Source organism: Uranotaenia lowii, chromosome 1 (genome assembly GCF_029784155.1).
Source record: "Uranotaenia lowii strain MFRU-FL chromosome 1, ASM2978415v1, whole genome shotgun sequence".
Taxonomy (NCBI): domain Eukaryota; kingdom Metazoa; phylum Arthropoda; class Insecta; order Diptera; family Culicidae; genus Uranotaenia; species Uranotaenia lowii.
The window spans coordinates 32,874,309-32,935,256 of record NC_073691.1 but is presented as its reverse complement, the minus strand read 5'-3'; the positions used below and the strand labels follow the sequence as shown (position 1 = coordinate 32,935,256).

At 33.0% G+C, this 60,948-nt stretch overlaps 1 protein-coding gene and 3 non-coding genes across 4 annotated transcripts; 2 read left to right on the top strand and 2 right to left on the bottom strand.

Moving 5' to 3' along the window:
* The first annotated feature begins 759 nt into the window (after nucleotides 1–759).
* On the top strand, nucleotides 760–831 carry Trnag-ucc (transfer RNA glycine (anticodon UCC)). Its single transcript has one exon. It is a non-coding gene; the product is annotated as a tRNA-Gly (tRNA).
* A 16,432-nt stretch (nucleotides 832–17,263) lies between these two features.
* Trnag-gcc (transfer RNA glycine (anticodon GCC)) lies at nucleotides 17,264–17,334 on the bottom strand. Its single transcript has one exon. It is a non-coding gene; the product is annotated as a tRNA-Gly (tRNA).
* Nucleotides 17,335–30,224: 12,890 nt separating this feature from the next.
* Nucleotides 30,225–30,295, top strand: Trnah-gug (transfer RNA histidin (anticodon GUG)). The gene has a single exon. It is a non-coding gene; the product is annotated as a tRNA-His (tRNA).
* Nucleotides 30,296–42,111: 11,816 nt separating this feature from the next.
* Nucleotides 42,112–43,713, bottom strand: LOC129759083 (uncharacterized). The gene is made up of 5 exons (XM_055756506.1): nucleotides 43,681–43,713; nucleotides 43,125–43,291; nucleotides 42,919–43,035; nucleotides 42,644–42,861; nucleotides 42,112–42,227 (listed from the first exon to the last, which is right to left on the bottom strand). The coding sequence occupies exons 1-5, from the start codon at nucleotides 43,711–43,713 to the stop codon at nucleotides 42,211–42,213; spliced, it is 552 nt and encodes a 183-aa protein (XP_055612481.1). The 3' UTR covers nucleotides 42,112–42,210.
* Nucleotides 43,714–60,948: the final 17,235 nt, after the last annotated feature.

Sequence of the window (60,948 nt, the reverse complement as noted above, 5' to 3'; positions counted from 1 at the left end):
AGTTGTGCTGACATAAATCAAATTTTAGGATTATCTCCACTTTGGTGCGGTGGGTGGGCCTCTCCTTCAATTGCCTACTTTCGGGCGGATGTCGATGGGAAGAGGCCTATTCTGTCGATTTTGCTACTCTGTTGTTTCTGTTTCTCCGTTCCGACAATGGAAATTGATAGGAGAGGATAGGAGAGATTCCTGGAGGATGACGTCCTAACCTTGGAGTATTTTGGCTTCCATCTGACACGTGGCGTCCGTATGCATCAGCAGCCACGTATGACTACAGCTGCAAATCTATCACCTCTTCCCCCGAATTTGTCTGGAGCGTCGAGGTGTGCATTTGGAAACCATCTACTTTCATATATAGGAAAAGATATCCAACGGTATGCTGACAATATTTCAAGCGGAGAACCCTGGTTTGTCTGTCACGCCGCGTATTGGTTGAGTTATTTCGGCAGAGTGCGTGTTTAAAAATATGAAGGAAAAAATTTAACCAGATACAAAATACTAAGTTCATCTAAAGATTAATTACATTCCATCGTTACAAGTTTTGAATATTGTTTTACTGAATTTGTACTTATGTAACATTTTATTTAAAAACATCGTAATGAAGAGTACCATTTTGAGGAACCTCATTTTTATCGGTATTCAGAGATTTATTTTGAAGTTTCTTAGAGACCCTTACACCAACATTCGGGTATGTAAACTCTGAGATGATTTATATATTCTTTAGTAACAAAATTTACACAAATCTCTAGTCTAAACATGGCGTCGGTGGTGTAATGGTCAGCATAGTTGCCTTCCAAGCAGTTGATCCGGGTTCGATTCCCGGCCGACGCAGTATGTTTTTTGAGCAATGTGACGCTGACAATATCGAATGGAAAATTTGAAACACATGATAAGGTAATTTCAACTTAGAAGATTTTATTAATTGTGTGCATTTTTTCCGAAAAGTTTGTCATTTTTTAAAGTTTTTGTAATATTTGTCGTTTTTTGTATAATTGTGTAAATTTTGAATTTTTGTCAATTTGTCATTTCTTTCGATTTTGTAATTTTTGTAATTTTTCAAATTTTTGTATTTTATGAGTTTTTTTTTAATTTTTGTCATTTTCGTAAATTATGTAATTTTGGTAATGTTTGACATTTTTGTAATTTTTGTATTTTTTTTAAATTTTTATATTTTTCAAATTTTTACAATTTTTGTCATTTTTGTCAATTTTTTAGCATATGTTAATTTTGCAATTTTTGTTATTTTTGTAATTTTTTCATTCTTGTTATTTTTGAAATAAATGTAATTTTTGTTATCATTGTTATTTTTGTTATTTTTGTCATTCCTGTAATTTTTTTTAATTTTTGTAATATTTGAAATTTTAATATTTTTTGAATATTTTTAATTTTTGTCTTTTTTGTAATTTTTGTTATTTTGGTAATTTTTGTAATTTTTGTAATTTTTGTAATTTTTGTAATTTTTGTAATTTTTGTAATTTTTGTAATTTTTGTAATTTTTGTAATTTTTGTAATTTTTGTAATTTTTGTAATTTTTGTAATTTTTGTAATTTTTGTAATTTTTGTAATTTTTGTAATTTTTGTAATTTTTGTAATTTTTTGTAATTTTTTTAATTTTTGTAATTTTTGTAATTTTTGTAATTTTTGTAATTTTTGTAATTTTTGTAATTTTTGTAATTTTTGTAATTTTTGTAATTTTTGTAATTTTTGTAATTTTTGTAATTTTTGTAATTTTTGTAATTTTTGTAATTTTTGTAATTTTTGTAATTTTTGTAATTTTTGTAATTTTTGTAATTTTTGTAATTTTTGTAATTTTTGTAATTTTTGTAATTTTTGTAATTTTTGTCATTTTTGTCATTTTTGTCAATTTAGTCATTTTTGTCATTTTTGTCATTTTTGTTGTTTTTGTCATTTTTGTAATTTTTGTAATTTTTGTCATTTTTGTAATTTTTGTAATTTTTGTAATTTTTGTAATTTTTGTAATTTTTGTCATTTTTGTAATTTTTGTAATTTTTGTAATTTTTGTAATTTTTGTAGTTTTTGTAATTTTTGTAATTTTTGTAATTTTTGTAATTTTTGTTATTTTTGTAATTTTTGTAATTTTTGTAATTTTTGTGATTTTTGTAATTTTTTAATTTTTGTAATTTTTGTAATTTTTGTAATTTTTGTAATTTTTGTAATTTTTGTAATTTTTGTAATTTTTGTAATTTTTGTAATTTTTGTAATTTTTGTAATTTTTGTAATTTTTGTAATTTTTGTAATTTTTGTAATTTTTGTAATTTTTGTAATTTTTGTCATTTTTGTCATTTTTGTCATTTTTGTCATTTTTGTCATTTTTATCATTTTTGTCATTTTTGTCATTTTTGTCATTTTTGTCATTTTTGTCATTTTTGTCATTTTTGTCATTTTTGTCATTTTTGTCATTTTTGTCATTTTTGTCATTTTTGTCATTTTTGTCATTTTTGTCATTTTTGTCATTTTTGTCATTTTTGTCATTTTTGTCATTTTTGTCATTTTTGTCATTTTTGTCATTTTTGTCATTTTTGTCATTTTTGTCATTTTTGTCATTTTTGTCATTTTTGTCATTTTTGTCATTTTTGTCATTTTTGTCATTTTTGTCATTTTTGTCATTTTTGTCATTTTTGTCATTTTTGTCATTTTTGTCATTTTTGTCATTTTTGTCATTTTTGTCATTTTTGTCATTTTTGTCATTTTTGTCATTTTTGTCATTTTTGTCATTTTTGTCATTTTTGTCATTTTTGTCATTTTTGTAATTTTTGTCATTTTTGTCATTTTTGTCATTTTTGTCATTTTTGTCATTTTTGTCATTTTTGTCATTTTTGTCATTTTTGTCATTTTTGTCATTTTTGTCATTTTTGTCATTTTTGTCATTTTTGTCATTTTTGTCATTTTTGTCATTTTTGTCATTTTTGTCATTTTTGTCATTTTTGTCATTTTTGTCATTTTTGTCATTTTTGTCATTTTTGTCATTTTTGTCATTTTTGTCATTTTTGTCATTTTTGTTATTTTTGTCATTTTTGTCATTTTTGTCATTTTTGTCATTTTTGTCATTTTTGTCATTTTTGTCATTTTTGTCATTTTTGTCATTTTTGTCATTTTGGTCATTTTTGTCATTTTTGTCATTTTTGTCATTTTTGTAATTTTTTTTTTAATTTTTGAGAAAATATTTTTGAACACTGAAATACTATTTCTGCCTCGACAAGGTCTATTGTTCCCCCAAAAAAATTACCGACAACATTCGAAGGAACTGGCTCCAATTTCGGTGGATCCGATTTGGATTTGCAAATGTCATTGAAGGCAGAGCAAAATTTTCCCTTCACCCACGCTTTTCTTCGTCTATTTTTCCATTCTTGTTCTATTTTACCCTTCAAGTTTTTCAACGACAGAAGTGACGTCCGGAATCATCGGAATGTAATCGGTTGGAAATGTCATTTTGCCGCTGATGCTGGATATGTCAGCTTGCACCCCAGTCAGGTGTTTTTTCGTTGAAACATGGATAGGTTTTTAGTTGAATGAACAAGTGAGTATTTTTCCTGACAATTGAATCGAATTGTGGTGATTGACATTGGTGATTTGTGTCCTGTGACGTATTTCGATTTTGATGAGGAAAGCGTAAATCTTTAGAACTCCAAATGGATGAATTGATCATCCCAATTCCTTCTCGACTGAGCTATGAGGGAGTTATTTTCCCTCAAATTAAGCTCCATAACTAACCCATTAAATATCCATTAAACCCCTTTCTGGTTCCAGAACAAAACTTTATTCCCAAGAATCGCCACAGCTAGCTCTAGAGCAGTCACACGAAATGTTAAACGACAAAACTAATCGAATCCAGAAAGCCACACTCGCCGCAACTCCTCCAGGGGATCAATGATGATGATGATGATTCCCCGACCTTCGGAAAGTGTCCCTAAATCTTACAACAGGTTCATTGGTTCATTAAACTTCTTATTCGCCAACCCCCCCGACCTTCCGGAGAACCCTTTCAACCTACTTACCAGCAAGGGATTACCGGAACTTTCTTTCACCCACACCATCTTCAAAATTTCCCAGAAAAAGGTAGCTAGCCAGAAAATAGTTCTTCGAACCAATGTGAAGTTTTTCCCATCAGCTCTTTCCAAGTGCCAAGTTCTTAGCCCGAGCCAGCTGAGTTATTGCTATTCTTAAAACTCCGACCATCGAACCGCCATAATTTTCTTTCTCGCCATTCGATTCGGTCTGGTGACTCTGCGGGGAAAACTACGGGATTTAGCTGGTCCACGTGTGCATTTCAGCCAGCCACCCGCGGCCGCGATGGGAGGAAGGGTTCAGTTTTTCCTACGAAAAACTTTCTGCTCTCGTTTTGTGGATGTAAGATTTTTTTTCAATGGTGGTTCTTACGTTTCTCGCTATTATTCTTCGAGTGCAACAAGTGTGCATCCGGGGAGTAAGAAAAAAAAACAAACTGGAACGTGTGAACCGATGTGACATACCACTAGTGGGGCTTCCGATTTTTCCGATTTTCCTGTTGAGCTATCGATATTGGGAGAGATTTGAACGTACCTCAATTCAGGTGTTAAATGCAACGAATGTGAATGGCCAGAATATGCAACACAAAAACAAAAATCATGAAGTAAAACTTCAAAAATCCCTTAAAACTAAATTTTATAAACAAAAATTTTCAAAACCAGAGTTGTTAAATCTAATAAGCAGATAAAGTGTATTTTCTCAGACTTATCAAATATCACTTCTTAGTACTGAGAAGATTTACCAATTTTAGATGTACTAGATACCATTTTTAGATCAGATTAGTTGCGCTTCGTCTTCAAACCTCATCTGATCTTAGGTATCCTTCCAGATTTTATTTTTCTGGAGTCATATCGAGGAATTAAAATTTTGGTTAGCCATGTCACGTAACATCTCAATAGATGCAATAGATGAAGTTCATATGAATTTTTTTTTCTTCAACAAATGTGTATTACATCTAGATTAAAAAAACTGAAGACATGAGTACCTACATTTAAAATTCTTTGATATATGGACTTCACAAAAATTATTCTTAAAGGTGTTTTTTATATCAATTCATCGAACTAAAAACTTGGAATGAAATTTTTGTAGGTCCATTTGATTTCGAAAAGTTATTCTCTAACAAGAGTGTCCATTTCCCGGCTATTTGGCGTTCTCGGGAACCGGAAAATATGATCAACCTTTTTCTGGGGATTCCCGGGAAAAAATAAAAAAAGAATATTTTAAACAGTGTTCTAACTCTCTACTGCATACGAAACAATACTCATGTATGTATAAGTATTAGACCGCTGCAAGCTTTCTATGAAAAGTGCGAATTTTTACATTTCTACACTTCCCATAACTGTTTTTGGTTGTTTTTACTGCCAAAAAAAGCAATAACAATTTCGAAAACGATTCAATCTGTCTGTCGAGATTGATCGACTTATTCTGTACCTTTTTTCGCACAATTTTCCTTTACTTATCGATTCTGCCATTTTTTCACTACGATTGCTATTCCTTTCGCACGAAAAACAACGCGATCCATCCCTCATAAAATTAGTCTGTAAACTGATTTATCTCTTCCCTTGGGTTCCCATCAAATTCTCTTCTTCTAAACTCTACACAATCTTTCTCTCTGATTGCATCGAAAACGCTCCTAGAGACCAAAGTTTCTGAGTTACTGAACAGTTATATGAGCTCTCTTAAATACCAGTGTTGCCAATCATTCAATTACCCATTTTTTTACTATAACAGATATATTTATTTTCACTTCATTCCCTACACTGTCTTGAATTAGTGCAATTAGTTTCATCTTACGTGGTAATTTCAATGGGGAAACAAAATTCTCTCACTCAAAAAATATAAATTTTAATTTTTCTATTCTTTGGTTCTACATGTGAAAAAAGCATTTACCTAATTTGTACTTTTGAAAAGATATTCTTTCGACGAAAAAAAGTTTCTAAATATTTTTTAACATAAGCGTTCTAGAAGACTGATTTAAAAGTTGACCAAAAAACTGGTTTGACAAGTCAATTTTTTTTTAAATTTACATATCCTTGGCAAAAACATTTCATGAAATTTTAGAAAGCTCTAGCAAGCAAAGTCCATCATTTAAAAAAAAAAATTCCAATTAATTTGGTTTTTTTTAATTTGAAATGGTTATATTTTTTTCATGAAATATTTAGCTTTTTCTCATGTTGTCAAAAACTAAGCTTGCGATTAGGCAGAATCAATATAATTGAAGACAAATTTCATGTCAAGCTCTTTTGAATATACTGGATGATTTGATAAGCAAAAATTTTACTTTCATACACATTTTAATACGTAATTTTAACACGTTGTGCCAAATTAGAAATGAATCAAATCATCCAAATTTTGCACTGATGCTTAGTGACTGAATAGCATAGAGCTAAATGTCAATTTTTGCAGCGATCTAATGTATATGGTTCTTTTTGATGTTCTATCCTTATTCAGTATTATCAAACATTTAAACCATCAAACATCAAAATCAAACGGTTTTTGGAAACGACATAACCATATAGTTTTTGATATAACAGGACCAATATAATGAAAACAAACACTATAATACGTTTTTACGTTTGAAACGTTTTTACGTTTTTTTTTTCATTTTGAAAAAGTGAGAGGGGATGGGAGCTGCTTACTGCTTCTTCTCCTTCAAATTGATCTCATTGAACTAAATCAGAGGTACGTATTTTAAAAAGAATTAATTATTTGAGAAGAAATTAAAACTTTTTAAACCATTTTTTATAGAATTTTTTCGATAAACTTTGATACAACTTCAATCTGCGATTCTATTATATTCCATGCGTCTAAGTGTTGATAAAAAGATGATTCTCGTGTGTTGCACAATATGTTGTTGAAAAAAAGAACATTTAAAGAAACTTTTCAATTATCTGGTTTTCTTGAGTCTCTTCATATCGGCGCGAAGTTAAAACACGTTAATCCACAGAGAAAAGACGTACATGCTTTCCCACGAAACTTGTGTAAAAATCCCAACACAATTTTTTAACGAATTTTTGTTTTTTGACTGGGCCACCAGATCCAAACACACCTAAGAGAATTTAGCTAATAATAATAACAATACCCAATTTACATTTTGCTATGACATTACATCGTTACTTGTAAAATTATAAGCAGTGAAATTGTTCGTAAAAGTAGGCAAGATAGGTAGGTAACGGTAGGCAAGTAGGTAACGCCAATGTTTCTGTTCGTAGCGTGATAACTCCCATCATTAACGGACTTTTGCAAGAACTGCGGAACAAACAAAAAAAGCTCAATATAGCATATGTTTGGCTCGGCACTGATGGAAACATTCTATTGAAGAAAACTCCAAAATGTAAGCCGATAGTTATCCGGTCTCGTTCGGATATGAAAAAATGTTTACCCTAACAAATCTTGTGTAACACTACAATTTTCGATGCCTAGACCTAACTGTGCATGACTGATGAATCTCTTACACGACAAAGTAAAAATGTCCTTTGCAAATCTGTAGATATTGTTCATCAAAGCAATCTACAAACGAACGCAAATCTACTACAGCTAAATATTCGGGGTATGAACAACCTAGAAAAATTCGATTCGTTCAAAATCTTTCTTGAAAGTCTCAAGATAAGTATTGATATCATAGTGATAAGCGAAACCTGGATAAAGGATAAGAATGTGGTCTTTTATAATTTACCTGGATACAACGTGATCTTTTCGTCTCGCTGCAACAATGGCGGAGGCCTAGCAGTTTACGTAAAAGACAATTTGCGATTTAGCATAAAGCGTAACATCGAAGAAGATGGCTATCACCACATTAAAATTGAACTGTCTTTGATCAGAGGGCCGGTAACTATCCACGGAATATATAGACCTCCAAACTACAACTTCTCTAGGTTTCTCAACCGAACAGAGCAATTCTTCTCGGAAGCTGACTTCAATAAACCTTTTTTCATCTTGGGAGATCTAAACGTGCCCGTGAATAGAGTAAATGAGAACTCAGTTATTCAGTACCAAAATCTACTAAATTGCTTCGGCCTGGCTGTCTCAAATAATATTGTTACTAGACCGGCAAGTACTAATCTTTTGGATCATTGCGTAGTACGATTCAACGACCTTAGCTACATAACTAATTACACGTTTGAATGTGAAATCAGTGACCATAGGCCTGTCCTGACTACATACACCACCGAGACTCAACATCCTGGAGTTAGAATTTTAACAAAACGGCATATAAATCGTAAAAATCTGCAAAGAGAGTTCAAAGACTTCCTCAGTAATATTGGCCTCCAGAATTTAGATCCCGACGCCAGGCTACTTTCTATATCTGATCGCTACCAAAAATTACTTGAAAAGCATACTCGCATATCCACAACAGCAGTCCGTATGAAAAAAAGTCTGTCCTTGGATGATTTATGAGGTATGGCGACTTTTAAAAGCAAGAGACAAGATCCTGAAAAAGTGGAGAAGAAATCCCGACAATTATGCCCTCACCGAGCAAATGAAACATGCAAACAAGCAACTGCAGTACGCTAAACGAAACGCCAAAACTGCATATTACGAACAGTTAATGAATACTTCCAACATCAAACTCCTGTGGAAACAGATAAACGAACTGATTGGAAAAGAATCGAAAATCGATGACCTGGAATTGAATCTGAACGGAGAGTCAGTGGAAAATCCAATATCTGTTGCGAATGCATTCAACGACTTTTTTACGTCTATTGGAACTCATCTGGCGAATCAACATCATTCAACTGGAAACATTGACGAACATGGAACAATTCAGCGAATTAGGAATTGCATCTTCTTATGACCCTCCACTGTTCAAGAAGTGACAACGGTAATTTCAAAACTGAATCCTTCCAAAGTTCCTGGAATCGATCGCTTCCCAGTGTCAGCGTTACAAGAACACCATTTGGAATTAGCTCCTATCCTATCTTCGTCCTTCAACGATAGTGTCAGTTTGGCCAAATATCCTGAATCTCTGAAGCATGCTGTTGTTCGTCCGGTGTTTAAATCTGGTAATCCTGAAGATATCAATAGTTACCGCCCTATTTATGTTCTTTCCGCCTTCAGCAAGGTTTTCGAAAAACTGTTAGCAACAAGATTGATTGAGTTTTTAGAAAACGAAAATTTCCTATATAAATACCAACATGGGTTCCGTAAAGGTGGGTCTACGGAGATTGCCGTGTTAGAGTTGATCAACAGTGTATCTCAGAACCTCGACAGAAAAAAGGAAACACCAGGCGCGTTATTTCTCGATCTATCGAAAGCCTTCGATACAATTCATCACGATTTTTTGCTTAAAAAGCTAGAAGCATATGGAATAAGAGGCACAGTTAACGACTTCATGCGAAGTTATTTGAAAGATCGTAAACAAGTTGTAAAGATAAAAAATACGTACAGTTCTCAGTTACCTATAACTGTAGGCGTTCCCCAAGGAAGCAATTTAGGACCTTTGCTGTTTCTGATTTACGTAAACGATTTACCCAATCTTCCTCTATGTGGAACCCCAAGGCTTTTTGCAGATGATACGGTACTCGAATATTCTAATCATGATGTGGAAACCACAATATCGGAAATGAGATGCGATCTTGATGTTTTAGATAAATATCTTCAAAACAACCTTCTAACACTGAACGCCGCTAAATCTAAATTTATAATCTTTCGTGGAATGAAAACTAAGCTTTCGTCACATTCATCTTTGATTCACAAGAATAACGTTATAGAAGAAGTTTCTAGCTTCAAATACCTGGGTGTTTGCATAGATAATCGGTTATCATGGAAACCACATATACTAAACCTTGTAAAGAATTGTGCTCCGATATGTGGTATCATCCGTAAGTTCTCACATTTCATGCCAAGGCATGTTCTGCAAAAACTGTATTATAGTTTAGTGCACAGTCGGTATACATATGCCATAAGTGCCTGGGGGCATACCAATATTACTAATTTATCGGCGCTAAAAGTCCAACAAAATAGATGCATAAAAGCAATTTTCAAGCTCCCGTTTTTGTTCTCTAGTCTAGAATTATATAAAATGCCAGAGCACAACATTCTACCGATTAATTGTTTACGAAATTTACAAACTTTAGTAATAATGCACAGAATTGTACACACCAAGGACATTCATCACAACTTTAATGTAGAATATGTAACACACAGCCATAATACCCGACATCTCGATAGATTATTTGTTGAAAACGCTCACACAAGAATCGGAGAAAGAAGATTAGCTACAACGGGTCCAACAATGTACAATCGCCTGAGTAGAGACATTCGTAATAGTGAAAATTTAACCATATTCAAAACCCGTGTGAAGAAATACTTAAAAAATAATTTGGAGCGATTAATGTAAGCAACCTAAAGTAAGCTACAAAAAACTGAATTCAAATCTTTGTTAACTATAAGTGAAACCTTTTAGAGGAACGTAAGTTCATTAAGGTTTCTTTCTTTATATCCATCATCAAATAAAATCTAAGTCTTGTTAAAAAAAAAAAAAAAAGAAAAAAAAAAAAGGTAGTTCTTTTCATAACCAATACAACGCTGCTAAAGTTTTGTATATCCGAGATCTAGTAACATAGCTATCACCGAAATTAAGTGCCCGGATACTAAGTGATTTAAGAAAATACCTTAGATATTTTTTAGAAAATATTTAGTTATGTGACGGTAACTTTGAATGATATAATCAGCTTATTTTATTGTAGAAGTTTACTGCTAATTTAAACCAGTTAGGTTTTAATCTTCAGATGAAAATCTGAATGAGATAAAAATCAAATTCTAAAAACAACATTGAAAAGTGTTAATATAACTTTTTCATGTGTAACAATACTTCAACCAAATAAATAGGCGGTTGAAACGGCTGTTAAACTGAAAGCATTTCAACAAAATATCATACACTAACGTTTTAAATATTTTTAATCAATCATCTCAATTTTTAATCACGGTTTTTTCCGGGACCTCAAAAGTCGGCAATCTCAAAATAAGCCACGTTAAAGAGGACTCCACTATCCACTACTTTTTACGAAAGAAAATAATCAGGGGGTGTAGAACTGAGTTTAACATAAAAAAAACCATTCAATTTTTTTTCTCAATTATTTTTCCATTGAAGTGTATTATTTCCTGTTAAATATGATTTAAATACAAAAAAATTAAAATTTTAAAGTGAATGGATCAAATTTGGTTATATCTTGTGATAGCTTTCAAAACTTTTCAATTCAATAAAATTCTCATAAAATTAAAGTTATTGGTAATGCAAAAGTGTTCATTTTTTTGTATTTTTAGATATTTTCAAAATCGAAGGGAACCATGCATCCACTGTCTAAATCAAATTATCTTAACAAAACTTCGATTTCATAGTTAAAAGTTTCTTCATGTGTTAAGTTAAAATAAAAATATGAATTACAAATCCAGTTTCAGAACTTAAATTTTAATTTCATATTTGATTTCAAAATGAATAAATAAGGTTTTGATTCAAAGAACTAATTATCTTGCTTTTTTTCACTGCCTTCAATTTTCCGTCACTAACAATTAGTCATGTAGCTCAGAATGAATTTAATGATAGAATTTCAAAATCATAATTCAATTGTTGAGACTGATTTCATTTTAATCCGTTTCAAATCTGTCACATCAAATATTCATATTATGGAAGACGAAAATCAAGAAAAAATACAGTAATCAAATATAAAACATTAAGAAGATAAGATAAGGTAAGATTGATCACTTTTTTCAATATTTTTCGATTATTTCTTCTGTTAAGGGGGATGTTGCATGTTTCATATTTTTAAAACTAGTACTGGACTCCTATGAACGTAAAAGATGGTAGCAGAAATTTATTAAGGGGGGGGTAGGGTCTAACACTTTAAAAAAATCGATTTTTTTATTTTTTTATTTTCTTATTGTAAAACATTTCAAGAATGTTGTGTCAAATTTTCAAGTGAATTGAAGCAAAACTGTAGAAGTTATAGGCCTTTATCTCCTCCTATCTAATACTGCAAGAAAGCAAGAGCAGAAACTTCAAACGCGTTTTTCTCGAAAGCACATTTTGAAAGTCCGTGGACATCGTCATTTGAAAACTACTTATCCGATTCTTTTCAAATTTGGAACATATTTTCTACATATAAAATACCAGACCCCAACGTTTTTCTTTTTTGATTTTTTTACTTTGGGGAGATTTTAGAGGTGAAAAATGGCGGATTTTTAAGTGAAAAATCGTAGTTTTTACTTCAAGCAGCCACAAAAATTTCATAAAAATATTTTTAAGTTAAATAAAAACGTTGGGGTCCAGAAAAACATCTATTAAAAATATTTTGCTCTGATTTTTTGACTTCAGATGATTCTGTGCTGAGATACAGTGTCCACCGCAAATCCTGTTTTCTAAAAGGCATCCTCGAAAATGCTCCGTCACCGGCTCATTTTTCAATATTTTTCTACGAAAAAATTACTAAATGTTCTTTTAACAATGCTTTGTATAATGCAAAAAATTTGAATACATTTGTTTGAACGATAGCTCTAGAAAAAAAATCGTGAAAATGGTGTTTTTTTATACCCGTTAGACCCTACCCCCCCCTTAACCTGTTTTAAATTTGGTAAAAAATCGATTTCGTCTCTGTTCAGGGGCAAAAATTATAACCATTGCTGAATAGTTTTAGCTTCAAAATACAAATGCAATTTTAACTTCACACATTCCCCTAGGTCCTCCCATTATTTCCATTTCGATTTTTTTTTTCAAAGATAACCCATTTGATAGGGTTCCTATCCATTTATCTAATACTGGCTTACTTTTGGAAAATATCCTTATTTTTTAAATATCAAAATTTTTTCATTAAATAACTATAAAAATACCACTTTAACTATATCTGGTCGGGATTCGACCAGACCAAACTGAACGCCATCAGCATTTTTTCGAGTCACTTGAATTTGATGTACAAAATGTTCAACTATAAGCAAAATCCGTTGAGCTAAACGACCAGAATCAATCATTTTCAATCCAAGAAATACATCTCTGTTAATTTTTTTTTATCTCTCATAAGAATAAGATGAGTTTCAAAAGCTGAAGTTTGAAATTTTTCTTATGGCGTTCAGTTCGGTCTGACAAAAAATAGATATTTTAAGATTTTGAAATTACATTTTTACTTACCGAAAATAATTTCGAATACAAATCAAATTTTGCCTATTTGATACTCAATTAAAAGCCTTTCAAACTTAGAAAACAGTTTTCAAAAATTCAAACTATAGACTGAGTTATTGATGATAATGTGGAAAAATTTATTGTTGGTCAAAGTTACCCCGTGTTAGTTACGTTACGGTACGTGTTATTAGAAATTTTTTCTCCAGATTTCGAAATTTAGTAGGAGCGTTAAATCACAATAAACAGGCGAAAAAATAAATTAAAAAAAAGGAATTGTGTGTATTGAAACTACGTTCAATTAGAGTTTTCGGAGCCAATGAGGGATAATATTTAAGTATTTATATGTAAATGTTGCTTTAATATGATAGAATAAATGCCTTGGTAGTATACATTTGAACTACATCCCGAACTAAAAATACATATTTACAAAAAAAGGGCGCTGAATCCAAATTGTATTTGGCATTTGTTTTCTATCTGCCTTTCGGTATAATTTTTGAAAATAAGTACAAAATTCAATGAAAAACTTAAACCCTTATTTCAAGAGTGTAACATATAACTAGGAGTTGAAAAAAACGGAATTTCCAAGAAATTTTTCAGAAAAATGTAAGTATAAAATTTAAATTTTTTTATTTAAATGTTCAGTATCTAAAACTTAAAACACACTGAACCTTTTTTTTAATGTGATGTTTGAAATAGTTGTAATATTGTCTATTCAATTTTCTAAAAAAATGGAATAATTTTTTTTCAAAGCGTTGTGTCTCAAGTAAATCTTGGCAAAACCTGGTTCATCAGTTCATATGATTGATTTAACTAAAAAGTGATTTACTATAAAATTTCTTAACGCCATATCTAAAGACTGAAAAACTAGAAAGGATAGACAAAATATGACAAAAAACTACGAGGCAAAAATCTTCTAAAATCAGTTTTGGATCAGTCGAATATTTTCCCGGCAATCGCTCGAGTTGAACATTCCCATTGATTATTTCAATAGTGATTGATTAGGAGTCTTCATTAAGAATAAGTTTTAAAAAAACATTTTGAACATTAGGAAGTTATCAGAAAATAAAAAAAAAAAGATTTTTTTTTAAATAATAATTTATTGCCACAGATTCCGTTCGATTTTGGTAGCACTCGATTTTGGCAATACCCGATTTTGTCACATGTGCTGGAATTGAACGGCATTATCATAAAGTTTTCGCTAAACGGAGCAAATATTATTTAGAAAAATATCATAAATATGTTTTTAAGGTTTTTGAATGTTAATAAAATATAACAACAATAACAAAACATTAAAAAAAATCAACAAAACACTCAAAAATGAAGAAAAACATGAAAATTAAAAAAAAATTAAAACAAATACAAACAAAAGAATAGAAATGACAAACAATATTTAAAAAAAGATGCAAAATGACAAAAATTACAAATATGATTAAAAATAACATATGCTCTAAACATAACAAAAAAAATCTAAATTTGTCTTAAACATGATTAAAAATAACATAAAAGGACTAGAAATAATCAAAAAAAAGATGAAAAATTGAGTTTATAATAATAACAATGGTTTTTTTTAAATGAAAAAACCGTACGATTTTGGCAGCACAAAATCCTCGAGCGTGTTGCCAAAAACAAAAGGGGCCCGTATTTCATACAGCTATTTAATAGCTTGAAATTCGAGAGCAAAGCAATAAAAATAGCATTACAAAAGCTGCACATCATGGAATCTGATTTTGATAATCTGATTGAACAACTTAGTTCATATTTAGAAATTGAAGAATCAAAACCAAAGTTTTCAATAAGAATTGTATATCAGAATTGATAATAATTGATTGATTTTGAATCACGATTCAGAAAAATTATTAAGTATAAGATTTTTCAACCAGTTCTTTATTCATAGCAATTATTACACACAAGGCAACTTAATACCGAATTCACGAATAAATTTTGAGTTCCGTAATCCGGGATAATTTTGATCACTTTTTTAATGTTTTTCGATTTTAAACGGTTTTCAAGGATACAAAACATCTTCATAATATTTACAAATGCTATTCTATCAATATTAATTTGCATTTTAACGTTTTCTTTGAAAAGCATTTAGGTATAATTGAAAAAAGAACTAAAATATACGAATGAAATTTTACCTTCACACATTCCTCTAGGCCCTCCCACTATTTCCAATTTCGTTTTTTCTTCAAAGTTAGCCATTTTATAGGGTTTCTATCCATTTGTTCAATGCGGGCTTACTCTTGGAAAATATCCTTTTTTTAAATATCAAAAATTTTTAACTAAAAGACTGTAAAGATAACACTATAACTATACATATGCAAAGAAAAAAGTAGTTCTTTCAAATTCAACAACCCGTTTGCTTCTTAATGCTTTTTGGTTTCATCAGGAGATCTGTTTGTTTGCAAGCCTTGAAAACAGTAGATATTTTAAAATTTTGAAATTACATTTTCATTAACAGACAAAAAAATTCAAATACATACCTAATTTTGTCTCAATTCAAAGGCTTTCAAAAGTAGAAAACAGTATTCAAAAATTCAAATTAAGACTGAATTATTGAAGGTAATGTGCAAAAATTTATTGTTGGTCAAAAATACCTCGGTAATCAAAGTAACCCCGTTTTACGGTACTGGGGGGCACTGATTTGAAATCTGCTAATTGTTTTTTTAAGCTTTCTTCCAAAAATAGGTAAAAATAAATTCAATAAATTTGGGCACTTTTTTGGCAAAAAATAGAACATCGAAAATATTTCAAAAAATAAGATTTTGAGCCCATGACCAACTTTCTTTAAGACCACGAGTAATTTTCATTTCGTAGAAAAAAGTTATAAATGTATTATTTTCTTTAATATTTTCCCATTTCGGCAAAAATGAATTTTTAAATGACGAAATATGAAAGAATTTTAAAATAAATTGAATAATGAATATTTTTAAACTATAAGTCAAATCGTTTACAGTCTTTGACTTAGTTGTTAAGTAGTTGTTGTAGTTGAAATATAAAATACTCAAAGGCTCTCTTTAGCGATGTCAGAAAAATTTGTAATTCTATCTATACATTTTTTTTAAAATAGTTTTTATTTTGCTTATATAGTTATATATTTTGCAAAATCATAATCCTGTTTTGAATGGAGGGTAAAAATAGATTTAAAATTGAGTTTTGAAATTAAGGTTTGTAAGTTCTTTTATTATGATTTATTCAAAATTAACCCATTTTTAAATTTCCACCGACCATATTACAAAATCTAGAGGGGATAGAGAAAATCTGACAATTGATTTTAATTCAAAACGCCACAATGTATCAAGATTAGTTATTTGATCAAATTCATGAAAACGCTGTTCCCTAGTGTTAATTATCGCTCATCTCAGATGTTTGCTTTTTCAAACGTATAGTTAAATTTTAAGTGTTAGTCTTTGGCTGATATGCGAAGCCCAGGAAAAATATTTTGATTACTTGATGATGTTGTTTTATTTTTTTTTAAACCCTCAGCAAAAAAAAACTAACGATCAAATATCTTTTTATCAATATTTTCTTGCATAGAATATTATAAATTCGCATATTGAAGTTGTATAGACGAATATCAAATCCAGCAGCAGTTTTTATTACACTTCTGTACTTTTTATTTTTTTTTAATTCCTCTGATTTAGTTAAAATCCATTTAAAAAGAGAAGGAGAAGCAATATGCATAAACTTTTGAAGACTTATTTGTAACTGCCACCGCCCCTCCCTTCCCTAGGTAGGAACTTTTTCAAATGAACGTTGTGCAAATTTTGTTTGTCTTGGAAATCCAGAGGGACATCGAAGGAGAGGCAGGTCCAGAAACGAACCTTGTGTGGAGTGGAGTTGTTTTACCACTTATTACCATTAGTACCATTAAGTAAGTAAGTAAATAAATGTGAGATTAATTTAACGCTTAATTGAAAATAGAGGAGAGTGGGGCATCATGGGCCGCTTTTAATCTTTGCTCCTGAACTTCTTAATTATAAAAGATAAAATAAAAAATAAATGGAATGGTTTTCTACATTTGTAACGTATCATTAGACAATTTAAAAAATATATAAATATCCCTGAAAAAAAAAAAGTTAAAAAAATAAGCATAAGTAATAGAAAACAATACATAAAAATAAATGCATCGGCCGGGAATCGAACCCGGGCCGCCCGCGTGGCAGGCGAGCATTCTACCACTGAACCACCGATGCTTGTCAATGTGATTAATATGACCATTTTTTGAGACTTACTCAAAGTAAACTTTTGGAAATTGACCTCCGGATTCTAGCTTTTCTTTGATAAAAAAAATAACTGGGTATAAATAAATTTAACCAAATAAATAGTTGTTTTCGAATGTTGAATACAATTTTCTAATGCCAACTTAATGAGTTTTATGGTTAAAAACCAACACCGTGATTTACAATTTCAAGTTTCAATTTTTTTTGGGTTTATGTTCCATTTGTAACGGAAAATCATCGCATAGACATCATGAATCATTTCCTTCTTGTAAGTCAGATGTAAAACAAAGAAATTGTTTGATGAAATCAATAAAGTAGGTTTTAATGAGGCAATTTAATCCAATTAAGCTTGAGTCCTCCGTGCTAAGTCAACCAAGACCCGGGAATTAAAAATAATCAGAACAATTGGATTGCTCGTGAACCAAAACAACCGCTCCGATATAAAATTCCTGCAAATATACTCACCTAATCCCCAGGTTCTTTATTACAGCGCTTCCGTCACACTTCAGGTTGTGTAGAAAACCGATTTCCCTTTTTACTTTTTATTTTACTCGTGCAGTCAAAGGAGAAAAAATCCCTCTCGTAAAAAAGCCGGAACGCAAATTGCCGAGCAAACAGAAAACGTCTTCAAACTGTGAGTACATGTATCACATTCCTTAGCCAAATAAAAACCCGCCAATGCAAATCAAACGGTAACAAACCGAGGAGGGCAGGCTTAAATTTTCTCAGATGAAGCTACTAACTTAAGTTAGAAGACCAGATAAAACAAAAGGAATTAACCGTGAAACGTGGCAAGCACCTTGAAAAACCAACGGAAAATTTCCTTCCTCCCTTAAGCAATCGAGTAAAATCTCAAGCCCAGGACACGCAACATATCCACTTTCCTTCCGTTTTTTTTTCGTTATATTTACAATCCGGATTTCCACATTTTCCACTAACTTTCCTTTCCAGGGGGATAAATAGACCAGCCGAGATCCTTTTTCCCGTGAAGGATTTTTAATTTTCCATATCAAGCTTTACGGTTCGTTTGATTTGAAGAAGACATTCCTTGAACCTTGCTTGGCTCTCGTCGTCGTCGACTTGGTCGTATTTTAGCCTAACTTAGGGCGCTTTCCCGCTTCTGAAGTTGCAAAGGGGCGCAGTCTTTCACCACTCTCATACATAAGATCGTGAGAATTCGAGTGCGTTTTTTTTTCTTTTCGGAAAGCCTCGTTTTCTTTATTTGCTCTCTAATGTGACGAGTGAAGAGGAAAAGTACCCATCGATATGAGGGACGCAATAAATTGAACGAAAAACACCTTTCCGCTTGAAAAAATTGCCAAAATTCAAAGGTTTGTTCAAAGTCTAGTTAAAGACACAGTTTTTCGTGCAAAATTTTCCTATATAAACCGAATCAACTTTCATTATACCTTCCACCAACCCAACGAACGGTTGATGATAACAAAACAAATTGAAGCAATTTCATTTAATTTAATTCAATTATAGCCGCACCAGCCAGCCAGCCAGAGCGTATCGAATTACGATGGTTTTCCTCTTGGCCGATATGGTTCAATTTTCACCGGAAGAAAACCGACTTTGACGTGAAGTTCTCAGTTTCTTCTTCTACGACCGTCCTTTCGGTGGATTTAAAGATTAATTTGCACAAGGGAAGAAGGTTTTTGAGCGTATCGCCCCTCAAGGTAGGACAGCACTAGGTACTGATGACGATTTTCTGGGTATTTTTCAGTTCATCTGAACAGAATTTCTTACATTGGTGACCGAGAGACGATTCTTAACACTAAGCTTGTTACGGTTCAAAGAACTGCCTATGAAGAATTGAGATTTTGTCGTAAAACAACTTTTGTAGATTGACTGAATACTTTGTAGAAATTAAGAAAAATATAGCTACAGATTAGTTTTTAGGTATGGTAGAATAGGTTTAGTTCCAACAAAAAAGTAATTAAAGACTCTAAAGAATTCTATTTTCTTTCAAATCGGAAAAATAAAAGTTGAACATTTTAAAATGGAATTTATTAAACATTAGTTTTTATGTCAGGCAAACTGAGCACCTCACTTAGCATAACAGGCCCTTTGAAAATAAACCTCTGCAATGTGTATATAATAAGCTTGCCATATTGCCTGGTTTCACCCCGATCAGCCCCCTCCCCTAGAGGAAAAAACCGTTAAAATACAGCAAATTGCTCGAACTTCTATAAAAATTGAGAACTTCTCCTAGTCGGTAGACTCTTGAATTTTCAAAATTTTCCATTTCGTGGGCATGTTTACCAAACTGAAGGTTTTTTAAATTTGCGTTAAAGTAAGAATTTCAAATTTTCAATTAGGACGATCAATTTTCCAATAGGTGCTTCAAAAACGTTGGAATACTACTGGCAGTCTCACTTTCTATTCTTTCTTTTAACATTGCACAGTGGTGCAGAACATCAATCTAGCTGTACGAAATTAATAGCGCCCAGGGATAAAGAGATAGACATTTGATGTCTTCAGCAACATTGATTAGTTTTACATGGAGCATATTTCAGTATTAGAATTTTTGCCGAGGGGTCCACTGATAGCGAGATAAAAATGCTAACTTTTTTGTTCTTCAAATTAGGGCTTTGATGTCTTCGACAAAGTTGTTCATCTGGTCAAAATACATAAATTTGTTGAATATGTCAAAGTCCTATCGCATCACTCTCAGGCAGTCTTCACGAAAACATGTACCGAGTTCAACTTGAGTGCGGAAATCCAGGCGCAAGTTTTCTCTGAACTTGCACACAAGCTTGTACTTGGGTTTAGTTCGAACCTAAACTCGAGCACATTTTTTGTACCCGAGTGCGCTCCCCGATGTTCGTACTCTGGTTCGCTTCGGGTTCGTACCGAGTTTTGTACTCACAGTGGCTGGCTGAACTGGGATTGAATGTGTCTGCCTGTGTATGCCTGGGTGTTGAATGTGGTATGCATTATTTTCTTTAGTTAGTTTTTCTATCGTTTGTGCGTATGTAAATCAATTTCAATGCTGTTTTTTGAACATTTTTGGAGTTATGTATGGGGTGGTAAAACCGATTCAAATATATATGATTGGTTCTTAAAAATTGTTATGAAATTTTTTTGTCTGTCGGCCAAAAAAAAAGAAGAAAAAAATTTTACCGAAAATTTGTTTTTCTGGAACTAGGTTGTTTTTCAGAAAACCGGTGATTTGATAAAATGTTTTGAAATTGCCATTGCAACTCTCGCTCCGCAAATCTCATAAAACAATGTTTATATTTCGGAGGCATTAAAAAAAGCAATCATAAAATGGATAAATCATCGCATGGCGAGTAGAAAACATGAAAAATTTTGAAAAATTTGAATGAAAAAAAAATGAAAAAAATATCAAAATGACACAAATGGAAAAACGACCAAACAATCATTATCAAAAATAGCTAAATTGACAAAAAAAGATGAAAATTCAAAAATGGCAAAAATATCAAAAATGGCATAAATGAGCAAAATATTAACCTTCCAAAGCTGTTCGCAAAACATCCGTTTCTGGGAAATTTGAGTTGCAGTTTGATGACGTTCCCCCGGCCGTAAATGTTATCCGATTTTTATGATATTATATTCATTGTGTATAGGTTATTTATTCAAGCTACTCAACATTTCAAAATTAAGGCGATATGTATTACAAGCTTTGAGGAAACTGGTTCAGAAAGAAAAAATTAAATAAAAATATATTTTTAAAATACTCATAACTTGTGGCAGCTTTTCTGTATTTGAATGTTTAATTGATATTTGGACTTGTCAAGAGTGTACATCTATCCGACGATGTTCAGATAAGTTGGGATGCAATGAATGTTTTGACCGCCATTTAGTATCTTCCGCTTGAAAAGGTCTTACTTTAAAAAACGACATCCAATTTTGGCTTTGATTAGCTGTATTTCATTTTTAATGAACCGATTTAGATAAATTAAATTTTAGTTTTTTGTCGTTAATTTGATTATCATTTTGATAGAACATAGTTGGTCTTTCAATAATCCCAGTTTTTCAGTATATTGGCATGATGTTCATATTGACCCGAACAACTTTGGAGGGTTAAAAATGACATCAAATATTTTCACTATGAAACTGACAAAATAGGAAAATAAATAAAACTCATAATTATTTAGAAGATTCGTTGGATGGATTTAATTGTGCTAACTTCCACTGATAAGATGTTAGAAAATTGAAATACCTCATTTTATTGAATACCTACCAAATTGAGAATTACATATATTATTTTTATTTGTTCTATAATTAATTTGTTATATGAACTTTACAGGCCCTTTTGATACAATTTTTATAAATTGGTTTTACAGTTGTATTTCGCATCATTTATTTATTTTATTGATGTTTTACACAATTTCTTTATAGAAAAAATATGTTCATCATACTCAAAAGCTCATAACAGGCCGTAATAGATAATTCGAGTGTTTGTACACTGGATTAGTCGTACATGAAAAAATGTTTTTTTCGTTCGTCTTTAAAACGTTGTTTAAGTTTTTAATCGTTTTATTAATAATTGATCATGATTCCATTTATTTTTAACTAATTCACATAAAAATGAAATCAATCATTTCAATGTGTTGATCAGTTATTTGGAAGTTGAAAGAAAATTATTGAAATAAACATAGAAACTATACAATTTTATAATCATTTTTCAAATGAACGATTGAAACTATTTTCATTTTGTTAAATTTTGAGATACAACAAACAGCGAATTGAAAAGCGAGTTTTGAAAATAAAAAAACGATTTATTTGTAATCAAATTTTTAAAAATTTCGGACTGCAAAACATTAGTTTTGAACCTCTGTTTTGTACGTTGAAGGTGAACAAACTTGTACTGATCATCTGAACATCATGTTAGCGTATGATTAACAGTAGGTGTTGATTTTTTTTTGTAAATTTTTTATTTGGAACGGGTTGATGATAATGATGAATTTATGAACGAAAAAACGATAAAAATCGGACTTTATTTCATCGACAGAAATTTTATTGATGATTTTAGATTTGGATGGTAAAATTATAAAATTGTTTGTTTTATACGGAACTCGAATGTTGATATAAAACAAAGATTTCAACTGATCATTTATCATAATCGGTTGAAAATTGTAGAAGTTATGGCCAAGGTAGCCGAAATCACAGAATAATTTATAATTTCAGAGCATTTCGAGCATATTTTCGTCACAGATCCTGTGTTATAGAATACAGTATTCACAGATTTTTGAAATTTGGTATGCCTTTCCAAAAAAAAAAAAACAAACCATATTTACTTTGGGATTCTGATTCAAATTCGTGAAAATGTTGTAAAGTTAACATTTTCGATATTTATTGTAAAAATAAGCATATAGGACAATTTTTCAGTGAAAATCGTATTACAACATTACAAAATGGTATTCAAACATTACTTTACGATAATAATAATATTAGCATTTTCAAATGATTTAACAAACCACAGCGCAAAATAGAGTTACTAATCTTAGTATAGGAAGAATAAAACATGGTAAATCTAACCCGCTTCGAACTTAAATTAATCATTGGCTTACCAGAAGGTCACTATTTTGAACTAAGCAAAATCTAACCATCGGAAGGGGTTGAGATTGAGCCTCAAGCGTGAATGAGGTTAAAAAATATTTTGCTCGGAAGATGCACAAAATACAAATTTTTCATTAATAACTTTTTTCCCCACTAGCCGATTGATTTTTTTAAATAATTTTCTCAAAGCCTAAATCAAGACAAATATTTTACCCGAAGACAGCATCATGATTGGAATTGAAACAAAAAAGTTACCTAAGAAAGATGGTCAAGCGCTTACACTTTCTGCATTATATTCCTTTTCCTTAATTCTGAACATGGATGCGCGCACACGAGTTCGCACCCGGGTTCGAACACGAGCTCGAACTTGTACCCTGCACTTTGAGTGCGGTGAGTTTAAATGGGTGCGTGTTGAACTTGCGCCTCGAAAGTTGTGTGCAAGTAAGTGCAAAAACTTGCGTGCACTTCGAACTCAAGTTGTACCGTGAAGACTGCTCTCAGGAGTAATAAAGATCTTCCTTTTAAATAAAAAGAACACTTGCTTACACGATGGATTCCCAGCATCAAAAGAGACTTGCTCTAAGTTTATTTTTCATTTTATACAATAGAAGATTCTCACTTCGTGGATGACCATGATAAGAGGAGATAAGAGATTATTCGATCTTATCATTTTCGGTGTGAGTCAATTAGTTCGATCATGCAAATATATAACAAGGAGTTACAGTCAAAGTAAAAAAAATCTCTTTAAAAAACAGTTTTTTTTTACCTGACACGTTGTAGATTGGATAAAATGCTTCGTTGTCTTCAAAACAAAGTTGTAACAAGCCACGATCTACAAATGTTTCATACATTATGATGGGTTTAGAAGTTGCTGAAGCTCTATAGAAAGCATTTAGTGTATTTTATTGGCAATTTTTGAAGGCTCTTCCATCGAAAAGTGCACATTTTCGCAACACCCCATTTTTTGTGATTATTTTTGATGATAAGCGGAACCATTTCCATTTGAAATTAGCCTGGAAATCGGTGGAAATAGTAGAGATTTGAATGATTGAAAATACACTTTGAAAACATATGAAAATTACCTAATTTACTTACAGAAAAAACGTTGATACCATTTAATTCATTAATACAGTGTTGCAGTTTTCTTTTATATATTTTGTTTTATTAAAAGACATTCAAATTTGATTTTTGAAATCATCATCATCATGAAATCATCATCATCATCATCATTTAAACATAGACACATAAAATGCTGTAAAATTATTGTCCATTAGATTTGTCGTTGTTGAACGTCGCTCAACGAAGCCGTGTTGAAATTCGCTGATCAATGGTTTTGACGAGTTGCTCAAAAACCGACGAGCGTTTCAAAGACCTTTCCGAGAACACAAAGTATCGAAATTCCACGATAGTTTTCAACAAGTTGAATACTTCCTGAATTATAGTCTTTTTACCATCTTTATGGCATTCGCGACTTTATCAACGTTACAGTTGACGGATCGTTATTGAGAAACTATCCGGTACAACTGTGTTCGATGTTTACTCTTGGGCTCAAACTCGCGGACATCGGCTCAGGAGACAACAGACTTGCAAACTGAGCTATATCACAAGCCCAATTTGGGTAAGTGAAATCAATTGTTTGTGCCTAATAACTCCTATGTGCAAATTTTCATCCCATTCCGATGTATAAAAACGTCAATATCACTAAGATATTAAAAAGTTGATATGGACAAACCCTTTTGCCGGCCCCTTACACTGAATTTGATACCTCAAATCGATTACAATGATAATAATACCTGATAATCATTTTGTGTTGATAGGTCTGGACAGCTCAATTTGAAACGAAACACTTTTCGAGTGATCTATGATAAGGTTTATAAGCTAAACTCTAAATCAGAAATTAGAAAAAAAATACTCGTTTGGTTTGATATAACCACATATTATCTTATCGTATTCGTGGATCACCCAAACACTTTCAAAGCAGCGTAAGAGCAAGTTGGCACGTGTTGGAAAAAAAAGTGGTAGAAATTGTGGCACTTGTAGCACGTTTTGAATCTTTTAAAATGCTTAATTTCATTCAAGATCTGCGAATGTCAAATTTTTTGACAACTCTGTTGCTATTCTTGCCGGATGTGATAAACAAATCCAACTTAAAAAAAGAACAATAGAAATAGTGTTGACGGAAGTCGCACATCTTGATGAAAAAATTGTATTGTTAAATTTTCAAATTGTGCTTCAAGGAACAAAATTTATACCACTTTTTCAGAACACGAGTGAACTTGCTCTAACAAATCTGTATCATTTTTGCGCTGATATGTGTGTGGTAGTCTATTGAACGATTCTGGTTCATAAAGCTGTATAGTGTGAGAGTGTTAGTTATGTCCCATCGCTCTCCCGATCACTGCTTGAATGTGTAAGCGTTCACCTCTCGCAGGGCTTCATTCAGTAGTTAACACTGCGGGAGTTAAGAGGTGTGTTGCTTGTTAGGTGATTCCTCGTGAAGGACCAGCTTGCATATTGGCGACCGTGGCAGGTTTTGCTTTCGTTTACTGACAAGGCAAAAATTTAAAGAACAAGATTTTCACCTTCTAGGAATCACTCAACTTGCAACAGCGATATTTGATAGTGTTTTTTTTTCTGTTGATTGTGTAGTGGTGCGCTATCGAAACGACAGCGATGACGGAAGATAAAGCGTAGAGCCAAAAATTGTCTGTTCGTGAGCCTTGGGTTTTGGTTTCTTGATGTCAATCTGTAAGTATTGTATTGAGCTCGGGACGAGCAATTGGAATGCTAGCTCGGGACGAGCACTGAGGAAAAAGATTATTAGCTCGGGACGAGCACAAAAAAAAAGATTTTTAGCTCGGGACGAGCACTGAGAAAAGAAATAGATTTTTAGCTCGGGACGAGCACCGATAAAAAAAAATGAATTTAGCTCGGGACGAGCACTGAAAAAGATAGATTTTTAGCTCGGGACGAGCACTTAAAAAAAATATTTGTAGCTCGGGACGAGCACTGAAAAGAAATAGATTTTTAGCTCGGGACGAGCACCGATAAAAAAATTGAATTTTAGCTCGGGACGAGCACTGAAAAAAATTGAATTTTAGCTCAGGACGAGCACTGAAAAAAAAGGATTTTTAGCTCGGGACGAGCATCTTGAAATTTTTCTTGTGTGTCGATCATGGACAAATGTAAAAGAGTCATTCCTAACTCGGGACGAGCATTTGAATTGTTACATGTTTGATAGCTCGGGACGAGTAGAAATTAAGTGAACTTTAGTTTGGGATGAGCAAACCAAAATAAACATTGGCTCGGGACAAACATTTGCCAATTTTATGATAGCTCGGAGGCGGATTAAAGAAAAAACATTTTGAGTTCGGACACGTACAAAAAAGGAAAAAAAAGAAGAAGGGCGAACATAAAAAAAATTAACTTGAGCTCGAGACGAGCTGTATGATTTTTATATGTTGTCTGTTGTCGATAGCTTGGGACGAGCAGGAAGGAAGTGATTGAAAATATTTTTCATGTTTATGTATGATAGCTTGGAACGAGCATTTATGAAATAATTATTTGCTCAGAATGCGCAACTCAAACATTCGTTTTATTGATCGCTTGCGGCATGAATTAAAGGACTTTTTTTTTTAACGCTCGAGACGAGCAGCGAAAACATGGCGGAAGTTTCAAAGTTATTGAGAACGGGGCAGCATATATGAGTGTTGGTCGCTCTGGTAATTCGAATGTCTACGTAATAGCTCGCCTGTAGAGGCCGTAGGTGGTCTGATGGATGCATTCACACACAAACACACTCAAAACTTTGTGTGAAATGCAAACTTTCTCTTTCCTTTAGGGCAACAGCTAATAAATTGTTGTTGTTTGTAGCGTTGTACACGAAGGAACCGATAAAAAGTCGATGATGCTACCTTGCCAAATCTTCGAATTGGGTTGAGAGATTATAAGGTTTAAAGGACATATTGCAATTCATCCGATGATGGTAATGATAATTAATGATTTGTACCAGATTAAGAAAACACTAACACAACGAAGCTACTGGCCTTGACACACAGTTAATCGAAATTTTTCGTTGATGAGAAATTTAGCGAACATTGTCATCCCCCACCCTTATTGTCGCTCTCGTTTTTCCTTGCCCATCTCAAGTCTCGGTGCTTTTCGAGAGATGCGTTGATTATCGAATGAGCGAGGCCTTCTCAAAATTTATAAACAAATGTTGTCTCTCTCAGTAGCAGTGAACAACAGCCAATAGCAACGCCGATGTAGGGACAAAAGAGAGCGACGACGCCAGGCAGGAGAACTCTCGACGCTGTGAGCGTCGCACTATCGCGAACGAGCGACACCAAGACCAACAACAAAGGAAACGAAAACGCGCCAAGCGTATTTTGGGCGGTTTGATGACGGGCCTACATTTAGGCGTTTATTGTGCGTGTCTATTTTAAGGCGCGCCCTATATGCGCATTTGAACTTGAATGGCATCGTGATGTTGAAAGGTTATCCCCAAGCGTCGTGTTCATAGGCTCGGACGATGCACCAGTTAAAAAAATATAGTGTGCATAAAAACAGATAGAAAGTGTTGTTCTTTCTTGTGCCTTTTTATTGGCCTTTGGTCTCCCTGTTTATGCCTTAAGTTCGGTAGTATGTTGGTGCAAATCTATTCTTTTCAGAATCGTCAACGAAAGAGTTATTGAATGTTTTCCAGCGCTCACCAACTTTCACATTCAACCGATCCGCGTGCCGTCCAGCAGAAAAGTATGCATTCTTCTACTCTCTTGGTGTCTACTAGCGCCCGTCAGATGATGTTCAATTACTCCGCCTACGTGCGAGTTCAAGGTCGATCCATTCGTTAAAAAAAAAACAGATGCTAACAGAAATATCCAGCAATATTTAGGAAGAGATCTCAATTCTAGGTTCAGACCCAACAAACCTGTCGGAAAAGGTAATTTATAGACTTGATTACAAACCTTAGCCTTTATGAACCTGGAAAAATAGTTAACAAAACAGCAAATATGATAACATTGACTTATTATAAATAAGTACCTTTTATTTACTCCTCATCAAATTTATGAGTAAGTTCTAGAAGTGAGGGTATTCAGTTTATCATAATAACTGAACTACAGCTATTTTATGAGATTACTGCTTAAGTTTAATCAACTAAAATAGAATACATTTCGTAAGATTAAAAAAAAATTGCGCTCTCAGAAGATCACGTGGTGTACCCTTATTTTAGACTCGGGGTGAGTTTTCGTTTATTGATTATTGCATGAACTACAAAAGCTTCAATTTAAGTTGACACTTCAGTCTGAATGTGTATCAACTTTTCCGTGAATGTCATTGGGATTGAACATTAGATGTAGAATAAAATTTTGGGACTTAATTTTCTCAACACTGACCATGTTTTTCGGTGCACAGCTTGCAATGGTTGGTGTTGTACAGAACAAAGGCAAAATGAATTTTATAAAAATAACTGCGTTCGAAAAAAGTGCTGAGTTAGTTCAGCGAAAGATAGTGTCTATGTAAAGATCTGTCTCTAAAATTTGATTTGCTTATAATCAGTACTATAAACTGTGTTTGGAGAAAAGTCTTATTAAACTTATTAAACCACGGCTGGGAGTACTTTCCGCAATTGACAGGTTAAATAACAGGATGTCTATTTTAAATCTCCGGAAGAAGAAAACGTAGGTACGGTGTGTCAAAGCTTCTCAATGGTGATGAAATGGAGATGGGAAACTGCTGATCAATTGCCTACGTGAAAGTAGCCTGGATGCGTTATACTCTTATAATGGCATGAGTTGTAACGTTACTGTAGCTGAGTCGAACGTTTTCTTCACAGTTCCCTTTCATAATGTTACATTGTGCATTACCGTCCTTAAAATATTATGCTCTCTATCGTACCTCCTAAAACAGACACTTGTTTTTTTGTCATATTTTGAAACAGTAGAAAATAAAATTTAATTTAAGATTAAGCGGAAAGTTATTTAAAGTTTAAGTATATAACAAACGTATGATGCGACAAACAGTTTGCTACCCAACCTTGTTTTCAAAACAAAAGCTTCGTAATAGATTAGTGCTCACGTTAGAATAAATATCTTGTAATCATTTTTTTTTTTTTGGTTAAAAAATAATCTTTTTAAAATATCATGGCTTCTTGTGAATTGTTGTAAAGGAGTACACTGCACATGTACATCAAATTATGCACGGTTTTTTTTCCAAATAAGCCAGCGTAACAAGTACCATACGTTACAAAAAAAATTGATTACTTTCACAAAATTTTGCAGCCATAACAAGGTAAACACAAGCATTTTCTGAGTGAAGGGAAGTTTTATTTTAATTATATTATAGTCAGGTGATAAGATTTCATCCGATGCTTGAGTGCAAACTGCAATACTTGAATGAAAAGCGACAAAGTTTGAACGATCCCATCCATTTGTTCGAAAAAAATAGCCCGCGTATCTCGATACTTTGGTTGTACCTATCAACATCTAGTTTATTATTTCGTTCAAGAGAGTATGAGCTTCTGATGCTGAAGGTCAAGATCGATTGGTTCAAGAAAGGTGTTGCCAAATATAGTCAAACCCATTATGTAAGCCTGGGATATCCCGCTACCAACGTTTATTGTCATAAGAAGTATTGTCCAACTGTAGCTGATATTTCAAGAAAGTTTGTCACTTTTTACAGAGATTTGGACTCGACTTGATTATAGCGATGCCCGTGTCTGAGTACAATGTGCTTTTACTTCTCGAAGCGATATGACTATGGAAGTAATTGGGAGTTATGAGCGTGGCTGCCAGTTTGCCTAAATTGTAAGTAGGTTAAAATGTGATGCATAGTTTGAAATTACGCAAAACCGGATACGCAGAAAACAATTTTGATAGCATGACATTAGTAAATGTTATTCCCTCGATTAAGAATTTCCTACCTACCTACCTAAGGATTTCAGCGAAATAATTTTCATTTTCCTTTTTCCTGGGAGAAGAGGGGAGATGTGTGGTAGTCTATTGAACGATTCTGGTTCATAAAGCTGTATAGTGTGAGAGTGTTAGTTATGTCCCATCGCTCTCCCGATCACTGCTTGAATGTGTAAGCGTTCACCTCTCGCAGGGCTTCATTCAGTAGTTAACACTGCGGGAGTTAAGAGGTGTGTTGCTTGTTAGGTGATTCCTCGTGAAGGACCAGCTTGCATAATATGTAAGTAGGTAGGTATTTCATTTTCGATTTCGCTTCCGTCTTTATTGTTATCAAATTTCACACGCAATTGAACTAAGTTAGGTTGACGTTGAGTTGCCAAATAGCTGGGATTTTGACAATTCACTGTGCAACTGCTCCCGATAGCCGTGATCGTCTAGTGGTTAGGACCCTACGTTGTGGCCGTAGTATCCAGGTTCGAATCCTGGTCACGGCATTGATTTAACAATCGGTTAAAAATTGTGTCTCTGTCACGGAGGGAGCATTTTTTTTAAATGCGGTTCAGAATGCTTTTTCGTTTCTAATGTATAACGAATGTTTTCGGATTCGAAATTCTTCGAAAGTGAAAGCCTAAAATTTCTATCCCTATTCGCTTAAAGTGCCATCCATCAACGGGTCGTTTGTCAACGTGTCAGCAATAAATCTTGCTGATGCTGCTGCTAAAACTCACCTGTCACTTCGGATGCATCCTGGTGGCATAGTGGATGCAATCCAGAATCCAGCCAGCCGGCAGTCAGGACATGACAGTTTTCCAGGGCTCCGTTTTAATTACACTTGAAGCGTTCACCTATTGTCATACATAATCCTGCCCCTGGGAAGGGGAAACACTGGACAAAATTGTCACAAATTTCCAGGGATCAACCTTTCGGTCGTTTGGGGGCTTTTCAGAGACACAAGGTAGTTAAACTTTGTCCACACTGTAATGCACCCGATGACTTTCGACAAGTTGATCCACTAGCCAGTGTGGCGAAACGACGAATACCTGGTCTGGAACGAAAGGACGTTCTGATGGAAGGTATCACTCCATGTTGGGGACACACAAATATCGACACTCTGCTGTTGCACGTTGGCTTCCTGATGGTTTTGTTGTGTCCCCATAACTCGGTAAATCATCCAATAAGTGATTCTCTGATTTTAATTGCTCCGGAAATCCCAACGTAATTATTTTTGTCCCAACTTAGGGGACTGTCCAGGTTTGGTTTCGGTTTTCTGCCTGTATCAGTCTGGGGCCATTGCGTTTCTTGGACCAGGACCAGGATGACGTCAAACGACGACGACGACGGTGATGGACTCATCCCCCAGCTGCATAATCATCGCCGCCGCCCGTGGTTCACTCACAGGTTGATCGGTGTTTTGAGAATTGAGACCTGTCTGGACCTGGATGATTTTCCCGTTCCTTTGAGGAACCTAACAAATTGGACAAAAGAAGTTCATTTAGAGACTCAGAGAGAGTGGCCTTATTTCCCGGTTGGTTTCTCCGGTCCGCTGGACAGGACAGAACAAGTCAAATAACAGCAGTGCTGTTGAGTGTAGCTTTTCCTATCTCCCAAACCCCTCAAGGTAGGCTACCTTTAACACTCTCAACAATAAGGGAAAAAATGAACAATTCAGCAAACGAAACAAAAGAAATGAAGTTATCACAGACCGAATACAGAACACAGACCTTCCCTCCGCCCAATTGGAACCTCGAACCTAGCCATACCGAATTAACCCCTGAAGGTAGGCAAGGAATCTTTCCACGGGGAAGGGAAGGAATCCGACGAAAGGTAGCATCGTGGAAGCAGCTGTGCCCGGTTTGCCCGAATTTCCACCGGACCACACTCCTGCGGAGTCTACGTTTGACGATTTAAATTCAAAACGCGCGCAAATACCCACCCGGGAAAAGAACTGCTCCTTGCTTGTTGTCTTTCCAAAAGTAGGTATCTCTGCACCTTTTATTTATGATTCCTATCCCTCTTATCTCCAAAACAAGAGATGGAGTGTTGTGAATGCTTTAGCGAATCTATCTGCAAAAAGGTAAAGCGAAAAAGGATCAACAAACCGAGGAAAGGTCACATCTGACGTGTGACTCAGAAGAATGGGTGTTTGTGGTGAAAATAACAGCGGAATGCCGAGAAGAATGGCTTGGATTTTTAGTGGCAACAGAGTTGTAACCAGGAACTGACAAAAATGAAGTACTGCACCTAAAAAAAACAAAAAATAAAATTAGCCGAAGAAAGGTTCGGAACAATCAATCAGTTACAGATAGTGAAAATTAATAATTAATTAATTATTAATAACACATAATAAAGAAAGTGGTAGAAATTTTTACACTTGTAGCACATTTTAAAAATTTTACAATGCAAAAATATATTCAAGATCTTTGGGCGTTATATTTTTTTACAGCACTGTTTCTATTTCAGCCGTATGTGATGGAAGTATTGCTATTTTTGCATCACAGCATGCGAAAATAAAAAACATTTTGTAAAAAAAAAACTTGAAGGCCACAGATCTTGAAAATGTTTTGCATGTCAAAATTTTCAAAATGTGCTAAGGGTGTCAACATTTTTAACCATTTCTTCCCAACACCAGTGAATTTGCTCTTAGAGAACATTTTTTAGATATTTAGAAACTGAAAATTTTTTAAATCTAAAAAAGAAAAACAACAGATAATCAAAACGAAACATAAAAAAAAAAAACAAATAAGAAAATCAAGCAAAACATGAAGTAGGTATGAATAATGTATATTTGATTATTTTGTTTTTAAATTCCCCCATTAAAATCGGTATATCACAAAAATCTTACGAAAATTATAGAAAAATATAATTTGTTTAAGGGATTTTCGGAAAATTTAAAAAAAAATCGGGAGCATAAACAAACTCAAATTTAAAAAAATATTACAAAAATTCAAAACCATGTTATTTTTGAGATGATGAAAAAAGTAAAATAAAATCTCTGAAAGTGACAAAAAATATCTGAAAATAACATAAAATTTCAAAAATAAAAAATCACAGAAAATTAAAAAAAAAAGTAGAAATAATAACTAAAATAACCAGATTCAAAAAACTTCGAAAAAAAGAAAGAAATTGCCAAACACTAGAGAAAAATAAAAAAATTATAAAAATACTGATAACTATGATAAATTTTAAAAATATCAAAAATAACAACAAGTTAAAAAAAAATACAGAAACCTGCAAAAAATACTAAAATTTGTTGAAATATAAACACGTTTAAGATATCAAATATTTGAAAGAAGTTCAAATGATAGAAAAAGGGATTTAAAATACTAAAAAACAACAAAAAAAAATCTAAGTCAGGAATTTATAAAATATTGTAAAAAGCTGCAATGAACAAAGAACTTAAAAAATATAACAAATTAATGATATCTTTAAATAAAAGAACTTTACATTACATAACAAACTAACAGAATATTTCGTAGTGTTACAGAAATTGCTGAATATTTCAGTGTATTGCCAAATTATAAATAACTAATATAATAAAACTAATATTAAAATATAGAACATTGTTAAAAACTTCAGTGCATAGCTAAATATTACAGAATATCATTGAACATTACAGAATATAACAAAATATTACAGAATGTTACAGAATATTACGGAATTTAATGACACATTATACAATTTAACGGAGTACTACAGAATTGTTCAGAATATTACAGAACATTACAGAGTTTTAAATAATATTAAAGAATACAGTTTTCGCCCGATAACTGAACGTTTTTCACTCGGATAAACTTGGTGATTGGACGATTTTGAGAGCTGGTTCCAAAGCCAGCTTTACAAACTAATCGGACGTTTTGCTGAAATAATTTACATTTTTTTTTAATATTCCTGTAATTGGAAGCTTTTCTGCCGATTAATCGATGGTTTTTCGTACTCGATTGTATTATCAGGTTTTTCTCACTATTTTTAATTCAACCTTCGATAATAAATTCTGAAGATTATTTCAGAATATTAGAGAATGAAACAAAAAATAACAGAATATTACAGAATTTAACATAATATAACAAAAAATTTCACAATTTAACTGGATATAACAGAATTCCTAAGAATATTACAGAATATTAAAGAATATTACGGAATATAACAGAATATTACAGAATATTACAGAATATAACAGAATATTACAGAATATTACAGAATATGACAGAATATTACAGAATATTACAGAATATTACAGTATATTACAGAATATTACAGAAAATTACCAAATATTACAGAATATTACAAAATATTACAGAATACTACAGAATATTACCGAATTTTACAGCATATTACAGAATGTTACAGAAATTACCGAATATTACAGAATATTACAGAAAATTACAAAATATTACAGAATATTACAGTATGTTACAGAATTTTACAGAATATTTCAGAGTATTACAGAATATAACAGTATATTACAGAATATTACAGAATGTGACAGAATATTGCAGAATATTACAGAAACAGAATATTACAGATATTACAGAACTTTACAGAATTTTACAGAATTTTACAGAATTTTACAGAATTTTACAGAATTTTACAGAATTTTTCAGAAGTTTACTGAATTTTACAGAATTTTACAGAATTTTTCAGAATTTTACAGAACTTTACAGAATTTTACAGAATTTTACAGAATTTTACAGAATTTTACAGAATTTTACAGAATTTTACAGAATTTAACAGAATTTTACAGAATTTTACAGAATTTTACAGAATATTACAGAATTTTACAGAATTTTACAGAATTTTACAGAATTTTACAGAATTTTACAGAATATTACATAATATTACAGAATATAACAGAAAATTACAGAATTTTGCAGAATATTACAGAATAATACAGATAATTACAGAATATTACAGTATTTTACAGAACATTACATAATTTTACAGAATATAACAGAATGTTACAGAATATTACAGAATATTTTAGAATATTACAGAATAATACAGAATATTACAGAATATGACAGAAAATTTCAACATATTACAGAATATGACAGAATATTAAGGAATTTAACAGAATTTTACAATATAACAGAGTTTTACAGAACTCTACAGAATTTTACAGAATTTTTCAGAATTTTACAGAATTATACAGAATTTCACAGAATATCACAGAATTTCACAGAATTTTACAGAATTTCACAAAATTTTACAGAATATTGCATAATATTACAGAAAATAACAGAAAATACCAGAATATCACAGTATTTTACAGAATATTACATAATATTACAGAATATAACAGAATATAACAAAATATTACAGAATATTACAGAATATTACAGAATATTACAGAATATTACAGAATATTACAGTATATTACAGAATATTACAGAATATATCAGAATATTGCAGGATATTACAGAATATTACAGAATATTACAGAATATTACCGAATATTACAGAATATTACAGAATATATCAGAATATTGCAGGATATTACAGAATATTACAGAATATTACAGAATATTACAGAATATTACAGAATATTACAGAATATTACAGAATATTATAGAATATTACAGAATTTTTAAGAATATTACAGAATTTTAAAGAATTTTACTGAATTGAACAGAGTTTTACAGAATTTACAGAACTTTACAGAATTTCACAAAATTTTACAGAATTTCACAGAATTTTACAGAATTTAACAAAATTTTACAGAAAACAACTGGAAATAACAGATTATTACAGTATTTACAGAATATTACATAAAATTACAGAATATAACAGAATTTTACAGAATATTACAAAATTTTTCAGAATATCACAGAAAATTTAAATTTTTTTAAAGAATATTATAATAGAATATTACAGAATGTTTTATAAGTTACCGAATATTACGGAATATCACAGAAGATTACAGAATATTACAGAACATTACAGAAAATTACAGAAAATTACTGAAATTAGCAGATTATTACAGAATATGACAGAATAGTACAGAATATTACAGAATATTACAGAATTTAACAGAATATTACAGTATATCACAGAAATTTGCATAATTTTATGGAATATTACAAAATATTACATAATATTACAGAAAATTACAGAAATTTACCGAAAATTACAGGAAATCACTGAAAATAGTAGATTATTTCAGAATACTACAGAAAATTACTGAAAATAACTGGAAATTGTTCATTATTATAGAATATTACAGAATAATACTATATTTTACAGAATATTTAAGTATTTGACATCATGAATATCACTGAACATCATAGAATTTGAAAGAACGTTACAGAATATTTCTCATTGTAACAGTATTTAAAAGAATATTATACAGAATCGTACAGAATTTTTCTGATTATTTATTAATTTTTCTGAATATCACAAAGCCTTTCACAATATTACAGAGAATATCAGAATTTTACAGAATATTATAGAGTACATATTACAGTATATTATAGAATGGTACGAAATATTTTGGATGATAAATGTTGAGATCAATATCAGCAAATTTAAAAGTTTTTATTCAACATAAACATACAGAAAATTTGAAAAGCTACAGGAGATTTCAGAAATTAACAGAAATTTACAGGAGATTTCAGAAATTAACAGAAATTTAAGGTATATCAATAAAATTCTTAAAAACTCAGAAAAACTGTGAAAGCGAATGAAAAATCCTAGTTAAAACAAAACAAAAATTTCCGATTTTTGATTATTCGTAGAGAAGCTCCAAGCGAAATAAGGGAGATAAGGGCATTATTGTCACCTTAGGAAGTACGCTAATTTATCCATAAAGTCAACTGAATTATAGAGCTACAGCTTGACTTGTTTCATCTAACGTTTTAGCGTATTGGTAAGATATCGGAGAGGTAATCAGTGAACTCGAATGCGATTCCTGGTCGAAGTAATTTTTTTTCATTTACTTTTAATGATCGATTATTTCGATTGTTGCATTGCTTTTTTTTTTTTTGAGTTAGACAACAAATAATTTGATTTTGGATTAAGATTGAAGTCTAAAATCTACAGAATTTAAAAAATACAGAAACAATTCATAATCAACAAAAAACGCATCATCAAACCACATCACATCTCAATCTGTACAAACGACTTCCTGTTCGACTTTTCGATTTTTGCCACCGCTTGTGTTGTTCTACTCCTGTTTCGACCTTTTGATACCTATACTGCTTTATTATTCTATTATCACCCATAAAACTCCTCAAAAGCTGTTGAAAAAAAAACTTCAACCAAACCTGAAAAGTCGTTCTGATTGACTACCAACGACGACAAATCCAAGATTCCGGACACGTTCATGGTTTCCCTCATCGTCGTTGTCGTCTTTCGTCCTTTGGTGTCGTACCTTTTCGAAATTCTTCACCAGCTGATGTCCCTTCCTGTGCGGGCTTGACTCAAACGTATCGGTCGGAGGCACCTTATTTTTCACTCAAATCATCGAACGTTGAATAACATACTCTCAAATTCGAAACAAAACGTGTCGAATTGGCCTTTTCCGGCTGCCAGCCGGTACCTTTGCTTTATCATCCGGAAAATCCATCCCAGGGAAAACAATCGGCTTCACCTTTTTTGCAAACAGGAACTCTCACCCTTAAAAAAAATGTTCGACTTCAACGTGGATAGAATTATCAGCAAAAACAGCAACACACGAAGAGCAGAACAAGAAGACAAAGCGTTTATAAATTATGAATTCAGAAATTATTTCCTAGCATCTGTGATTTTGCCTGACTTCCACAGACCAAGCTTTTGAGACCGCTGTTGTTTCACTTTTTATTGCTAGCCCTGCCAGTTTACCGATTTTTGGAGTTGATAGATTTTCTAGGAAAGAGTTTTTTTGCATTTTTTTCAACAATATTGTGGGTGGTTTATTTTATGGTAGCTGGGGTTGAGTTTACTGAGTGTGGATTGTGTAGATTGGATCCATGTTTGGCACCTTGTTTCCATCTTTATGGTTTGCTGATATTGTGTTTTTGTGAAGGTTATTATTTCAGGTAGGAGGTGAGCGTTGTAAGGGACAACACTTTGAAAAAATCCTACTTATAAAAAGTTACCAAATTGACACAAAACTGAAACTAACGTTTTACAATATTGACAAAGCGTGGAAACTGAATTGATACAAAATCATTAAAAAAAAATTAACTTAAATTAAATCTATGATTCTGTCTTGGTACATTCCTTACCTTAAAATTGTCAAATTTTAAATGTAATTGAAAATTCTAATGAAACATGAGGGTCAAAGAAAAGAAAGAACATGAGCCGTAAATATAATCAATTTATCGAAAAAAAAAAGTTACAATGACTCATCGACGGGACTTGAACCTGAAATGTCCGCTTCGGGTTTTTTTCGACCCTCGAGTTTCTCTAGAATTTTCCATCTCCTTAATAATTTGATACCTATAATTGTTTCATGAATGTCTGTAATTGTACACAAAATTGATACAACACTGTTAAAGAATAGTAAAATATTAAAATATTATTTATAGTTACCACAACATTGACAACAAGTGGGCAAATATTCGATATAAAACAAACATTAATCATAATGAATAAACATAAAATTACACTCAAGAACACAACAAAAACACAAGATTCGCACTAAATAATTAGTGAAAAATGTTGTATGATTCGCAAAACAGAAGCCATATTGACCATTAACAAAAAATTGATAAGACAAAAATTTTGAATAACTTTTTAACATATTGCTAGACATCATTGTTACAATAGACTGAGTCGATTTGGGGTCAATTTCGATTTTTTCAAACCCTAGGGCCTAAAAGGCTTCGTTTTGGTTGAAAAACTCATCCATAATTGGATCAGGAGGACCGAAATGAAGAGTATTCTGAAAATTCATTTTATGAATTTTATTTTGATCGAGAGAACCAACAGGAAGACTGTTCTGAAGATTCATATTTTGGATTTTCGTTGGATCGGGAGGACCAACATGAAATTTGTTCTAAAGGTTAACTTTGTGAATTTTTGTTTGATTGGGAGGACCAATATAAAAAGTGTTCTGAAAGATCACTTTACAAATTTTCGTTAGATCAGGAGTACTAACATGACAAGTGTTTTGAATTTACACTTTATGAAGTTTCTTTGGATCGAGAGGACCATCATGAAGAGTGCTCTGAAGGTTCACAAATTCGCGGTATTTTGTCCAGTTTCACTCAATTCCTGACATTTTAAGACACTTTATGTTGTTCACGAGTTAAAACTTATTTTTTGTTAAAAACTTCAGATTGCAATTCAACAAATCTTTCGTATTGAATCTCAAAACTTTGCACTCTAAAACGGTATCTCGTCTTTGGAATGCTTTTAAATAAAAGCCATACAAAATTGTAACTAAACAGGTTCAACATTTGAAACCAACCATTTTAACTTCAATATTCATTCAACGAATTCTTATTTAACACATCAACGGGTTGGTGCCATGTGACAGGTGTTTACTAAATACTTCCGATAGTCAACAGAATTAGCAAAAAAAAATCTTTAACCTAGTATTCATTACTTACCTTGATTATAAAAAGAATCGTTTATATGGTTACAAATTAAGATTTATCAAGTAATCAATTTCAGCCTTAGTTTTATTTTCTTTGTTTTGCCTTCTGAATGCTCAATTCTATGTTCAAGAATGTTTTAAAAAAATTGCATAAGTCCACAAAATTCATTTTTATCTAAGAGACATAGAATTTAAAAGTTTATTTTGAACTTATTTGGGTGCTCTGAATCCATATATAAAATTATTTTTTTCATTGTAGGTTTTTTATAACTATAAAAAAACTAAAATTCATAAGAAAAATGTCTGCTATTTAATGACAAAACTGAAAATCATCACAATTTTTTTTTAAAGTAAACGTTTTCAATAAATTATCAACTTTCTCTACGACAACAGATAATTTTGACATCTTTTTTATCTTTTGAAGCTATTTTAAATATTGTCAGAAATATTTGTAATGATATCCTTTCAAATTATTATAATCTAGCCTTCCTTTTGAGGGGATAAAAGCAAGTGGATATCCTTGTGTCAGAAAAAAATCCAGAATTATAGTTCAATATTCAAATAAGTTCGCTAACTTTTGGTTAGCGAACTTATTTTCTTCCGGTAACTTCAGAACGCTTAATCTATAAAGTTTCAATTTCAAACCCCTATCTGATCAAGTATTTTAAAAATGCTGAAGATTGATTTGAACACAAAATGGATCTTTTTTGCTGGAGTCGTCATAAATAGAGTATTTTTTCGATTTTTGTTTACCTCTGTATTCAAATACATTGAAATTTTTTTTAAGCATGATCGTCAGAATAGGAAAATTAAAAAATGAATTGGACAAATCCAGAACATTTAATGAATACCCGAGCAGACTTTTATGGCAAAATTATACCTAATTTTGCTATCATGCCTTGAATGTAAAATGAGGTATCATTTTGCCCGAATAAAGGTGGTACAATGCCAAAATTTGGGTCTCAATTTTCATATACCGAGACCACAATTATACCAACTGTTGGTTTCACTGAAACCTTAATGATACCTCTATTGACCATCGTCTCAAAACGCATTTTGAAAGCATAATGATGCCATTTTTTGGCTTCGATTACATCCTAAATTAGGCATCGTTGTGCTTTCAAAATTCCTTCGAAAAGGCTGGCTTAACGAGGTGTCAATGAGCCTTCAATATAACCAAAATTTGGCATAGCTGTGCAATCCGAGTATGAGTAATGAGAGCAATATTGGGGCATTGCTTCACCGTTATGCGGACAAAACTGGACCAAATTTAACTCACAAAGCTGATAGCAAATAAAACATTAAGGTTTGTTCTGGGTTGTTTAATGCCTCGTGAGATATTTCAAAGTACTTTTAAAACAGCCTGTATTTATGCAATCATCTAGCGTTACACTTATGCGAAATTTCTCATTTACAAAATCGCCTTCAGTTATGCAGCTTTGTAACATTACCAATACAAAAACTTAGCGTCGGGTTTGAGCAGTAGTCTCGGATTATTGATTATTTTAAGGGGATTTTAAACTTCCCATTTTTTCAAATCTCTATAGGGATTTTAATTATATTTGACATTTTTTTAAGGTTCACAAATCATTTCAGTTTTGAACTAACTTTTTGGTTTTCTTCATATACAATTACAAAAACTCTTTTCTTCCTCAAAATCATTGTGCGTTTTTTATGATGTTATTGAAAATATGTTTTTTGAGATAGAAACCTAATTTAAAAAATCTGATTTTAAGTAGTGATCTATTGAGACTCATGGCACGATAGTAAAATTTTCTATAAATATCCATTCATAAATCATGATATGCTCAAGAAAACTAAAAACGTCTTCGAATAGGATGAGAAAAACAAAATGTTTCTCATCAAAATTCAAGGTGTTGCCTATACTAAGGCGTCTAAAATTTTATGTTATGTAATATTTGTGAAGGCTTCAACTAACTTAGGTATATGCAGCAATGTTTACTAAGCAAAAATTGTATTTATACTTTTGTTAAAACCATTCTGCAGAAGTGTTTGCATAATCAAATGGCAAGAAAATATTCACACTTTTTCGTTATACATTGTATTCAGTGTCAGAATAGATTACCTTCGTCTTAAAAATTTTCAAGTTTTTTTTATAAGACAAAAAGTATTAGGTTGATAATTTCTTACTACGTTTTATTTATCTCACTATTTGAAATAAAAAGCATGCAATTTGAATTCAGCGATAATTGAACTATTAAGAATGTGACACTAAATTCGTTGGCATCGCTTGAAATCAAGTCCACTATAGGCGAAGTGATAAAAAAAAATCATATCTGCAACATATTTCTTGCGCTCATGGAATAGACTTGAAATGTTTATTTATAACATCGTTTCACGACATGCTCTGGAACTAATCGAAGAATAGAATCACTCATGCATGTACGACGTATTCTAATGAGTTAAAAGTATTTTAGTATATTTGACTGATAATTGAAAGACCTGGTACACAGAACCCACGACGTGTGATGTAAACTTTCAAAGGCGTACACTTATCGGCATTTTTTTGTGATTTAAAATTTTAATTTCTTTAAATTTAATTTAACTAAAGTAATATAAAGTGTCCTGTGTATTTTCATTGAATTTAGCGTTATTCTACTAAAATGCGAGCTATGAGATATCTCGTATTTGTTCCGTAATGTATCAATAATAATAAATGAGATTGGTGCAAGGTGCATAATCGTAGCAAAAAACAGGAATAAATTATTCGAAACCTAACTAATCTAAATACTATGAATTTTTTTTCCCTTAAACTCTATAATAAATATTTTTGTCCGGCAAAATTTCACTTTTTTCTTTGTTGATCTATTTTCATTATTGTTTCCAAATAGTGCCTAAGCAAATGGTTTCATTTGTGCACACCAGTTTATTTCATCCAGTAGGCAAATCTGTAAGTAAAATATAAAACAAAGAAAAAATTAGCGATAGCAAATAATAACTCTCAGTTGGGTTTTAAAGGCTGTAGCTGACTTTTAACTTCTTTAAGCTGACAACATTCGATACGAATACATCGCAGTTCGGATAATTGTTGTTGTTGATTTTCCTTTTCCGGGATTTTCATCCTAGATGATCTGTTCCTTAAAGAGGTTTATCAAGTGGATGAATGGCAGGAAACATATCTTTAGACAGTGTGTATGCCAAATAACTGTTTCGAAAACAAAACTGTAAAATAGAACCGAATTTACATCTCAATTAAAACCTGAATTAAACTGTCAATCGACGCTAACTCATCCGCCTCCCAGGAACATCTGCATTAACGGCTGGTAAAAAATAAACACAGAATCAAATTAATACTACTACTCACCTTGGTGATAACTTTGACCGTAGCTGGAGGCAAACGACAAAGAGGAAAACAAAGATTTAGCGAACTTCACCAGAACGTGGATTTCGAAAATCGAAACGCTGTTGTTCGATAACGGCATTTTGAATTCCAATTTCACAAGCGGAAGTCTTTGTTGCTGTCGTGGAAAAAGCGCACTCTCACTAGCGCACTTTCGAAATCTTCCCGTATAGTTCGTTCTGCTGAATTGATAAAAGATAACAATAATGACAAGAGCAAACGTGGCAAAGAGATCTTACCTGTAAGTAAACTCCAGCTGGTGGTGTTTGATGACAACTGCAAGATTTGGATTGTAGATCTCTTGCAAGAGATCAATGTTTTCGTTCTTCTGGCCATTCCGGCGGGAAAACGATTGTCTTCACACCTGTTGCAGTAGATTCAATTTCCTGCTCGACCTAGGCTAGGCATCGAATTCGGCCGCCGTTATGCGCGTTTCCTGAGATGCAGCACCGTCCCACAGGTCTCGACCATCGGATTCTGTTTGTAGTATTCGATCAGTTTGAATTCCGTCGCTAATTGCTCTTCTTCACCGACATCGCACTCGTTTTCCTGCCTCCGGATCATCACTTTTTCGTCGATCCGTACCGAGAGCACATAGTCGTCCGGTTTGCTCTGGATTCCGCGAACTAGGAACGACTCATTCTTCCCTCATTAATGGGTCAGCCGCTCAACTCCCTTGGCGGACAAATTCTGGGTTGGCTCGAAAAACACGGTAAAACTGCGCTCTGACACCGCGTACAAAATAAACAAGAAACATGTTTGTTTACTTTTTCGTTCTCTCCACGGCTGGATCAGTAACCTAGTGTACATGTCCAGTGGTATTTTTGTTTGATTAAAAATTATGATGGTGAAAAAATATTTAATTTCGTTTTCTTTGATTTTTTTTTCTCTTCAGTGTGGTAATTATTATATATCCACACTTATTTTCATTTTTTTATTATTTCTTTTTTAAAACCAATGTAATTTCAACAAGCAAACAAAATATTCAGAACATATCTTACCGTCTGTTTCAGCGTATCTAAGGCCGATGACATAATGAGAGCGATGCGATGCGAATTGGCGAACGCGGCCAATGCGAACAAATTGACATCTGCCTCGCCGCGTTAAGTATGTCAGGTTTAAGCGATTCACATACATTTTCATCAAATGTGGTTCTCCGCATTGAATCGCATTCGCCGGTTCGCATCGCATCGCACTCACTATGTCATCGGCCTAAATTGTTCGGGATATTCAAACGCTGTTTTTTTATAAAATAATATTGAAATATCTAGTAAAACAGTTATTTATTTTACTTACAACTAATTAGTGATCAGAATTCTTTTTTTGTTAAAAATTATGGTGTTTTTTTAATAATTGTTATTTATTATTTGTTATTCTTTTTACCCGCTTTGTCAAATAAGATGTGTAGTCTAATTTGACTAACTATTCAAACATGTGTTCATTAACGACGCAGAACTGACTGAAAATTTTGATGATTGGCAACATAAATTCATTGAAAGTTTAAAAAAAAAACATATGTAAATGACAGATCCTGGTTTTTTCTGGGATTTTCATTTTTTAGAATGATTTATACCTTTTTGTATCCTTGTAATTATCAAATTCTTGAACGTTGTGAAATTTGTTAGGAACACGACGCAAACGCAAAAAAAAAGTTTTATTTATGATAAATTTTTCCTACAAGGGTTTACGATACCATTTTGCCTTCTAGTTAAAGTATCATTATTTTGAAAAACCTACATATAAAACCTACATATATAAATTCAAAACTGAAGTTTCATTTTTAAATTTATATATGTAGGTGTAACTTCAGTTTTCAAAGCAATGATGCCTTAATGATGCCTATTTTTGCAATCACTGAAAAATAAACACTCAAAAAAGCTAGTAAAGAACAAACATGCTGTTCGTGATCAGTAAAATTTTGTTTTGAACACCTAAATAAATCTGATTTTCTATCACAGAAAATTGAATACCAAATCATGCTATCATTTTGATCTCACTTTTTTGCTCTATCGTAATAAGTGAAACCTCAATGATGCCTTGTTTTGTTATCTTGAAAGGAACGAAACCAAATAATGCTTTCATTTTGGCCTCAATGACATATTTAGGTATTGATGTGGTATCACATTTTAATACTTTGATTCTTTAATGAAACCTAATTTTGCTATCGAGAAAACCGCGACACTAAATTTTGCTATCATTTTGGCATTGATTGCTCATTTTGGTTACTGTTTGCTATCAATTCAGGCATCAAAGTCTGCTCGGGTAATGAAAAAAAAACTTAATTTTTATTTTTTTTTTATTATTTCAAATGTCGTTTTTTTCGGACTTAAACACTAATTGAATCTAATTGTGAATAGACAGAGCTGAGATTGACAAATATTTAACAATTCAGGAAAAGTCACTACAACACTTTTCTTATCAATATAATGTTTGAAAATGTCTTTAAAATTTGTGTCATCATTACCTTTTTTCAATTTTCAGTTAGGGATTGACAAATTGTACTTTAAATTAAGAAATTAAAAAAAAAAAGAATTTAAACTGTCATGTTTTTGGATAATTTTTCTTTCAGCATTTGAAACCTTGAATGAAAGCAAATCTATTTTGAGTATATGGAATAAAAATTCAAAACAATCACAAATTATCTAAAATTTTAGTTTTTGATCATAAGATAAGAAACTGTAATCCAAACAGTTAAATATAATTCTGAATTTTATTGTTAATTTTAACCAATATTTCGAATTTGGCTTTATGAATCTGGATTTTCAGTTATGTTTGAACGTAAATTTAAAAGCTGATTTTCTTTGATCTTGATTTTATTTTCGTTGATCGAGTTCAAGTGTTTATATTCTTAAACTCACTTGTGCTTGATAGATTGTTTTTTTTTATCTGATATCTGGCACGAAACTTTTTTTTGCATTTTTGTGTATTGGTTCAGATTTTTCTCTATACTTAAATGTTTCGAAATTTTAGGTGGCATGCTTTTTACTTAAATGTTAATTTTTTATATTCTTTTAAGTTTGATGATATTTTTGATTACGATCCTTTTTTCTGACTTTTGAAACTGAGAGTTTGATCTAATATCAAGTTAGAGTCCTATATAGCTAAACTTTGGAAAAGTTTCTTTTAACCACTGAGCATAAAAGGTAGTGTGCATTTTTCAATGTTTCCTTATCCTACAATCCGTTCTTATGATAGTGATGCGATTTACTTGGAATCACAAAATTGATAACATTCAATTCTCAAACTGACTGGATAAATTCCTAACATCTTCTAAAATTCAACCAAAACTGAATAAAGGTGATTTTTTATCAGTTCTATGACTTTCTACTGGTGTTATCAAAACTCATCAAAAATAATTTGGTAATGGTAATGTTATGAGTCTTTCGAATATTTTACATTCATATTGCTTGAGTTGCTAAAAGAATATGACATTTTAGAAAAATTAACGGTGCACGAACAATCATCTAAGAAAATGTTAGAATTGCCTTAATTCTGATGCAACAAAAAACAAATTTCGTAAATATGCTTCTCACCGGCTAGTTGCAGCACCCCATAGGGACAATCATATCCAAGTAGCCATTTTACTGGTGCCACGTGAAAAGTACACTGCCAATCAATTGGCAAAAAAAAAGGGGGGGGAAATATGGGGAAATAAAAATGCAGTTCACTAATTGATGTGCATGGCTTAAGAAGTAGGGACGTTGACGGTTACTCAAATGCGTGAAACAATAAAAGTAGTAGGGGAACATTCCCTATTATGCGCCACCTAAGCAAATCGCTGATTTTCTATGTATTCCACGTACAAATTGTGTTAAAAATGGGTGTAATCGTTGAAAAAAAGTGTTTTCTACAAATGCCTATGATTTTTTATTACTCAAATTTCTATAGTTGCTTCAAAAACTTGATTTTTAAAAACCATATTCAAAGCCACAGCTCAAAACTGTGTTGCAAATACGCGCCGCTGTGTATTCAATACGCGCCTAGCAGCCGAACACACCCGAAAGCATCCGAAGACCGAAAACACACCAATACTTACAGACACTTTGACTGATAAGAAAATCAAAATGGACTAATCAAAATTTAAAAAAAATTAAAAAGTAGATTTTTTTGGCTGAATTAACGCTCAAAATATGGCTTTAGACTTTTTGTTCATTTTCAATGAAAATTGGCCTTTTTGAAAAATTAATGCTATTTTCAGCCTACTACGATTGGCGCGTTATAACGAGCGCATGGGCCGTGATAGAACATACCCATTAAAAGCATACCTTAGCGAGTTCGGTATGATTTTTTAGCATAAAATCAAGAATGAAGAAAAACCGTAATTCTAAAATTATCACGACACAGGGGCATTTTAAGGAAAAATTCATACTTGCCATGACCAATCACAGCATTTAAAACAAATTGGTAACATTTTGCAGGCTTAAAATGTTTCAGATTCTTCAAAACAAGGGTGGCGCGTATTAGCCACATGGGGCGTTATATGAACTTTTCCCCTAGCGCTGCCGTGCAAACAACGAACACCCGAAAACAGCTTACACATCGATCGAACCAGCTCTCGCAATAGAAAACTTCATCTGAGCCGGCCGTACATTTCCTTTTGTCCAATCGGGGTACGAAAAACACGTGCTTCGATCCATCCATGTATCATTGTATAGATCAATGCAAAGTCAGCCTATCGACTTTGCTTCTTCTAGACAGTAATACGATGTGGGACAAATGGTCTTGTGCGGCAAGAAGTTTTCTCAAATCACGCTCTTGGCTCATTTTCAACACCTTTCATGCTTCCTAATCTAATCTATCCGTCTATAATTTTCATTACTTTCATTTGAAATTCTTCCTATCAGAATGTATAATTCACCGAAATGCCATTAATCATTAAATTAAAAAGTACACTGTAATAAAAATGGACACGAACGGATTAGGGATGAATCATCCTATTGGATGAAAATCCCAAGAAAAAAAAGCGCCAAAACCTCCTATAGATAGATGTATGAACATTAGAGCAAGGTCACAGGTGTTGAAAAAAAGGTTCTAAAAATTTTGACATTTTAAAAATTTTACAATGCAAAAATGCTTTCAAGATCTTTGGGCGTTGTATTTTTTTACAACACTGTTTCTATTTCAGCCGTATGTGATAGAAATATTGCTATTTTTGCATCACAGCATGCGAAAATAAAACACGTATTGTAAAAAAACTAGAAGGCCACAGATCTTGAAAATGTTTTTGCATGGCAAAATTTTCGAAATGTGCCGTATGTGTCAAAATTTTTACCACTTTTTCCCAGTGAACTTGCTCTAAGTAAGTCTTGATGGCTTCTGGCACCTTCCCACTCTGGGTGATTCGAATGAAAAAAAAAAAAATGGAAATTGGGTGCCATGACTTTTATTTGATACGAATTAAAACTAAAAATTAATTCTCAAATTCCACAAAAACATTTTCGAAATTATCTCTCCTTTGTGTTTTTTTTTCGCGCGAAGACGAACAATAAAAAAAAAATAACATAACAAATCGGATGATCCAGTGAAGAGTTTTGCGTGTTCTTACATTTCTGTCACTCTCCCTGTTTTTATATATAGATTGAAGAACTGTAGAAATACCTAAGCAAAATATTATTCCACGATTGAATGGAGAAAAATTAACAAATTCAAACAGGTACTTTTCTTTCAATACTTTCAATACTTTTCATCAATGCATCGGTAAACAATGATTATTTTCAGTCGAATCTGACCCGTTCTGAAATTTATAAACGCCGTATCACCGAAACCAGCACGATAGACAATACCTGACAAGAGATTTGATCTCAGGACGCACAAATATTCCATTTTTTTTTTTAAATTAAAACCTATGCACCAAAAATGGTGTATCTTGAGTGATTCACAGTTGACGGAAATCTTTAAACATCATCAGCTATTCAAAAGAACAGTTAATTACGATTTTTTGAAAAAAATTTGTTCCGATGAAAAAACATTACTTTCTGGAAATCACGTTAGAGTTGGTGGCAAAGGGGTATAAGTACATCACTAAAAGGGACTTTGAAGGCAAAGGGGCATAAGTGCTGCATTTATACCCCTTTGCCTCCAAACAAAATGTGGCTTCCAGTTAGTAGAGATTTTTTTTACAGAGACCAAAACATAGAAAAAAAAATTAATAAAATTATTATTTAAAAAACATATGATGTATGACGGCAACGATTTGTTCTAGAATCTATGTGCATATCTCAGTTTTTTTCAATTTTGTCACTTATACCCCGTTGGCTCAAAGGAACTCATATGGAAGCCTCTACCCACTTCCTATCCCCCACTGGAAGAAGGAAGGGGAACCAAACATAAATAGAAACATTTCTCGTTCCCAAAATTTTAGTTTTAGTTTTAACTCTAAAAAAAAGTTAAAATGAGCCTATGAGTTGTTACCATTTCGAAAAACACGCAATACATATTTGCTTAATAACAGTCTACTTAGCTCTTCAACGAACATTAGACGACAATTTAAAATTTGTGAGATAGAAGTTTTTACAACTTGCGAAAAAGTTAATAAAATTGAACAATTGAAAAACGTTTCGATAAGCTACGTAAGCAATAATAATTTTTTAAAGAGTCCATCTTATATAAATGTTAAAAAAAAACCTTCTCTTTTACGCAAAATTAAAGAAGGCAACATTTCCAGGTACCTATACATTTATTCAATGTAGAAGCACTTCACTTCCACCATTAAAGCTTGATCGAAACAACCGCACTGGCGGAAGTAAGAAAAACTTTTCCAATAATATTCAATCAGTTTCTCTTAGCTATAGCTGTATTCCGGAAAGAATACATTTCACTCGCAGCATCATCGCCGTCGTTGAGCGTCAATGAATCCACGCATTGTGGGGGGAAACTAAAATTATTAGATTTATTGCTCATCACTTTCCTTCCCATACTTAGGTTAAGTGTGTATCGAAGCCGAAGAACAAATCAACTTTAGCTATCGAGCTTTAATACCCACCGGCTATAACTACGTCTAAGGTGAAGGAAGCGGGAAACGGTCGCTGTATCGTTTTCTTGTTTCTCAAATGGCGAGGCGAGACTGTTGCTGACCTGAAGGCACCACACGTGAGCACCCACACCGGAAGGCTCCAGAAAATTTGATAAACCACCACCCAGGAAAAGGCTCACCGGGGGAAAGCAATTATTAGAGCTGAGTCTTTTTTTTGGCTCTTCATCCACTTCATCTTACAGGCAAGAACTTGATTAGAAGCGTACCACCTTCATGCTGCGAAAGCCTCTAGTTCGGTGAATCCGAAATTGCTTCCAACCGGAATACTTTCTCGAGGAAATGAAGAAGAGACGCAGAGCGAAGTTTGCTACAGATACCCGGAAAGCCTCTCGATAAGTAGAATTGGGGCTGATGAGCAAACATAATTAGATCTTAATTGCTTTCACACAGCGTGTACCTTCTTCATACACATCTAGTTTAGTGCCCGGGAGAACTTCGATGAGGGGTTGTTTATCGATACGGTAAGGATTTATCCTACCGAAGACCGACCGGTGTGTGTATACGTTGATGGAAAGGCCTGGGAAAGGAGGTGGGTTTAAAGGCAAAGGAAGGTGTAAGTGCACCAGTCAGCCAGGCTCTTTTCGGTTCTTATCGAACTTGATTGAGGACTACACGTGTTCGATTGCTCTCGATGGGAAACATATCTGGTCGACCATAATGGGATAGGAGAGTGTGGGCCCCTATAAGGCATTATGTTTTGAAATTATCAAAGAAAAACTCAAAATGCGAAGAATAACGATTCTGATACCCATTCCAATTTTCTAAACGGAAAAACAACTAAAAAGAGGAAAGTTTTCTAAAATGCGCTTAGCGGATTTAACACTATTTGTACCGGAGGGGGTCAAATGACATTTGTTGAACTTCAAATTACTGTAACTCCATTAATTTTTTTTTTTAGAAAATTTTTCTTCATGACTATTTTTATTTTCAAAATGCACGTATTTTTTCATAAAAATATTTTTTTTAAAGTTTGTATGTTTCGATATACGTATGTGGTTTTTTATTTTTTATTTTATTTACATAGTATTCCGTCTCACGACATAACTTGACGAACATAATTTCTAAAATTCACTCGGTCCATGGCAACCGTTCTCCAATTCCTCGGGCACTCCACGTTCGCCAGATCACGCTCCACTTGGTCTAACCACCTCGCTCGTTGCGCCCCCGTTCGTCTTGTTCCTACCGGATTCGTAGCGAACACCTGTTTTGCAGGACAGTCGTCCGGCATTCTCGCAACATGTCCCGCCCAGCGTATCCGGCCAGCTTTCACCACCTTCTGGATACTGGGTTCGCCGTAGAGTCGCGCAAACTCGTGGTTCATCCTTCTTGTACAGCACATTGGGGACTCTCTGAATAAAAATCTAAGTATGCTATCTAGATCGTAACGAATATAGTATGGTGATCTCAAATTCCAAATCGCACGTACAGCCATATTGAAAAAAGTTTTGACAGCTGGTTGAAATGTTTACGAGAAAGGAGGTCCAGGGATGCCAGGTGTTTAAGATAAACAATTAGAGAAATTTTGAATAAAAAGTCTATGTATGTATGTCTGTGCAAAAGCTTATCGTAGACCAAAGGTCAAAAGATTTAAAACTCCATCTGGTTCTCTTAAATGATACTCATCAGATCCGGATTACTCGATCTTCTGAAGCAGCGCTGGCAACAGACGGGGGTCCTCATGAAGCAGCTGTTTCATCTCGATGGAGATGGGATGTTCAAGGTCAGCTGCCAGTCTTTTCTCGTACGATGAAATGTCATGCCTCGCCATGTCACCATCCGATTCGATGACTTTCTGCTGCTTCCAGGCAGCTTTTGCAAAAAAAAAAAATAGTGATGAATAACCATACATTTTTATAAGTAATGCATAATTATTGTTACTCACCGCTACCGACAAAGCTGGCACCGTCGTTTATTGGTCCAACGTCTTCCAGCTATGCTTACCATCCCGGAACTCAGCCGGAAGAATTTTTTCGCTTCTATGGATAGATTTTACTTGCAAAAAAAACAAAGGCGAAATCTTTGTCTGAGCAATATCTTGATGATTGGCAAAACTTCGTGTTTTACAAAAAATCAGAGCACCTGGCATATCAGCCAGTTATCCAATTTCGGCTGTATTTAGCCTAGGGTTACTAGATCCTTTAACATCAAAAAGAGTACATTAAAATCATTTACCCAAAAAGTAAGAAGAAACTATATAACTCCGGTTTTCTGAGCTCCCAGCCATCAGGTTGATACGAGATCCATTTAACAAACGAGCATTGTGCCCGGAAGGTTTGCAAAATAGAAGTTAAAGGATGTAAATATTTCGTATTTTCTGAGAGGACCCGTACTATTTTGAATAAGCGGGGTTCTACTGTAATTAGAAACCGAGATATTTTGGTTCAATACTGTCAATTTGCTAAGGTTATGCAAAAGTTGGATTATTAGAAGAGATAGCAGTATTTAGATGTTGCTGGTACTGAGAAACACAAAAACGTTATAAATCAATTCATTTCCATTTTTCTTTTTATATTGACGCATACATTTCCTTTACAATCATTATTTGAGATTTATTCGCATTTGAGCATACTACCTAAATTTTGTATATATTGATTACTTTTTGCACTAAATATGCATGTTTATGAAAACAAGATGTTAAAGTAAATTGTTGTAAGTAATCTTTCGTAGTTTTCGTATTAAATGTGAAACAATCGCATAAAATGGAAAATATACATAGGTTTTTCTGATCAAATGTCTTTCAACAAAAAAGAGTACATTTGATAAAATTTTACAAAAAGCAGAGTACGCCGATTTTTTGATCGAAAAAGAGTACATTTACTCTTAAAAGAGTACATATGGTATCCCTAGTTTAGCCCCCACCACTGCATCTAACCCTCGTCTACTTTTTGCCAAAGTGAGATCACCATACTACGACACTATTTGCCGTTCACGAATGGAAACTAACTTTGATTGTAAGTCTCAAATTTCAGTTCAATCAACCTTTTGAATTGAAACTAAAAACTTGATACAAACAAACCCTACCTCGTCTTTTGAATGGGTTTTTATTAAGAAGTGTGATTAAATAAGAATAGAGTTTGAAACGAACCCTTTCTTTAAAAAACGTTTATGTCATTACAAATGTTATGTTGATATAAAATATTCTTAAAAACCAATTTCAGACTCAATTTAATTTCGTGATTTTTGTTCTTCTAAATGCTTAACAAAAAAGGTTTTAATAATCACTAATCACTAATCGTACTTCCACAGCCAGAACTTATGTCCGATCCCGGAGAATAATAAAATATTTTTATTATTCTTTTTGTCTTTGCTCATGTTTTCTATTATGTTAACATAAATACATTAAAATAATAGAAAACATGAAATGGCCGGGCCCACTATGGAGCCGAGAACGCAGAGACATCTGGAACACAGGAACAGGAAGAAACGTGGACCACCAGTACCATACGTTTCAAATGGGCAATATCGTTGGAAGCATGCTAAGAAAAATGCTCCTTGATGAAGTAACCATGCGTAATGTGAAGGAACTCCGCCAATCACTAGGACCATTCTAGAAGGGCTTGAAATGATTTATTTTGTACACAAAAATACTGAACCTTAGATTAAAAGCATTTTGAATAATTTAATGATAGAAATAACAGGATATCTGAGTTTAAATTTTTATTCTCATTGTTGAGGATTTCAGTGTACAATCCTTTCTGGTCATCGACCAAGGATAAAGCGCCTTTACTCGCTCTTGAAAATAAAAAAGAGAAACGGAAAATATCAGTAGATCATGAAACCTTTCGAGGTCTGTTTGGATCTCGAAAGGCTTTTTTCATAAAATTTATTTCCCCCTCACATTTATTCTGCATGAAAAATGCAAAAAAAATAGAAAAAAATCCAGGAAATATACTTGTGGGCTAAATAAAACAAAAAGGGATAAAAATGTTTTGAATTTTTAATAGATTTCAATGACATGAGGATGACACATCTTACCTATAGGCCGATATCAGAATTTGAGCCTTTAACCTACCGCAAGTTATGGGTTTCGAATCTCATACACCAGGCAACCTGAACTCCAGATCCTTATCATTGTATCATGATCAATTTCGCCCAACTCCTTGAACGTGGACCTATAGCTTTGCAATCACTTTCACACTTATTCTAGCGTTTGTGTTTTTCTACCGATTGCATTCAGAAACACATCATAGCAAGCAACGCCTCAATGGTCGACGAAATTTTACCCCTTTCATCTTGCCTTTCTTTTCCATTCTTTCATTTTTTTCTGCCCATTACTCATCACGCAAGAACCAATCAATTGGGTATAATTAATTGGAATCTTAACAAAAAAGGTTTTAATAATTTACACTAAGCCACAAATTTTCATTTTTCTGAAGGGCAATGAATTTCAAAGGTTATTGAAACTAATTTGGGTGACCCAAATCTAAATATGCAATTATTTCTATCAGCTTTTGTTATTGAAATTACTTTTGAAAATAAGTTAAAATCATTAGACAAATTTCTGCACTTTTTTTTACAAAAACTCAAATTAAAAACATATTTTTTAAAAATAAATACTTTATTTGAATTATCAATTTTAAACAGAATCAAGTTTTTTTTACACTTTCTTCTGTATCATCAAAATATTTGCCTTAATTGGATGAAGTATGATAAACTAAATAAGACAGATTTTTCATACATGTAGGTTTGTTATTTTATCAGTTATCAGTTATGTTTGATTTCACTTAAAACTGATTCATTTTTAAACTCCTGATCATTTCATATTTTGTTTTTATTTTCGAATAAATTTACAGAATTTAGTGGTACAGCTTTTTTCAAGTTTATTATTATTTTGCCGAATTTTATAGTCAAACTTTATAAATTTTTAGAAATATTTTTAGCAAATTTGTCTTTGTTTTTGTTAATTCTGAATTTTCGTTTTCTTGTAACATAAGCCTTTAACTACAAATTTTTAATAAGAAAACATAGTTGCTGCCTTCTGTTTTTTCGTGGAGCCAATATTTCAATCGAAAGTGACAAAATACTCAGAGCTTGTAATTTAAAGCATAAAATCCTGGGATTGAAAATTTAAAAACTTTTTATAAATATTTTTTATATGAAATCTTGTTTTTCGGATCGATCATGATTTTTAAAGTAATCTAAAAAGTTTGAAAAATTGTTCGAAGTAGCAACTTAAACATTAATTAAATAAACGCAGTGTTAACTAACTTTCTTTTGTGCTTTCAATATAAATAACAAAACTTTGAACTCCTTATTTTGAATTTTTTATCAGTTCTTATTCATCATTCACGTTATTACCCATGGCCCATTATTTCTTTTTCAGATTGATTGAACATGAAGTTTTTATTAAAGCTTCAAAAATTAACTTTTTAAGCCGCTTATTTTGATAAATGGGGGATTTTAGGTTATACAAGGTTTTATTTATGGCTTCTATAACTGCTACTTTTAAAATAAATCTAAATATATTCTTCTTTTTATCAAATTAAATTCAATCAAAAAATCATCAAACATTGTAAAAATTCTGTTCAAAATACATTTCTTCTTCAGTAATTGGTAATTTACATTTCAAATCGCGATTAAATATTTTTTTGTTCAACCTTAAAAAATACAGTGGAATTTTTTTTATTAAATTTTCAGTTGAAGATGAAGAAAAGAATTTTAGGTTATGATGAACTTTTATCATTTTCCTAGCAACTACTTATGGTAAGTTTTGCACCAGATCGGACGTTTATATAAGAATTCAGATTTGTTTTTAACTCCGTATTTAGGAAATTTTTATTTTAAATTTGCTAAGGCATTCTTTTGAAACAAATTTCTTTCTTACTTTCATGACTTATCGAAAATAAGAAACTTTCATTGTAGTATGTTTCGAAAATTTTGTTTTTTCATCAGTCCTTTTTTTAGTTTGTGTGGTAATCATGAGTGATGAACGGTGTTAGAAATCCCTTTCCTTTTTTATTTTTTTTTAGTATTGTTATTATTTTTATCTTAATTTGAATTTTGAAACCCCCCCCCCCCCCCCATAGACGGATCCTTCGCACGGGCCTGAAACAAATAGAAATCTTTTGTAACTTTTTTAGCAGTGGTTGAATATAATTGAAGTCTTCGGGAAAGTTTGGATTTTTTTAAAACATTTATTTTAAAATCTTTAAGTTTTGTCAACAATAGCAGAGTTTTTTTTATATAATTTTAACCTATTTTCAAAAGTTATTTTAAAAATAAAAGCTGATTAAAAAACTCTTTGCATATTTTGCAATGCAAAGGATTCAGGGCCCTGATTCAGGGCCCTGATTCAGGGCTCCCAAATTGATCCTAAAAAGCTCTTAAATTCTTTGCGTCCTGGGAAATTGAGAATTCTGTGGCCTTGTGCAATTTATCAAAACGTGTTTGAATGTGAAGTTGAACATTAAAATGAACATGAAAAAATATTAATAGGCTAAATTTGTTTCTTGAATAATATTTCTGTTCGATAACACTTTATCCCCCAACCCCCCCCCCCCCCCCCCTCCTTTTTTGCACGGCCTTGCTGTGGAGATGAAGAATGGATTGAATAAACGAAACAAAATTGTGGCAACACTGATACAGTAGCTGCAAAGTTCGAACAAAAACACAAATCAGTTACCTATCTCGTGAGAGACGGACACGTTTAAGTGGGATTCTCAATTATGATTCAGATTAATCGTCAGTTCACGAAAAATACCGTGCTCGAACGTTCCCTGCAGCACATAGTACAGTTCATTGAATTTGTATACATGCAATATAAGGTCGTATAATTACAGTCAACAACCCAACAAGAAATAGGTTGCCAAAACCTGAGCAAGAAAACTATACGACAAAGCTCTGACGGAGTACAACGGTTGTATTAAGTATATTTGAATGATATTAATTTGAATTTGATTCAGATCAATACAATTATTAGCTCGAATTAAATAAGGAAATGGGGAAAAATGATAACAATGTTAAAGACTTCCCCAAGCAAACGGAACCCTTCTATTCCCTACAGCTAAAAGCTCACTGAACCGGTCACCTTCGGCGCAAAGAGGATGATTGATTGATTCTCCTCTGCTTGGTGCAGAAGACTCAGTAAAAGACGCTTGTTTCGTATGCAGCCTTCCAAAATGTTCTCGATTGTAATAGCCGGTACCAAGGATAAATATCCACCAGGAAAAGGGGTCTCATGCGGCCCAAGGTAAGTAAGCGCATCACCGAAGGATTATTCCGGAACATACTCACTCACTCATGCCTCCTCCAACAACAAACACGTCCTGTGTTGGTGGTGCCCATAAAATATGTAGAGCATTTCGGCACCCGTACAAAATCACAAACACGCCACTTACATATGGAGAAAACGCGCCAATTCTCCTGAAACCACACCAGGTTCGGTTCGGTTTTCCGAAAAGCTGACGTTCGTTGTTCTAGTTTTGCCTTGTCTCGATTGAAGGGAACTAGTAAAGGATTTCGACATCCCCCATTCCCTCAATCATCGTCTCTTATCAATGCCTCACATGTCCTACACACCGAAGCAAAACCGGGCAGGATCCGATTTCTAATTGCAGTCGATGTTTATCGAGACCGAGAGACAGAACTATCAACAGCCGGCAGCCAACAGAACAATTTCCCGTGTTGAAGCTCAGATACGAAGAACACAAGACGAAAGGGGGATTTCCCACAAGAGAATCGGAAGCGGAAGAACGACAACGAAGCAATAGAACCTTGGGAAATTGTAGGTGATTTCGGTATGTTCTGAGTTCCTTCCTGCCTTTTCACTTCCTCAGACAAACCAGAAACAGCGTCAGCCGGAAGGATTCGGGCACATATTTGAGGTTCTCCTGTGTATGTGTGTCTGTTTGTATGTATGTCAGACCATGTGTGAGGTGGAGTCTACCCCGAATGTGTTCCGTTGAGTTGAGTTCGGGGGGAAAAGATATCGTGTTTACATTGCTATTTAGAAAGCAATCAACCCTAATCGATACTGTAATCCATCATATCAAATTCAGGTCCTCTCCCGGTAAAGGTTTTCTCGAAGGTGGAGATCCTTTCTTGTCGTTTTTTTTTCTCTCCTTCGGTTGTCGTCTGCCTCTCCTTATCGTTTGTTCAACGTGATGTTCTCTGGAATGTTGTTAGCTTTTGGGCTTTTCCCCCCGGATGATGCTGGGTGTAGATTCCTTGACGTGATGAGGGAAGGAAGGGGGGATGTAATTGAAGCACCCAGACAAGTGACGCAAGGTGGAGACGGAAATTGAGTGGAACACACGTGATTGTTACCTTGTTTGTACGTGTTTTATGCTTAGGAATTGCTGCTGTCTTGTTTGATGAATGGCTACGGAAAACGTTTAGTTTTGATTCTGATCGTTGATATCCAATCTCGAATAATTATTTGTTGAATATCTGTTCCAAAGTTCCAACACAAATTGCGGGAAGAGTCAGAATCATAAATTTACAAAATTGACAAAAGTAGTATTCGTACTGTCGGGGAAATTATTCCCTCATTTCTGGTTAAAGTCTGAGCATGTAGGTTCGAATAAAGTCTGTTTCACATAGATTCTGTTCGGATAAAACTGATCATTTCTCCGCAAAGAAATAACGTACAATTAAAGTAAAAATGTCATTTTGTAGGGTTTTTATTGCACTTTAAGGAAAAAATACAAAAAATCATTCGTCAGCTTTTCGGATGAATTTTCGAACTTTTTTTGTGATACCACCCTTCATTTTCTGCACAGAACTGCTGGTAACCTCATTCGCCATCTTGTTCCACCATTTTTCCATTTGAGCGGTTTTTTCATGGTTCTGCAACTTTTTTTCAGTTTGCCCTCAAATAACTATTGCCCAATATTTCTCGATAGGACGAAAATCCGGACAGTTTGGTGGATTGATACTTTTTTCAACAAAATCGATCTTGTTCTCCTTATTCAAATTAACGACATCCCGGCTGTAGTGAAAGCTTGCCAGGTCCGGCCAGAACTTCACCGGACCTATGTGGGACCGAAGGAATGGCAAAACCCTCTTCTGGAGACATTCTTCTTTGTAAACATTTCCATTCATTGTGTCCCCAGTGATGAAAATCTTAGTCTTTTTAGACAACTACAGATCCCTTGCCAAATCATCAACTTACGAGTAATTTATCTGCGAAAACAAACTTGGATCTAGCCGCAACATTACCTTTACGCTTCGCAGGGTAAAATTTGTTACCGGGTATTTGTCCAAAATTCATTTTGACGTTGGTTTCGTCGTCCATCAAAATGCATCCGTTGTACTTGGTCAACACTTTCTCGTACAACTTCGTCGAGCTGTACTGTGGTTCGTCTTGAACTTTTTCGCCAAATCCCGCAAGGAGATTCCAGGATTATTGTGAACTGATCGAATTACCTTTGCTTGCAGCTTCCGGTCATATGTTCCACTTTTACGCCTGGTTTGTTATGCTCGATCCACCGTAAGGGTCTCCCGGTAACGTTGCAGCACCGAATTTACGGTCGATTTTGGATATTTCAGGAATTTCGCGATCTTTACCCCTGACCACGTCCGTTTCTCTACGTGAGTGTGCAGAATTTTCTCTCGCCTTTCGCGTTCCATCGTCGATAACATTTGACTGACTGCTTCAATCTTGATAAAATTTTCACCTCTTAGTAAACAAACCATCCGGATCAAAACACTGTCAATTTATTCGCGATGTGACAACTAGGGGCGCTGCAGTAAATGACAAAATTAGACCAGATTCTATGTGAAACAGACTTTATATCTCTTAGTCTTACACCAGTTCCAATCAAAGGCTTAAGTTTCTGATCGCGATGTAATTTCCGACTGAAATTTGATTGCTGTGGGAGTTCACATTACGAGTTCACGTTGGATTGCACAGTGCGGTGATCCCATAGAGCCGATGGACGAGTTGTAACGAGTGATAAAAGTTGAAATTCGATAAAACATTTGTTTCAATGTTCAATTTTTGAAAGTAGGTTCACCACAAAAAATTTGTTTTGAAGTTTTTGGCACAATTTTGATTTTTAACACTTGAAGTTCATGTCTCATAAATATTTTTTTTAAAAGATTTTCTATCCCTCCATTTTGTTCAAAATTCGTTAAATTTGAACATGTTTGTTACTTATACTGTTACACATAGCAAAAAACTACATACAACATTTTCCTCCCATGTATGCTTTATTTTAGCTCAAAATATTTCAAAATTCAAAACACAAAGCTTCATATAACTTTTGAATGAGATTTCAAATTTACAGCGATATAAAAGAATTTTTTTTATTCAAAACCTTTTTAAAGTATAACACCGATTAGTTCAAGAAGAAACATTATCTTGATTTCGGTTTCGTTTTACCACAGTGGTTTTTTTTATATTTTCATTCCTGTTGTGTAAAAATGACCCCCCGTAAATTGCTAATATCTCTGTAAGCTCAAAAAAAAAGGAATTTAGCTTCCATACTGGGTGCTCAGGGTACAATTTCCTAGTATTTGAATTTAAAATGGTAGTAATGTCTTGTGACGCAAATTTGCTCTGATCTGACTAGCTGAAGTTGAGCAATTTATGTTGATAAAACTTAGAAAAATAATGGCAAATGCAGAACCAAAATCAATTTTTTCTCGCTTAAAAAAACTACAGGACACGAAGAAATTTAATTTGCAGCAAAACCTGTCAAAAGTAAATAAAGTTAAAAATAAACTTTTTTTTGAATTTTTTTTCTTGTTTTTTCAAAGCATTACATTTGAAGCAATCCTGTGCGTGCAGGAGGCAAAATTATGTGAAAAGCGTTTGTTCATGAAACTTCATCCTTTTTCCAGTCAACAGGTAAAGTAATATTTTTGACTTTTGTTCACTGGTCACCGCACTGTGGAAAGGGAGGACCAACTTGAAGAGTTTTCCAAAGGTTCACTTTGCAAGAAGGAATTGAGAGGACCATTGAATTCTGTCTCGAGCGAGATGTCTAGTAGAAAATAGTTGGAACTTTTCTAGTCAATGGAATCGGAAATATCGAAATTAATAATTGTAAAAAGCTGACAGTCGAACAAAAAATAAATAAACCTCCACCGTTAGATCGGATTGACCTTCGAGTCAGTTTATCGCATCGATTGAATCAATGTCGTTTAAATACGTATACGCATTAATTGGGTTTTGGCACATTTTTATCACTCACTAAAGAAAGATATAGAATACTTTGGTAGGCTTCATTCTTTCAAGTTTAAGTAGTGATGATACCCGTGGAAAGCTTTCTAGTAGTATGTCTGAATCAAA

What these genes read in the sequence shown, in the direction of transcription:
- LOC129759083 (XM_055756506.1), bottom strand. Translation starts at nt 43,713, where the DNA reads ATGTCATCGGCCTTAGATACGCTGAAACAGACG. An exon ending in TAGATACGCTGAAACAGACG is followed by an intron (nt 43,292 to 43,680) that starts GTAAGATATGTT and finishes CGCGGAATCCAG; the next exon opens with AGCAAACCGGACGACTATGT. An exon ending in GAGACCTGTGGGACGGTGCT is followed by an intron (nt 43,036 to 43,124) that starts GCATCTCAGGAA and finishes ACAGGTGTGAAG; the next exon opens with ACAATCGTTTTCCCGCCGGA.